Raw genomic sequence first — 72,089 nt, forward strand, 5'->3', positions numbered from 1 at the left:
TAACTTGTCTGTGGTACCTAGAATGAACGGGAGATGCACGCAACTAACTAAATCAACAGGATCCTTCATTTCCTTGGGTCCTATACTTGCTTTATGGAAAGTTTTGGGGCCTAGATGTCTATTATAGCCATTATTCGAAAAAACTTCCAGGAGATGGGATTTTTCTTTTTCAAAGTGACTCTCATTAGAAATCCTAAGAGCTCGGGTAGCTAGAGTGTTAAGAACACCAAACTTTTGAGCGGGATAATGATGAGAACTTGCATGACAGTATTGCTCAATATGAGTTTCTTTACGAAAAACTTGGAAAGAAAATGAACCATCCCCTTTCTTCAAAATAAAAACATCAAGGAAAGGGAGACTATCATTGACTTCCGTCTCCATGGTGAACTTAGGGGAGTCAGATTGACTCTTAAGATGTCAAAGGAAAGAATATAATTGGTCACGACCATGAGGTCAATTGACGAAAGTATCATCAACAAACCTCTTCCAAAGCTTTGGGCGAAAAGGGGCAGAAGCCAACGCTCTAGATTCAAAATCTTCCATGAACAGGTTTGCGACAACTCAAAAGAGATGAGAACCCATGCCTACTCCACAAGTTTGTTCATAGAATTCACCTTGGAAACTGAAAAAAGTGGAGGTGAGGTATAGACCTACCGGCTTGGCAGTATCAGGATTTGTTAGGCAATTAATAACCTCCATCGTGTTAACAATAAGTCTAATAAAAACCCCCTTTTTATGGATTTTGAAAAATCCATAAATCCTAAAAACATAAAGTTGCTAACGATAAGTTTTTTTTATAATAGGACAAGAGATCCTGCTCGAATTAATAGCTAAAACAACTTCTTTGCAAATTTTCTTCATAGAGTTCTTATTTAACTTTTTTTTATTACTGCCAAGTTTGATTTTATTCTTCTTTGCAAATTTTCTTAATAGAGTTCTTATTTAGTTTTTTTTACAACTGCCAAGTTTGATTTTATTTACACAATTTTAAAAGCTTTTATAAAAAACGATTAAGTAATACTAAATGAATGTCAGTTGACTTTAGTTCAAAGACACTAACTCAAGTTGACATCTTAAGAGTGACACGGTCCATTTACGCTTGCTTGCATACAACAGTCAGTCATTTGACTTTGTATTTATATTATATATATCCTTATCAAATATATATATTCTTCTTCCTCGGAAACTTCCGTAGAAATATATATATATATATATATTCTTCTGAAACTTACGGCAACTAACTAAACCTTGTTGGATTTTGACCAACGCATTTTGCAATCAAACAAATTGTAACTGGCGTTTGCATTGGAGCACAATTTAAATGCTCCCCGGTGCCCCACCGTCCCGCCGATTTACAAAAGTTCTGTCCATCATAAAAATCCAACCCAAAATAGGTGGACCGTGGACGACAAAAATTATAGGTGCCCCATTGCCACAGCAGTGAAACGGAAAGGCGTCCACGTACATGTGACGGAGAGACATTTATGATACAACTTATTTTCGGAAAATGATAAAATTATTGCTAAAGAATATAATAGTTTTATCTTTGTATTTATAGAAATGGTTAATGATTAATATAATCTAATAAAAAATATATTATTTAAAGCTACCTATATAATTTAAAATCACATATGTAATTTAAAAAGATTTATTAATGGTGTGTGAGAGATATATTTTTATTTTTACATTATATTTTTAAAGGGAATAGGTCACTTAGGTTTTTGTGCGAAGTTAACCACAATCATGAATCAATGATATTCAAAATAATAAGATGTTTGTAATATGAATAAATATAAAATTTCTCATGCCCCGATCGGGGTGGTGAACTACGGATATTGCAGGGCACTGATGGGATGGGAAGGTGGTTGGCAGACGTCATTCAGAACGGCAATAATTAATCGAGCTGAGGTGAAGGGCGGTGGAGCAGTGCGCATACCAAGGAATGAAGCGAAACAAATTATGGCAAGAACAGGAATAAGACCCGGCGGCGATCATCTGCAGCCTCAGATGCTAGGTGGCGAAATTCATTTAAGGAGTAACGCAGGCGGAATGACAAACAAACGCAAGGCAAAGAAGGAAGGGAGGGAAGAATCGGTCTGGCAGAGAGACGTAAACCAAAGACTCAGGCGCAACATAAGTATTAGGATGGAGGGAGGAAGAAGGGTAAAGCAGGAGGTGGAGGGTGCAGGGAAGAATCCTGGGAGAGAGCAGGAACAGCTGAAGGTGGCGACCGATAGCTCCGAAGATAAAGATATGGAGATAGGAAAGGCGGATGGCGGGGTGAGAGTAACCTTTGAAGTCGGGCAGAGCAGTAGAAATAGCAGCAGGGGAAGGCCGAGCAAAAGAGGAAGACGCAGAGGGCGAAGGAGAACGAGGCAGGAGAACTGTGTTGGAAAGGAGACTCCAGTTTATGAACAGCAGAGGAGGGGACGACGCTCAATCGGGCAGGCAGCTCAGGAAGCAGAGGCAGCCTATAGTAAGGAAACCAACGCAGACGTTAGGAGAATCATCGATGCGCTGGAGAAAGGAGTGCTGGAAGAACCCTCGGACCCTGAAATGGAAGAATGGGACACCCTGCTACCAGACCCTGGGAACACGCGAGGGAGACTTACGTTGTACAAGCAAGCACTTCATATGTACTGGGTAATGAAGCACCTGCTTGCCAGGGCCATGGAGCAAGTTGCTGTTGAGATGACAGAGATTGCCCAAGGGATGCCGGACATGAAGAAAGAGATGACCAGCCTGCAGTTTATGACCCGGAACCAAGACATCAAATTAGAAGAAATCAGAGGTATGCTGAAGGACCTGATAAAGGCGAAGCGAGAGGAGGAGCCCAAGCAAGAGACCAAGGCAGACTGAAGAGTATGCTCAGTTATTCTTTTTGGTTTTGCATGCTGATATAAACTGCAGTGTTCTTTTGTCTAAGATAGCTGGTTAAAGTTTTTGATTATAGACAGTAAGGAATATATAGCAGATAAAAGACTGTAAGACTTATGTTAGATGTAAGTTTTGATGATAGATAAGTAAACCGAACTAGACAATATTTTTGAGGGACCAACAGACCTGGTTTCCCTTCGGGGCAGGTTGAGGTCGCCTTTGCATGTATACTCTATTTTCGATGTATATAATAGAAATGGTAACTCTGTAGCTTACAAAAAAAATATATAAAATTTCTCATATTTACAAACCAAAGCATAATAGAAAATTTATGATAGGGCCTCTATACGCAAGTCTAATAATAAGATTTTCGTAAAATCGTATCCACAAACTATAAAAAGCCAAATGTAAACTATTAATAATTATTTCTATGATAAAATACAAATATGTTAATTTACAAAATTTAATAATGCATTTAATTACAGTTTAAAATTAATCTAATTATAACATTTTAAAATTTTAAATCTTTGTATTTTTATTGGTTTTTACTTTAATTTAGCTATATTTAAACTAAATCGCAGGGACTAGCTACTACGTAGCCCTTGTTACATTATCGCATAATGTTAAATAATTACAAATATTTTATAAATTTTAATTTATTTTCAATACATTTTAAGTTATTAAATTTATTAAAAAAATATTAGTGTCAAATATTGATTTAGTCTAACTTATACATATAATGGTCTTTTTCATCACATTTTTTCTAATTAGTTTTTACCAAAATTCTACCAAAAAAATTGAAAATTGAGTTTAAATTTGTTTATTCGAGCGCCAAAAGGGTTTTTCAGGAGGGTGTTGCATCCATTTATGCATTCAAAAATGCATTTTAAACAACAACAAAAATCACATTCTTATTTGGAATTGTATGGTCGAATGGGGAAAAAGGCTATTTTGTCTATAAGTTAGACAAAGCCTCAAATAATTATTTATGGGTCAATTCCATTGAATACATGGTTTCCTTTTCACCATTTGAAAGTTTGGATTATTAAGAGAGTTATGTGTGTATGTCAATTGGTCAAACCATCTTGCTCAAATATAAGCTACTCATTCAACATATGTGTATTATGTTGGAGTTTATATAAATGAGTAGTTTAAGGAGGTCATGTTTTTTCACAAAATAATGGAAAATCTGACATGATTTTGACTAAATTTTTGGAAATCCAAATTACAGTTGTCAAACTAATTGTGAGTGCCTCAGAGATTCTTGATGATATTGAATCTATTTTTACCCAACTAAAAAAATTTATCGTCCAGACAAAATCATCACTTCTTTAAAAAAAACACTTTAATGACCAAATAACCTTGGATTTGCTAAAAAATACAACCCTTTGAATTTTTATCAATAAATTATTGATAACGCACCTGAAAATTGTAAACCACTTCACAAAAAAAAGTTAAATCTGATAATTGTAGACCACTCCACAAAGAAAGGTTAAACCTTCAAGTGAAAAAATTGAGTTATTACAACATACTATTATTTGTTAAATTCTTATATATAATTTCTTTTTTCTTATAAGCATAGAAAAAATAAAAAAAAGTTAGGAAGAATCACCACATCAAGATTAATGTAAGGTTCTTCCAAAATTAATGAAAAGTCCAATACATAAACATTCCATGTATAATATTTATTGAAAAAATTCTTTAAATTATATTTCACCACCTTCCATTATATTGAAAAACAATACATAAATATACAATAAAAAATTCTTTAAATTATATTTCACCACCTTCCATTATATTGAAAAACAATACATAAATATATAAGTGGTAGTAATTAATTAAAAATGGTTTTAGTTATTATTTTAAAATTGAAAAATACATAATTTTGTATTTAATTATAGGATTTTTTTTTAATTATGCTAAATTAATTTATTTAGTAATTTATTAAAATTTAATTACTTAATTAATATTGAAAATAGTTATTATTGATTCTTAATTATTATTTATAAAATATAAATTAAAACATTTATATAATGAAATTTTAATTATCTTTATTTAAAAATAGATAAAATCAAAGTTTAATACCTTTATCCATATGCTTTGTATACATTTAATAGGCTAACAAAGATAATCATTAAATCAATTGTATGACAACTCCTATTTCCACCTCTGTAGCATTATAAATGTCCTCTGACATGCGAGGGGAATAGTTCTCGCCCTCTCTCTCCACGCTCCATTCATTTGTTCACGTGTTGTGGAGAGAGAGAGCGAGCACTATTTCTTAAATCAATTGTATGACAACTCCTATTTCCACCTCTATAGCATTATAAATGCCCTCTGACATGCGAGGGGAATAGTGCTCGCCCTCTCTCTCTCCACGCTCCATTCATTTGTTCACGTGCTGTGGAGAGAGAGGGCGAGCACTATTTCCCTCACATGTCAAAGGGCATTTATAATGCTATAGAGGTGGAAATAGGAGTTGCCCAATTGTATTGGTATGTCAGCAACCACTGGTTGCACAGTACAAAGTGATCAGGTTGTTCATCACTTCGGCATGGGAAGAGTACAAATTATAATTATTATACAATAAAAGAAACAAGATAACAACTAATCAAATCCATGATAATTAAAATAAAATATTTTTAAAAATAATTTGAATTGCTTTGCTAATATTAACTTTAGATAAAATAATTTAATTTTTAGTCAACAGTAAAACTAATAATATTTTTAAAAATAATTTGAATTGCTTTGCCAATATTAACATTAGATAAAATAATTTAATTTTTAGTTAACGGTAAAACTAATTGAAATTCAAGGCAATATCAATTGTGTTTATCCAACTAATAATATTTTTAAAAATAATTTGAATTGCTTTGTAAATGTTAACTTTAGATAAAATAATTTAATTTTTAGTCAACGGTAAAACTAATTTAAATTCAAGAGAATATCAATTGTGTTTATCCACTCCGGACGACAAGGATAATAAATTGTATGAATATGATTTTGAATATTTAAATTTGGATTTATATATATATTTCAATAGTAATTATTAAATAATATTTTATAAATATATATATATATATATATTGAAAATATTTTAGTATTATGAATTTTTATTTGGCACATTATAATGAATATTAAATTTTAATATTGTTTTGGAGTTTTATAGATAAGTGATGCTATTTAGAAATAGGTTATACATGATTTAAGCTACTTGAATCTAACTCCAAAGCAAGTCTTCACAGAGAAGGTTTTTTTTTTTAATGGCGTGTTCAATTCTTAAACCAATACCATATTTCATATATAGGCCAATATTTCATTTGGAGGACCTATCTTATGGTTTTGGCCATGTTCATGGTCCATATGCATTATAAGAGATTTTTTTAAGGCCTAAGCCTTGGGATTTTATCCTTAAATTGTGTCTTTGTCAAGGATCAATCCTTCTCCATTGTGCAAAACCTTTCAATTAAGAATGCATACCACTCCTAGCCAAATATTCCATACAAAGGGCATGTCTCATGGTTTGGGGTCATGTGCAAGTCTCATGTAACTTAGAAATAATTGTTTTAGGGCCCAAGCCCCTAACATTTGGCCTTAAAGTATGCCTTTAGTGAGGATACCCTTTCTTAATCCATCAAATTATCTTAGAATTTATATATATATCCACTCTTTCCAAGGACTCTATTAACGGTTTATCTCATGGCTTGAGTCCATATTCATGGTCCATATACCTTATAAGTCCTTTGGATTTTGACCCTAAAGATTATATTAAGTAAGGAAATGATTCCCTAGTATACCAAAGCTCAAAATTGGGTGCTTATCCGACTCATGGAAAAAACATTCCTTTCAAACGGCTAATGTCAAGGTTTGGTTCTCAATATGATGGCCCGCGTGACTTGAAAGTGGTTTTGTTAAGTTTGGAGCCAATATATTTTTCCCTAAAACATATCATAAGCCGAAATACCCATCCTTGATGTGCAAAGCCTCATAATGAAGTGTGTATCCCACACATGAGGAAATTTTTCCTTCAAGAGGTACTTTTGTTGTAGTTGAGGCACTATAATTATCATGTAATCGCAAAAAAAAAAAAATATAAAGCCTAAGCCCCTGGATTGTGGCCCTAAAGTTTGTTCTTGGGTTATTGGCAGGGGAGGGGAGGGGACAGGGGCTGGAAACTCTTCCTTATTGAACACAACTTTTTATTCAAGGATGTATCTCACACCTAGAAAAGAAATCCTTCTAGAGGGCTTGTCTCATGGTCTGGTAAGCCATATATAGTCCATCTCTCTTAAAAGTGACTTATTTAGAACCCAAGACCTTAGATTTCAGAACCAAAGTATGTGTTGATAGAAGAGAACCTCACCTAATTGTAACAGCCCCTGGTTGAATTTCCATGTTAAAAAAATATAAGACCAAGATCATGGGACATGTATTCCAAGCTGAATGGTGAGAAAAACATCCTAGTGGGCGTCACTTTCAGTTTATTATGGCTAGGGAAATTGGCATTTTATTTATGAAAATAATTGAAAATGGGAGAAAATGAAGGTGAAAGGTCACAAATTTGCATGAGAAGAAAATTGAAGAGAAAATGAAGGAAAATTAATAAATTAGAGGCCTCAATGATAAAAAGGCTTATGAGGATTTGTTCACGGCTTTTGTCAAAATTTTGTCCTGGAGATTTGGGGAAAATGCACATTTAGAGCTCTGAAATGGTAAAATTATTTACTTTTTGACTTTTTATGAGAAAATTAGGCATATTAAAATAATATTTTTTACCCATAGTTTCAAATTTTCAAATATCTTAAGTATTTTTTCACTATTTTTGACCAATTATTATGATTTTGAGACTAAGTGTGCAAATTACAGGCTTACTTTTAAACATATTATTTCTGCAATGAGTATACTTTTATCACTTTTTCAGACTCTTTAAACTTATGAAAAAGTGAAACCTTGGAGTTATGTTTAAGCTCTTTTCAGACTCTAGAAACATGAAAGTATTGTCAAGTACACTTGTTTCTTTCAAACTTGTAAAAGTAAATGAAAGGTCGTCTACCTAGTATAAGTTTACCCCTTTTACGTACCAAGTAGACTAGTTACAGAAAAGGTTTACTTTAGTCAATCATGGCTAAAAGCGTTCTCTTGTTAGGTTCCTATACTACAGGTTCTCATTGTTAACTTTCCATCGAATGATTCTATGGGTGTTCAAATTCAAGAAATTTATTTAAATCTCATAGATTGTACTGGAGTACCTTGAGAACCATTGTCATTATTGATGGTTTTTCTTGCACCTATTGATGGTCCACATCATTGATCGATAATCAGGTGGTTTCTACCATGTTTGAATTCGAAACATTCACTCGCATGGTTAGATTTGTGCCATGGATCGATAGAGATGAAGACCAAGACCCTGGATCTAGTTTCATCCATCCAGGTTGCGTGAATTTTTTAGATATTCATGATTGTAAATATAGATCCATATTTGATGGTTGTGTCCTTACTAAGTCTATTATTGACATGGACCTTTATACATTTCCATACTTGTTCTCTGAAATACTTGTACTCTGAGTATGGGAATGCCTAGGTCAGTGATGATTATGTGAAGACACTGTATTATAATCCTTGATTGTTTGTTTCAGGTCTCCAACCAGTTGGTCTCTAATATGAACTTTTGCATGATAAAGTGCTTCAATCCTCAACTTTTTTCACTTTGTACTTTAGAGGGGATTTTATTACACATTATGTTTTGACCATTAGGCAAATGATTGCAAATCTAGATCTCTCACTATCTGATGAACTCTTGCAAGCAATCCCCTACAATGTTGGAAGCAAAACCATTATGAAAACAACAAGAATCCTGGATTACATTATTAAAAAACCTATTTTCAAGCGATGTCACACTTTTCCTAGTAATTATCTATGCAGACGCAGTTCCGATCATTGTACCCTATGTAATTTGTCGCTTTGTTTTCCATTACAAAGTGTGACAACCTTATGACGTAGGTAAAAAAAAAAACAATTTTTAGAAGCTTTGTTGGGGAATATTATACCAAGAAGGATTCGAGCCCCTACCTATGGAGGTCTCATCCCATGGTTCATGAATCTATTCCCTCTCATTATGGAACCCTAATCTCCATCTTTGTGGATGTAATCCTTAGAAAGAGGATATGTATCCCTCTCCTCTTATCTTATAAATTCACTACAGACTAGAGGGGAGGGGGTTGACTTTTGATGTAAACTTATGTTGTCATTTTGAGGTTGGAATCTTGTCATTTAAGGGAGGATTGGAGACCATTGGAAGGACTTTTGCCAACATTAAGGCGAGGTTGTATCTCTCTTTTTCATTCAAATGTAATAAAAACGAGTATTTCTTCTCACTATATTGTCCATTGGATATGATATATAGTATGCTTACTTTCATCGTCCATTGGTTATGATAGTAGGTACTAGTCTCCTTGATCACTAGTATAGGTTGTATTGGATCATTTATATATCATATGTCTTTGATCCTTTGTTTGTTAGTGTGTTTGTAGGTCTGAATTTTGAGCATTGAAAGGTTGTATAAAACCATAGCAAAGATCTTCAACAGGCATTTCGATTAAAAGGTATGGGTTCTATACTACATTTATCGTATTTATGATTCAATAAAGATGAACTTAGAGAAAGATTTATTGGTTTGTTTGCTTGTTACTAGATTCAATCGTTGAGTCTAGGGAGATCTTGCCTTGTCTCCAAGACGATATTTGTCCACCTAACACTTATTAATACTATTTTGATATATGTTTATTCCTTATTGAGTCCCCTCCTTTATTTTGGTTATCTCCTTGCTTTTTTCTCTTATTTTGTGTTATCATTATTTATTATTTTACTTTTACTTTTACCCATATTAATATTATTATTTTTTTCTGAATTTGACTAATTCTATTATCATACAAAACAAATATACATAATAGAGTACAAAGGGCAAGGCTTAAGAAGATTTGCCTGTCAGCCCTGGCCTTGCCCACTTGTCAGCTCCAAAATTGAAAGGATTCAAAATTGGGAATGTTGCTGAACCACTGCCGTCATTGTTACATAACATAGATGGACTGAACATAGATGGACATAACATAGATGGACACCAAGACACCAGGGCCGTAGGATGACTCGGACAAAGACACACAAACAACTGGACAATGACAATTGACACTTGGACAATTACAGGTGACACTTGAACATTATAGCCGACACATTGACAGAGATAAGGTTGCCACTTAGTCGATTTACACATCGAAATCCCAACAAAAACAGAGATTACTAGGGCGAGTTCAATCTTCATCAGTAGTCTGGAGCGCCTCTGCAATTCGGCACCCGAAATGGAGCTTATCCTCTGAATCTGAAAGCTGGATGACCTTATCTGGGCTACCCTTTCGGGCTGGCTTGCTCGGACCGGCCAGTGAAGCAGCAGCGTGCACAGAAGGGCCAACATCCGGGTCAAGATTGGTAGCGAGGCGTTCCAGGCCCATCCCATGTGCACGACGAGGCTCCATCCATCCCGACCCAGGATCACGTTCAGGCGGCGACCAACCAATTCCTGCTCCGACCGGAAGGCAAGCAATTGGAGAGTCTTCTCTGCTGGATCGCTGCCCTTCTGGCAGAGGCTCAACCTCTATGTTCGGATTAACTCCAGGTTCAACAGTAATGGACACAACCAAAGTGGAATTGACTTGTGGGCAGGGGAGTCGATACCTGAGCATGGGGAGCTCCCTCTGCCTTTCTTCAGCAGTTGGGCTTCTTTCATTATGCCCCCCCTCCTCATCGTTGTTGTCCTGAAACCACTGAGGCCGCGAGGTTACCTCAATGGAAGAAGAGGGGGAATAATAGTCATCCTGTGGTGGAGCTCTGCCCTGAATTCCACCTCTCCGGCTGCCCATTCTCGACCTTTCCCGCCGCATTGCTATTCTCCTTCCAATTCCAGTGCTCTGAGCTTCGACAATGGCTATAGCGACCACCCGTGTCAGGAACCAACGCCAGCACCAGGACCCGACTCCAGCCCCAAGAACCAACCCCGGCAACAAGAACCAGCACCAAGAACCAACCCCGGCAACACTAACCAGCACCCAGAACCAACCCCGGTAACAAGAATCAGCACCAAGAGCCAATCCCAGCAACAAGAACCAGCACCAGCTCCAGAGACCAACACCAGTCTCGCAAACCCAGCTCCAAGAACCCACACCAGTCTCGCAATCACAGCTCCAAGAGCTAACAACCCTCAGCTCTGCAATCGCATTGTTGTCTGAGCGGAGCAGGGTCTCCTTACTAAGCTCGCAAATCTCCCTCCGTTGTGCCATCCTTCGCTGTTTAAACTTCATCTCCACCCCATCGCTCAACTGCCTCCCTCGAGCCGAGTAGACAGGCATTAATGCCTTCTCCTCTTCGCCTTCAAACTGTTTAATGCAACCCAGCGCGTGGTACCGCCAAACACCGTGAGCATGCCACCCGCCCACATGATGGCGCGTGCCATTCTCCCTCCCCCTATGCACCCGCATCCGGGAACCCATATTAATATTATTGAGTTAACATACTATTATGAATAATTTTATTAACCTAATACTTTAGCCTATTAATATGAAGAATTATATATATATGTCCTTGGTTCTAGGATTTTTTGCTAGTTGATAGTTTTATCATCTTTCTTTTTCTTTTTCTTTTTTTTTACTTTTTGTGGGTTTCGTTCTAAGTATCTCTATCTATTTATCCTTCTGGTCTCTATCAGATTTCTCATCAATTGTTTTGAATATGAGCCACACTTGTTGGCTTAAAAGGTTGACCCAAGTAACACACTGTGATAGATCTCCAAGAATCAAATCTAGATTATTCAAATTAGAGAATAGAAGCCTTAACTTAAACATAATTAACTTTTATAAAACAATTAAAATAGATATATATATATATATATATATATAATTTTTCCCCAAAAAAAATTAATTAATATTAAATATTTCTTTTTTTTAAATCAATTTGATTTTTCCCTCGGGCTTTTATGATTCATAATGATGATGATAACTATTTTGGATTAATAACAACATTATTTTAAGGGTTAACATTTCAAAACCTCAAGGACATGGATGGAGGCGTCATCTAAGACTGAATAAATAATGTGGAGATGCTTTAGAGAATATTGAAGATGAGCATGATAATTTAATAAATTCTAGATAGTCAACTTCAATAAGTCAAAAAAACATAAAAAAATAAAAAATAAAAAAAATAAAAAAAAATAAAATATATATATATATATATAACTAAGAATTTTAAATATGAAATTAAATTAGAAAAATATAATAGAAATAATTATTGAAGTGGAAAAAATAAAAAAGAAATCAACAAATAAATCATAATTACAGGGGAAAGAAAATACTTAAAAAGAAAAATATATTAATTAATTAAAATAGAGTGAAACAAATAATAACTAAAATAATGAAAAAAACCAAAAACCAATTTTAATTAACTAAATTTAAAATAAGAATAATATTAAAAGTATATTGAAGGAAAATAGAAAGGTAAAAGTTAAATAAGTTAAAATGGGGAAAGTAACCTTAAATAAATAATAACAATAAATATAATAATAATAATAATTTAGTTAATAAAAAATAAAGGAATAAAATTATAATATTAGAACATATAATATAAATTATTATACAAAACAAAAAAGAAATAAAAAGATAAAGGAGTAAAATGCAAAATATGCGGAAAATAATAATAAGGGTTAGTTTAATAATTATAAGGGATTAAGATGAACTAATAAGTAAAATTAAACCAATAATAAATTTGAATAATATGACATACTCACTTAAATAATAATAATAATAATAATGTCCACGGGGTCTTGGATAGACGGGATCGGGTGCTTTGTTAAGGCACTCCTTGATGTGAAGTTATCGGTTTAATTCACCACCCTGATTGGGGTGATATATCAGACATGTTGAAGATGTAGACCTGTCAAGCTTACAAAATAATAATAATAATAAATAAAATAAAATATTTAGGAAGAAATTGGAGGAATCCAACTACTATTAATCTTCCACTCCTCATCTCTATTTAAATTACTAGCATGCTACTCAACTTTTATAGCTTCCGTGAACTTCATATAATGGAAGTGATCAATCCCGACAATGATCTAGGACTTCTCAATACATATGTGATGCTTAGACTTTTCTACATGCTCAGCCAAGGAAGAAGAACGGGTCTGTTAGGCTTGATGTTTGTTGCATGTTCTTAGATTCTCTGCTTGATAGAGCATCCAGTCTCTCTAATGTAGGGTGTTCCACATGAGTAGGAGATTAAATAAACACCCTTCATATCCTTAGGGTCCACTTGGTCCTTTGACTGATCTAAGGGAGCTATGGAGGGTGACAAGGGGCTTAAAGGTATTATGAACATTATTCTTTCTAAGAACACAAGAAATCTTGTCTGTGGTATGTAGAATAAACAAGAGATGCAAGCAACTAACTAAATCAACAAGATCCTTCCTTTGCCTGGGTCCTACACTTGCTTTATGGAAAGCTCTAGGGCCTAGACATCTACTATAGCCATTATTCTAAAAACATTCCAGGAGATGGGATTTTTCTTTTTCAAAGTGACTCTCATCATAAATCCTAAGAGCTCGGGTAGCTAGGGTGTTAAGAACACCAAAATTTTGAGCAAGATAATGATGAGAACTTGCTTGACGGTATTGCTCATAATGAGTTTCTTCACAAAAAACTTAGAAAGCAAATGAACCATCCCCTTTCTTCGAAATAAAAACATCAAGGAAAGGGAGACTATCATTGGATTTCGTCTCCATGGTGAACTTAGTGGAGTCAGATTGACTATTAAGATGTCAAAGGAAAGAATCTAATTGGTCATGACCATGAGGCCAATTGACGAAAGTATCGTCAACAAACCTCTTCCAAAGCTTTGGGTGAAGAGGGGCAGAAGCCAATGTTCTAGATTCAAAATCTTCCATGAATAGGTTTGCGACAACCCAAGAGACCCATGCCTACTCCACAAGTCCGTTCATAGAATTCACCTTGGAAACTGGAAAAACAAAAGTGGGCGTGAGGCATAGACCTACCAGCTTGGCAGTGTCAGGATTTGTTATGTGATTAATAACCTCCTTCACTTCATTAATAGGGATATTAGTAAAGAGAAAGACCATGTCAAAGTTGACAAGAAAATCCCAAGGATCAAAGTTAATATCCTTAATCTCATTAACAAAAGAAACATAATCCTTAACAAAATATTCCATAATGGCAACAAGAAGCTTGAGCTTTTGAGCTAAAAACTCCATTATAAGATAAGTGGATCCACCAATAATATTGACAATAGATCTAATAGAGCCCATAAAAATATGAATGTAATAAAGACCCATTTTTATGGATTTTGAGAAAGTCCATAAATCCTAAAAGAGATGAAGTTGCTAACACTAAGCTTCTTTTTGATGGGACTAGAAATCCTAGTCGGATGAATAGCTAACGCAACTTCTTTGCAAATTTTCTTAATAGAGTTCTTATTTAATTTTTTTTATAACTGTCAATTTTGATTTTATAATCAATGTCAGTTGACTTTAGTTCAAAGACTCTAACTCAAGTTGCATCTTAAAAGTGACACGGTCCATTTACGCTTGCTTGAATACAACAGTCAGTCAATTGACTTTGTATTTATATTATATATATCCTTATGAAATATATATATTCTTCTTCCTCGGAAACTTCCGTAGAAATATATATATATATATATATTCTTCTGAAACTTACGGCAACCAGCTAAATCTTGTGGATTTTGACCGACGCATTTTGCAACCAAACAAATTGTAACTGACTTTTGAGTGACGCGTTTTGCATTGCAGCACAAGCTAAATGCTCCCCGGCTCCCCACGGTCCCGACTCCCGCCGATTTAGAAAAAACTATTGAATTGCATTAAATTCAGTCCATCATAAAAAAAAATCCAACCCAAAATAGGTGGACGACACAAAATATAGGTGACCCATTGACCACACCAGTGAAACGGAAAGGCGTCCACATTCATTGAACGCTGAGAATCCCCTTTGTTTTCGACCAACTGCGAGGCAGCCATGGATGAATCTCAGTTGCACGGCAGTTACGTGAGGACCCCCACGCCAGGACGTGGCTGGCATTCGCATGGATGGTACTTAATCTGTATGGATGGATCTACAGATGAATTAACTAGCAATTGTCCCAAAAGGTACAAAGAGAGGCCGATAGGATTATTAAAAGGAAGAAACTTCTATAGATAGGCAAGCATATATAAAGCTCACTAGTGACGAAGGCAATAACCACGATGACCATCCAGTACCAGTAAATTTGATATTAAAAGAACAAAACCAAAACCAAACCATTCATATTTAAATAAAAAGTAAATTACAGCGTTTCACAATGGTAATTGAGAAGCGGTGAAATTTTTGATTTGCAAATATTAAAACAAATCACTTACATTGCTGGTTGACACTACAATTAAAACATTGATTAATTGTAAGAAGCTTTTCCTAAACATTATTGTTATTATTTTTAATAAAATTCATTTAATAAAAATAATTTATTTAATTATAGAAATTAATATTATTAAAATTTTGAAACTCATTTTAAATTGATATATTCTTGTATAACCAACTTGTATATGAAATATTTTTTTTAATAAGTAATTGATTTTAAATTAATATATTTATTACTGATTTAGCCTTATATAAACCCACGATAGAAACTTCACCTTGTCTATAGATGAACCAAAAAATAGTCTTGTGCAAATGGATATCTTTGTGTAGAAGGATGAATTTGGACCTTAGATTGTATTCTTTGAAGTTCAAACCCTTGCAAGGCTCAGAAAGTGTCCATAGAAGTCTATTAAAAGAGAGCGAAATAAGGGATTTCTACATCTGGGTGGAAACAATATCCCTCTACATTCGGTTTTTTCTACCGAGATATGGTATCTATTGAACAGTTGTATTTGTAATTTACAAGAAGTTTCATGGAGTTGTTTATGGTTATTTTAATTTTGACTTAAAAATACACGCATATATTTCCTTCCATTTTCTTATGCAAAAAGGCAAATACAACATGTTGGAAAGAAATTATGTGCTCAAAAGAAAACTGTATTCGAGGAGCTTCAATTTCATTTCTTGGAAGTTGGAAACATATTTTGAAAATTTAAATCCAGGAGCTTGATCCTTTTGTAATTTTAGAATTCCATACCCCAATGCCACTGCACAGTGACATAACAATTTTTGGTATATTATGATATAATAATATAGATGTCAATGCATACAGTGACATAATAATATTTAGTTTATTATAATAATAATAATATAGATGTCACTGCACACAGTGACATAATAATATTTGGTTTATTATAATAATAATATTGTGATAAAAATATTTGGTTTATTATAATAATAATATTGTGATAATGATTACAAAGTTGACATAACAATATTTGGTTTATTATAATAATAATAATATTGCCACAATGATTACAAAGTTTGCTATTTTGACTGGGTCAAACACAGAATTGGTAATCTCTCGAAACCAATGCTAAATGTCAATCTCTCCAAATCAATATTAAATGTCACTACACACAGTGACCTAACAATAGTTGGTTTATTATAATCAATCTCTCCAAATCAATATTAAATGTCACTACACACAGTGACCTAACAATAGTTGGTTTATTATTATAATAATAATATTGCAACAACGATTAGAAGTCAGATATGAAATTGGTATGAGAGGGTTGTGTCTGGCCCTTATATGGGAGAATGTAAGTTGTTCTCCTCACTGCGCCGGTAGTGGAAAATAAGGAAATTATTTTTCAATTGATTCGTTTATTGGAATATAATAATAATAATAATTTATTTTTAAAATCGTAGAGCTATTTATCGAATTGGACTAGTTTCATAGTGGCAAATAAGGAAATCACTTTTCAATTGATCCATTTATTGAAATGGAAAGAAAGAAAAAAATCATTTTAACGTCCACGAGGCTAAAGATAGCCTATGTGGCAGATTGCTTCTTCATGTGCTTGATGTATTCCGCCCTTTTCCTGTGAAACTTCAAAATAAATGCTCCCAGCTTCTCGACAAACCCCTCACTAAATAGATTATCCCAAGAGCTAGCTGTCAGCATATCTGCATAACTTTCCATGTTGTCTTTGAAGGCCTCACATTCTAAAATGAAATGTTTTTCTATTTCCACTTTTCCGGAAGAACAAAAAATGCACTCTTTCTTCTCACATTTCTTTTGGCCTTTTCCAATGTCCTGTTTCACAACGAAGTTGATGAGAATTAGTCCTTAACTAAGCAATGAAAATTTTGGCTTTCCAAGAGATATTGGCCTCTATGTATGTTTTTGGTTGATGACTATGAATAGAATTAAATACTTCAATATAGTACTAATAATAATTGATAATACATCAAATTGATACATGAAAAGCATATGAGATCGTTCATGTGGAATAAAAACCATCTCAACACAAATAATTGATTACCAAAATTTAGAGATGCATCATGAACCTGTTATGGGAAAGCCATATTCTTATTCTTAAGCATTAGATCCACTAAATCATGATGAATATCACCAAATCAAAATTCAAAATTCAATAATATTTTTCGGGATTTTAATGATCAAATAAACATCAAATTCTGATTCGTCTCTTAATAGTCTGAAATAAATTTGCATCCTGGTCAAAATATCATATTAAGAATCACTTTGTGAATTGAATTAGAGAGATTCGCCAAATCTATTTCTGGAGCTTCATCAATTTTGAAGCTCCACAATTACAATATCAAGGGCACAATTTAGACGCGCTACGCAGTGGCCCGCCTGTTCACCTAATATTAAACATTTGGGCTTCAACCCTTTTTAAATTTTATAGAAATACCCTTTAAGGGCATTTTGAAGGTTACAACTGAAAAAATCTGCTGGTTGCAAGTAACAATAATCAAAATTCATTTTTAGTGTTACAAATGAAACAGTTGCTGCTTGCAAGTGAATAATAATCAAAATTTAGTGCAAAGTGAATAAATTAAAACAAGTCAAGAGAGTAGCACTGAATGGTCACAAGTTGCTTCAACTGGATCCTTAATTATAGTTTTCAACACACGCTCCACCTACAGACCCTCCACCCAACTTCTCGATCTTGAATGAAAGCTCCTCCACCCAATTTCTTGAGCTTGAATGAGAGCTCCTCCAGAAGCCCCGCACCCAATTCTTGATCTTGAATGAGATCAGATAAGCCATCACATATGCATAAACCTTTCGAGGCAACAAAATGCAACCATACCCGGCATTGTCTCTCTCAACCGTATTTTCCACTATGTGCTCTTTCTCGAGATGGAACTCCCTCTTTCTCGAGATGGAACTCCAAGCAGGGATTTCATTGCATCGTATGTAGTAAAGCCAATTGCCACTGAAGGTACAACCTGCCGAGACCAGAATGGCAATTATTACTAATCAAATGTCAGTTTTGCTAAACTATTTAATTCCCTTCTGTAGAAAATAAAAACCCAAAATGTCATGTAACCATTGGCATCACCATAAACACTGAAAAGCTCAAACGCCAGCTCGGGCATCCTTCTATTTCAAAAAATTATCTGGCTATACTGTATGCCATGGCATATGCATAACATTAATAGGCCACATTGACAACAGATAATCACGAAATGCTGGCTAGAGAATCAAACAGGAGTCAAGCAACTCAATAATTGTCTGGCTGATGCTGAAATTTAAAATACATGCAGCAATACATTACTTTTATGCAACGAGATTATAAAGTTTACCTTTACGTAATTAATACTTAGCCCAGAAAACATCTGCTTCCAGCCTTGTCTTTGAACAATGGTAACAAGACCATCCAATGTTCCTTTGAACTTGGGTTCCATTTGTTGAAGAGAAGATGCACTATTTTGGTTAGCTGATAATGTCTGTACCTGTAGTGCCACTCAAACCATAATGGTCAATTTTCAGTATCATAGACTTAAATAGCCTGTATCTTTGACTTAAAATTATGAATACAGTAAACCAAGACTCCAGTTACCAAGAGTCTATAGCCTGTATCTTTGACTTAAAATTATGAATACAGTAAACCAAGACTCCAGTTACCAAGGAAATAAAATGTTCAACCTGCATTTGTCGTCTAACAACATCCAGAGGATACGTGCAGGTTTGACCCACCAAACCAGCCAAAGATCCACAAACAAGGTTTGTTGTCATAGAATGTTCATGCTTCTATGGAACACGTCTCTTCAACTCCTCGTAGACATAAAACTTCAGGCCAGCATATGGAAAAATTCCATAAAGTGACGGACCTATTAACAAGCACTAGAATCTTTCAATAACTGAAGGGGGGGAAGTACATCAGATGCTTCAAAGCACTCTATGCCAATGAAAGAGAAAGAACACAAACAGCATCTACTTAGTTCACAATAACAATCGGTGCAGCATAGATGGATAGAAAATTGTCAAAACCAAACAAATTGATTAAAAAGGTCTCTTCAAATAAGAATAATGAAGGCACTGCAACCTTAGCAGTGCGACAGTAGTCTGTATTTATCTATACTAACCTCACCAACCAAACCACATAGGATTCAGATTATTAAAGTCGGGAACCTTTCTCAATGGATCTCTGACATTTTCCAGATTAGGCCTGCATGCATGCACGTTGAGAACATTATTTACTGTACAAATTGTAGATACCCATCATATCACATTTTGACAGTTACAGCCAGTCAAGCAAACGATGGGTTTTCCTGCATATATTCTCCTCTTAGTCCACATCAATAGTGCAGAGATCTGCCATAGAGAGGTCCCAGGTTCGCCTCAAGCAGTTGGATAGACATTACAAAGTTACAGATGCCCGAAGTATCACTCACCAAATAGTTGATCATCTCTTTAGAACAGAGGAGCAGTAAGTATAAATGGACATGAGAAGCCCAGCACTGAACATCTTTACCTTGAAGATCTAGCCTCAAAAAGGGAAATAAAAACCCTCTGTTTATTTTTTTTACCTGTCCACCACAATCAATTTCTTGCCTGACAACTTAGAATCCGAACCAGAGATGCAGCAAAGCAGCTTTACAACGTTGGTATGCCTAATCTTTCCTAGAAGCTCTATCTCTGCTTGAAATCTCTTTTCTTGGACAGATCGTGGGTTCTCGTTATTCCAGATCCTTTTCACAGCAACAATATTACCATTTTCCAGTGCCACCTTGTAGACTTTGCCAGCATGTCCACTTCCAATAACATGATACTCTGTCAATCCATTTAGAATGTGTGACACTTCAAAGTCAACCATGTGAAAGGATGTGAGTTTCCAAGACTCTGTACTTGTGTTAACCTGCACGAAAATCTTGTGTCTCTTATGGAGGAAACCTATACCAATCAAGCAGACTACTATGGCCACAACAATAACCGAAATCAATACCCTATGTCTATATGCCAGATTATTGTAACCAACAGGGACAGAGCCAGACAAGTGGTTGCCAGACACATTAAGAAAGCTCAACTTGAGGTTATCTAATTCAAGGGGTATTTCCCCTGAAAGCAAATTGTTTGAGAGGTTAAGGCTGTTAAGAACAGGCAACAGCCCAAGTGACGCAGTAATTGATCATGTGATCTTGTTGTTGGCAAGGTTAAGCTGAGAAAGACCTTTCCATGATATTATCGTTCTTGGAAGCTCCCCATGCAACATATTGTGATAAAGAGAAAGCCACGACAGTGAGGATAAGTTAGTAAGTTCCACTAGGATAGTCCCTGATATATTGTTGTGACTGGTCAGAAACTTGTTGAGAGTCCACAATTGTCCAATGCCAGAGGGAATACTTCAGCTGATTTGATTAATGCGTGTGTAAACTAAAATGGTAGAACGTAAAAGTAGGGTATTGGTCTGTAGTAGGCTCTTGATCTAGTCTAAAAACTGTATGCATATTCGTTGCACAGACAAGATTCCTTTGTGATTTCAGAAATGGAATTATTTACATGCCGTACATGCAAGATTTGGTTGCAGAACTATTTCAAACCAAGTGTTTAGCCATAAAATACCAAAATGCATATATGTATACTACAAGGAAAAGGAAAACGCCCAACCTATTTACTGATTACATTCACAGCCATACAAAACTCTGTGGAGAATATAACCACTGTAAATTATGAAGAGAAATTTAAACACTGTAATTCCATGAATTGCATAAATAGATCTTAACAAAACGAGAACAAAACAACAGAGTTTGGTACTAATATTATTTATATGATTTTTTTAATGGATAAAGTATATAGCTATTCAAATCTATCCAGGTATAATTTGAATTTGATGTTTACTGGATATTCACATTTTGATTTAAATCTCTCCCTGTATAATTTGAATTTGATGCTTATTAGATATTCACATTTTGATTTTGAGATGAAAAGTTTGCAACAACTACTGGAAAATTTTATATCAACCTAATTTATTTGAAAAAAAACAATAACTAAAAACCCTCCATATTAGAACAGCATTACTCAATATAGATTTCAATATGAAAGAAACAAATAATAAACACTTACAAATTTTGTATCAAAAATATTTATTTAAAATAATAAAAGTACAATAGCTAAATATCTTCATCTACAAATAACTACTGAAGGTAGATATCAATATACCACATGAATGAGAAGGAAACCAGTACTGAAAATACAGATGGGTTTTCAGAATTGTATTGAAGAGCCCCTCTCTAACCTAAATAATAGCAATGAGGGTGGGGTTTTCTTTTGGAGGATGTGATTGAAGTTTATATCCATGGACAGTTGACTCCAGGAATGGATAGTATGTGTAGCCAACTACAGGATCAGGTATGTAAAAAGTGTTCCTGTTGTATTTGTTGAGAGGGGCATTTAACTCGAATCTTCTAGGCAAATCTGGGTTGGCCAGAAAAATTCGACCGTAAACTACAAGATCAGCCTTGCTGCTTGCAATTGCTGCATTTCCATCTTCTCTGTCATAACCCCCTGCAACCAAGAATGACCCCTTGAACGCCTTCCTCATTGGAAGCAGACTCTTGTTTGTTGCAACAGGTTCAAATGAAGTTACCAGTCTGGGCTCTACATAGTGGGCATACAGGATATTGTATTTATTTAAGGATTCGGCCATGTAAAGCACCAGCGCCTCAGGATCTTAGTCACTGGATTCTAGATATTGTGCAAATGGAGAGAGCCGTATTCCCACTCGCTCTGCTCCAATTTCATTTGCCACTGCTTCAACAACCTCCAGAGGAAACCTGCACCGGTTCTCAAGTGTCCCACCATACTGATCTGCTCTGTTATTAATGCTGTCTTTCATAAATTGATCAAGAAGGTATCCATGAGCACCATGAATTTCCACACCATCAAAACCTGCCACAATGTCATCAAAACTATGAATGGAAAAATACCACACTTCCCTATTTATTTGCCGTCCGAGGAAGAAAACAGCCCTGTGACCTATTAAGAAAATATTCGAATTCTTTCTTGGGTAAAGATTTTTCCTACAGCCTGTGTACTATGTGTGCAAATATCTAAATGCCAAATTTGCGATTTATTAAAGAACATTCACCTGCTTTAATAGCATTTCTGGCAGCAAGACGAAAGTCATTAATAATCCGAGGAATCTCCTCTGTTTTTAGAGCTCGAGGAGTGGAATAATTTGCAACATCTTTGCCGTTGGGTAACAAAATCTGTCCCGATATTTTTCTATCTGTTGATGAAATGGGAGCCTGGCCATTGGGTTGATAATCTGCATTTCATAGACCCACTCAGCCATTTCTATTCAAAGAAACTGACATCAATTGTTCAAAAAAACTGATCTAATGCAAATTTATTAGGGCAAGAATTAAGAGTTGTCGCTACCCAATTTTCATTATGAGATGCCATGGCCAAATGAACCCCAACATACAGTGCTATTATTAATATAGTGGGAATCATGCTTTGGAAACAAATCAACAGAACTCACTCCACACAGATCTGTCAAGTGGGTACATGAAAGGAATTAATGGATAGCAATGTAATGCAGAGCATAGATACTTACCCACATGGGAAGCCCTTCCAGTGTGCCAAATCTGACAGAAGAAAATGCCCCCTTTCTCATGGACGCCATTGACAATGGGTTTCCAGGCTTGCACCTGCTCCTCGGTCCAAATTCCAGGCACATCTGGGTACCTGTTAGTTACACACCTCATCATGGTCATCATCATTTGGAATCATTGGAATCTGTTCCACTGCTTCAAACCCTAATAAACCAAGCCTCAAATTCTAGAGCTCGATGCACTGTTCTTTACACAACGACAGCGCATGGGACCTGTTCTGGAATGGACAATGGATATTCTTTCCAGAATCCCTTCCCACACATGTATGGTCCAGCGCCCAGGAGGCGTCCCAGGCTTTATCACTGCGAATCCCTCTAATGTGGAGCATATTCTGAGAGCCAATTTTCAGAATTACCCCACGGGAGAACGCTTCAGTTTCTTTCTCCACGATTTCCTGGGCAAGGGGATCTTCAACACTGATGGGGAGCTGTGGAAAATGCAGAGGAAGGCTGCGAGCTACGAATTCAATACTAAGTCGCTCCGGAACTTCGTGGTGGAGGCTGTTCAGTGGGAAATCAAGAACCGGCTAATGGTGGTGCTCAAGAGCGCATGCGAAGGGGGAGAGATCATAGACTTGCAGGACGTTCTGATGAGGTTTGCATTCGACAATATCTGCAAGGTGGCGTTCGGTGTCGATCCCGGTTGCCTCCACCCTTCTCTGCCCAGGTCCCAATTTGCAGAGGCTTTTAACGATGCTCTTGATATTAGCGCTGGCAGGGTTTTTTCCATTTTCCCCTTTCTGTGGAGAATCAAGCGAAAGCTTGACATCGGTTCTGAGAGGCGGTTAAGAGAAGCCATAAATGTAGTGAATGAATTTTCCATGGACATTATTCGTTCCAGGAGAAGTGAGATCTCTGAAGGGCATCTGACGGAAGACTTGCTTTCAAGATTCATGGCGGCAGCTCTGTCTGATTGGGAGCTATTTGAGACAGAATGCGATCAGAAAGGTTCGCAGAAGATGGCAATGGCGGGCGAAAAATCGGAGATATGATGGTTAGTTTATGAACGCAGAACCGTGTTCATGAATATCCATGAACACACGACGAGTATGCCCGCGATATTTCAGAACTCTGCGGTTATGCCCGGGCCCGGGATATTTCAGAACTCTGCGGTTATGCCCGCGATATTTCCGACGCCACGTGTCAATTTGAGAAACAAAGGGACGACGAAAGTCCCTTTCAAAGGAAGGCCTATCGGCCTAAATATGGTTGGACAAATTTTCCCGTGTCCATTTGGGTTAGTCGATTGATTTTGATTAATTATTATCTTATGGGATAATGTTTAATAATATTTTATAAATTTTAATTTATTTTCAATATATTTTAAATTTATTAAAAAATTATCAATATCAAATATTCGCATAGTTTAATTTATTGATGAAAGGGTATTTTTCAGGATATTTTTAATTAAAATTTGACAATTTTTAAAACTTGAAATTATGTTGTTTAAGTGGAATTTGACCATTTTTAAAACTTGAAATTATGTTGTTTAAGTGGAATTTGAGTGCCTTAAGGGTTTTTAGGGTGTTGAATTCATTTATGCATTCAAAAATGTATTTTAAACAAAAAAATCACATTCTTGCTTGAAATTGTATGTTCGATTATTTTATCTATAAGTTAAACAACACCTCTGTGGACGAGAGTGGTTAAACGGAAATATGTAGATCCTGTCCCACTGGAAGAATGGATCAGAAACCCAAATAAGAAAGGAAGGAATTCTTTGGTGGTATGGAAAGCTACTACAGAGGCGTTTAAAATTATTGAACAAGGTTTGGCATGGCAGGTTGGAAATGGTGAAAATCTGAGAATAGGGAAAGATCCGTGGATCGGTTGTAATGGACAGTTCGCTCTCTCCCCAGGATTGATCAAACATCTGGAATCAAAGGGCATCCTCTATCTGAATCAGGTTGAGAAAATCGGCCAGTCCACAATCTGGGGGCAAGCATGGAAAACAGGGGAAGAGTTAGATCTCAGACCTTACTGGTGGAACGAGTGGAAGGCTTTCATTCAGGAACTAACCAGATCAAATGTAAGACTGAAAGATAGCTCGGATCTTTTGGTATGGGCTCATGCGAAATTTGGAGCTTATTCTCCAAAGTGCGGTTATAAATTCTTAATGTCAAAAAAAGGATGGGAAGAACCGGAATGGTGGGCCAAACTGTTATGGAAACTTAAATGCCCAAAAAAAGCCAGGCTTTTCTTCTGGTGTACGCTAAAAAGGAAAATTCCAACATGGGACATTCTCCAGTCCAGATATAAGCAAGGGCCGGGGAGATGCCCCTTATGTATAGCTGACTCTGAGACCATCAATCATTTGTTTTTAGAATGTCCTTTTGTCAAAAGAATATGGGGAGAGGTGCAAAATCTTTTACAAAAGCCGTTAAGTTGGGAAGGGGATAATTTATCCGTGGTTTGGGAAAAGTGGTGGAGGCAGTATACAGAAGGGCACCTGCGGAACCTACCCCCCATCATTTGTTGGGGCGTTTGGATAGCAAGAAACAAGTGTATTTTTACAGACAAAGTAACCCCGGCTGAAATTATTGCACTCCAATGCACTGCAATTCTATCCAATATCCCGGAATCAGAGGAGGCAAAGAATCCTAAACAGAGCAGAGAAGAACAAATCAAAGCAGGGATCCCATGGGCTTACTTCGATAGGGCATCTCAGATTAACTCAGCAGGAGCAGGGATGATCATACATGTAAATGAAAACCATATTTTAAAAGCATCAGTGGGCCTTGGCACCGGAAAAAACAATTTCGCTGAACTTTTTGCTTTAAAGCTCCTTCTTTGTTGGCTTATTCACAGGAACATCTTCACAGTTCAGATCTTTGGGGACTCCGTAAATGTTGTAAAATGGGTTAATGGACAAAGTAGATGCCAAAATTACATGCTGAGACCACTATTAGAAGAAATTTTGAATCTAAAACTTTTTTTTAATGTTTTTTCAATTGGCCATATTTACAGGGACCAAAATGAAGCAACAAACAGGCTTTCTAAAGATGGTTTGCAACAAATTATGGGCAGTTGGAAAATAGCTGAACAAGATCATGATCAGATCCGTGTGTCGGATCAACCTCCCTATGTTTAGTCTCTACTTTTATTTTCTGTTTTGATATTACATATGATATATAAAAATTGATGTAAACTGGATGAATGTACAGTTTGTCTCTTGGCAAACTGTTGGTTATTTTTTCTGATCTCCATGGTATCTAGTTTCCATATGTGGGTTGTTTTCCTCAATGAGGAGACCCAGGAATAGATACACGACCTAGAACATTGTCTTTTTTGGTTTAAAAGCGTTGATTGTAGAAAGTAGCTGGAATGGGTGATGAATCTTTTGACCCAGGTGTCCAGAGTCTTTTCCTACCCAGTTTTTGTACAGAGAAGGTAGACTCTTTTCTGGAGTAGCTGTAGGACTTGCTCATACAACAAACTGAATGCTTTTGCATATACTTCTAGCTTTTTATCGATTATATAAAAAGTTCGATTTTTTCTTTGGAAAAAAAAGTTAAACAACACCTCAAATATTTATTTATGGGTCAATTCCCTTGAATACATGGTTTCATTTTCACCATTTGAAAGTTTGGATTATTAAGAGAGATGTATTTATGTCAATTGGTCAAACCATCTTGCTCAAAGATAAGCCACTCATTCAACATATTTGTATTATATTGGAGTTTACTTAAAAGAGTAGTTTAAAGAGGTGATGTTTTTTCAGAAAATAATAGAAAATCTCAGACAAAATTTAACTGATGAAAACCCAAATTACAATTATCAAACTAATTTTAAATACCTAATTTTTTTAATTAATATTAAATTTATTTTTACTATTAAAAAAACAATTCAATCACTTGAAAAAAAATCACTTCGTTAAACAACGCCTTACTTTAATGTCATTAGACAACACCTTACCTTACTTTAACGACCAAATGACTTTGGATTTGCCGAAAACTACAACCCGTTAAATTTTTATTGATGGGCTATCGATGACAAGCCCGAAAATTGTAAACCAGGTTAAACCTTCGAGTGAAAAAAATGAGTTATTACAACATAAGAAGGGAACAACTAACAAAAACCATGATGAAATATGTTGCACAAAAGCAAAGGGAACATCTGCCAAAAACCAAGAATAAATGCAAGATTCTTTAGCCATGATATGATTCTCACATAGTTTTGTGATAATTATTAGATTATTTTGTTGGCCCTTATTTGGCTTCAAACACTAAATTTTAGCATGTTGGGATAAATTCCTTAATCATGGTTTAAGCCTCCTTCTCTACAAAATTCAAATGCGGATAGGGTATGATTCACGTCTTTTCTCCATCAAAATATTTTGGTGTTTGAAATTTTATTTTTAAATTGAATAATTTATTTTTAAGAAATAGGGACTCTAAGTGTTGATATGAAGTAAATTCCCAATCTATAAATTTTTATAGATGGAAGAATAAATTATTAGTTATTTTTTTAATAATAAATATTTTTGGAAGAAATCACAATAGAAGAATTAGGTTGACTTATTTTGAACTAATTTATGTGGTTGATCATCTGGACAAGATGAAGAATCAAATCATAGATATAAGTTCACAACTATCTTTGTTTTATGACTGGCTTAAAGAAAAAAGATTTTCTACTAAATAAACAACTCTCCTAAGCTTCATAATGAGACAACACCTAAAATCAAATGGGAGGAAATAATTTTTGAACTTTGTGAATGTGCTCTCCTTATACATTTATTACAGTGCAATTTTACCATATTTATAATATTAATGATCTTCATAACTTTTCTTAATTATAAAAATAAAAAAGAGTTAGAAAAAGTTATATGCAATATTTTCAATTATAAAAATAAAATGGTAAAAAAAATTAACTAATCATTATTTTTTTTAAACTCTAATAAATTAAAGTTGATTTAAATAGATGGTAATAATCTCATCACCACACACATTCAATTCTCACAATTAATTTATAATTCCTTTGTAAAATATTAAGTGTCTCTAAAGGACAAGTTAGAATATTAGATTTTCGAATATCAAATAGATTACTTAAACATTGAAAATGAGAGTTAGGATTACACATGCGAGGGTTAGGATTACACATGCGAGGGTTAGGATTATATGTGTAAGAGATATGGAAAACAAAGTGTGTATAACTTGTGAATAGGAAGTTTGAGAGCAAAGAATTCTCATTATAAATTTATCAAATTTGTTAATTTATTATATTCCAATTATGTTTGATGAAATATTTATATTTTTTAAATATAAAATATTAATTAGAGTTTAATAAGCTAGTTAGAGTGAATTTTTATGATGAAAATTGAATGATATGGTAGGAGAGATTATTATTTCTTGGAGAAAAATCTTGTGATTTTCAAAGCAGCAATAACTAGGGTTTTATTCAAATGGCCTCGAGAGGTGGAGGGAGCAAGGCTCCCTCTTATAGAAATGTAGTCATGGACAAACGGAAGGGGATCTGGATGGGCTTCAAGCACATGGCCTTGCAGAGGGTATATCAGAGAAGGTTCAGGGATTGGTAGAGGTAGGTGAGAAAGGACAAAGAACGAATGAAGACAGGGGCCCAAAAGGAAAGCCAACGGATCAAAAACAACAAAAAACGTCAAAGGATCTACAGGACCGTGTAAGCCAAAAATGGCGGTAATCCCAACGACATTGGTCATCGATCCTGAGGTGCAAGCCTTCAAAGAAAGAATGAGGTCATATGTTTAATATGCAAATTTATGGGGTTGTGCCCCACAGAAAAAGCTTTGTGTGATTGGATCAAACATCACTGGAACCAAGGGGAGAAATAGAACTAGATCTAGGGTCAAAAGGTTTCTTCACAGTGGTATTTGCAAATATGGAAGACAAAGACATATTTTTTTACGGTGGTCCATATTTCTTTGTTTCAGCAGGTTTATACATGCGACCATGGATGGAGAAATTTACCCCAGAGAAGGAAACCTTCACATGTGTCCTAGTTTGAGTCAGGTTGTATTCTCTACCCCTCGACTATTGGCTATGTACAACTTTAAAGTTGATAGGTGATTCTTTAGGTAAATTTATTAAAATTTCAGAAGCAATGTTACAAGGCAGCTACACAACATATGCAAAAATATGTGTAGAAATGGATGTCTCTGGAGCCCTGCCTAAAACAGTCAAGCTAGAGTTTCGAGACAAGTTTTGATTACAACCGGTGGACTATGAACAAATCCCTTTCAAATGTCGAAGGTTCCATGTGCATGGGCACCTAATAAGGGAATGCCCCCTAAGAAATGTGAAGGAACAAAACAAAGAGATAGATCAAAAGGATGTAGAGGGCTTTGTAAGACCCACTCCGTGGGGAAGACTTAATAGAATACAACAACAACTAAATCAGGGGAAGAAAGCTTGGAGAAATAGCTTTGAAATTCTAGCTAAGGAAAACCTAGAAGAACAAGGGGGGGAACACGAAGAAAGTGGTGATAAAGAAATTATTCTTTCTAATAATACATGCAATCTTGTCTATGGTACTTAGAATGAATGAGAGATGCACACAACTAACTAAATCATCAGGATCCTTCATTTCCCTGGGTCCTATACTTGCTTTATGGAAAGTTCTGGGGCCTAGACATCTATTATAGCCATTATTCGAAAAAACTTCCAAGAGATGGGATTTTTCTTTTTCAAAGTGATTCTCATCAGAAATCCTAAGAGCTAGGGTAGCTAGAGTGTTAAGAACACCAAACTTTTGAGCAGGATAATGATGAGAACTTGCATGACAGTATTGCTCAATATGAGTTTGTTTATGAAAAACTTGGAAAGAAAATGAACCATCCCCTTTCTTCAAAATAAAAACATCAAGGAAAGGGAGACTATCATTGACTTTCGTCTCCATGGTGAACTTAGGGGAGTCAGATTGACTCTTAAGATGTCAAAGGAAAGAATCTAATTGGTCACGACCATGAGGCCAATTGACGAAAGTATCATCAACAAACCTCTTCCAAAGCTTTGGGCGAAGAGGGGCAGAAGCCAACGCTCTAGATTCAAAATCTTCCATGAACAGGTTTGCGACAACTCAAAGGAGATGAGAACCCATGCCTACTCCACAAGTTTGTTCATAGAATTCACCTTGGAAACTGAAAAAAGTGGAGGTGAGGTATAGACCTACCGGCTTGGTAGTATCAGGATTTGTTAGGCAATTAATAACCTCCATCGCTTCATTAATAGGGATATTAGTAAAGAGAGAAACGATGTCAAAATATATATATATTCTTCTGAAACTTACAGCGACCAACTAAACGTTGTGGATTTTGACCGACGCATTTTGCAATCAAACAAATTGTAACTGACTTTTCATTGACGCGTTTTGCATTGCAGCACAATCTAAATGCTCCCCGGCTCCCCACCGTCCGGCGGAAAAATCATTGAATTGCATTAAATTCTGTCCATCATCAAAAAATCCAACCCAAAATAGGTGGACGACAGAAAATATAGGTGACCCATTGGCCACAGTAGAGAAACGGAAAGGCGTCCACATTCAATGAACGCTGAGAATCCCCTTTGTTTCGACCAACTTCGAGGCAGCCATGGAGGAATCTCAGTTCAACGGCAGTTACGTGTGGACCCCTCACGCCATGACGTGGCTGGCATTCGCATGGATGGTACTTAATCTGTATCAATGGATCTACAAATGAATTAAATATTGTTGGACAAATTTTCTCATGTCCGTGTCTGTTTAGCTAACTAATTTTAACTAATTTTGATTATGTGCATAATTTTTTTTTTTCCAAAATGATATTATTTTGTTGGGTTTGAGTAAATTCAAAAAATTTATAATATAACATTACACATTTAATTTATTTATGTTCAATTTGATTGGTTATCAAATTGAACATGTTATTACTTTTTGTCTTTATTAATGTGCCCATTACCTCTATTAATTAACTAGAAATACATTTTTTTTTTCAGAAGAAAAAAACCAAATATATTATATTACAGGAAATATAAAGTCATGTATACAGCATAACAGTATTGCCTGGACCACAGCAAAAACAGATAAAACCCATGTATGAGGCAAGGATTACAGATGATCAGGTGGGTGGAGCGGATAATCTCACACCAGAAAGAGACAAAAAAAACTATGAAATCTCCATATGAACCATGTGTACCAAAAGCACCAGATAGAGCGAGAGCTCCAAAATCAGGCAGATCCAAAGAAAACATTGATGCGCAACAGCAATGATGACCTCAATTCTGTTCCAATAAAAAACATTGGTGCGCAGCAACAATGAGGACCTCAAGAGACAGTTGGAAGAGAGATCCCTACATATCAGGAGGGACAGAGGAATCTGTAATCCGCAGCAGAATAGACGCAAGAGGAGTTCTGAGATCTTGAAAAGTACAATTATTTCTCCACTTCCATAAAAGCCAGATGATCGTGACAAACATAGATCGTAGGGACAAGCATTGCTCACTCCACCACCTGTAGCCCTCCTGTACAGAAGCAAATATGCAGTAAGGAAAACAAAAGGATATAGACAATTCATACCAGATTTTCTGTGTCTGAGCACATTGGAAGAACATGTGGACATTGGTTTCATGATCCGAGAGGCACATGGAGCATCGTCCTGGCCCATTCCATCCCTTCTTTTGTAGTACCTCCCAGGAGAGGTTCCTGTTGGAGAACACCAGCCATGAAAAAAGAGTGCATTTGAGTGGGCAGGACACTTTCCACAGAGACATCGGAAATTTTGAATCCGCAGCCCCAGGAAGGCCTTCAACCATGACAGAGTAGATGTCCTTCACCCTAACTGGCTGAGTTGATTTTGATATGGCCCAAACCAATTTGTCTTTGTTGCCTATGCGCTGAAAACCTGTATTTGATAAGTTCTGGGACACCGAGGCCCAAATCTGTCTCAAATGAGGAGGAAGCGGTAATTCCTCCACGCCAATCCAAACAGGAGAAGAGGAGGACCATTCTTTAATCAGCTTTTCCCAAGTGAATATACCTTTTGCTTGGAGGAAGAGAGAAAGGCTTCTTGGGATCAGAAGCTCCAGATTATTGACAATGGGGTCAATGCCAATGTAGATAGAGGATCCTGAATACAGCCTCCAACGGAGATTCTGAATGAAGAAAGGAAAAATTTTCCTGAAACTATTCCAAATAGCCGAACCCGATTTCAAACCAAAAGAAGGTCTCCGGTACCAGAACTCCAGGCTGCGTCCTTTCAAATATCGATTTTGGATAATCTTGCTCCATGGCTCGGCCCCAAAAATACCCCTGTAAAGCGATTTGCACAGTAAGGCCCTTCCAAAGATTTTCAGGTTGATAAGACCCCAGCCTCCATTAATCTTCGGCCTCGAAATGATATCCATTTTGACAAGATTTATCTTAGACTGAAATGATTTTCCTCCCCATAAAAAATTGCCCGCAATAGAAACTAGTTTTTTTATAATGGAGGCCGGAAGATGAAACAGATGGGACCAATAAACTGATAATTGAGCTAAAACTGACTGAACCAGAATGAGTCTTCCGGCAAGAGATAGAAATCTCGCTTCCCAAACAGAGATTTTTTTGAAAAATCTGTCAGTTAGCCAGGACCAATCGCGTGAACCATATCCTTTTGCCTTCAGTGAGAAGCCCAAATATTTGAAACCACTCCTTATAGAAGACAGTGGAATGCCAAATAAATCAGCGATCCACAAAACAGTGGCATTATCAGTATCGTTGTGGAACAACATTGATTTAGCCTTATTAATCACTAGGCCAGATGCCGATTGGAACCTGTTGAGAATATCCTGCAAACACTCCCATGAAGCTCTACACAACATGGCAAAGATGAGCACGTCATCGACAAATAAGTTGTGAGATAAAGATATATCTTTGCATATTCTTACCAGCCTGCACCTCTGATCTGTCACCGCTTTCCTTATCTGATTGCTGAGAGTGTCCATCACGAGAATGAATAATAGAGGCGATAAAGGGCAGCCTTGCCGGAGGCCTCTTTCAGCTTTGAAAAAGCTGGTTGGAATGCCATTGACAATTACAACATATTTGACGTTTTCAACGCATGCCATGATCCAGTTTATGCATGGCGATCTGAGGCCAATCTTTGCCAGCAGAATTCGGAGGAATCCCCAGTCGACGCAGTCATAAGCTTTAGTCAAATCAATCTTCAAAATGGCAGCATCAATGTTTTTTGAAATGATTGAGAAAAGACATTCCTGGGTCATGGCCACTGCATCCAGAATATTCCTGTCCTTGAGAAAGGCATGTTGATGATTTGTAATATATAAATTTAACACCGGCTTCATCCTTTCTGCAATGATCTTGGAGATGATTTTAAAAAGGATATTACATAAAGCAATCGGCCTGAAGTCATTGAAAGACTCGGAGCGATCTTTTTTTGGGATCAGAGCGATAAACGTGGCAGTGATGGCGCTGTTTATGTTTCCAGATCTCCTTGTGGCCTCAACCATCCCAAGCAAATCTTCTTTAAATAAGTCATAAAAATGAGAAAAAAATTCAATGGACCAGCCATCAGGGCCGGGACTTTTGTCCTTCTTAAGAACTTTTATAACCGCTTGAAGCTCTTCCTCTTTTATAGGACTGAAAAGATGATCATTTGCCTGTTCGTTGAACATAACTGGCATGAGATCCACTGCCCATAGGGAGTCTGATATATTGTTCTGACGCCGAGAGTATTGTCTCTGGAAGAAGTTGACCGCTTCCACAGAGATGCCTTGTTGAGAATATATAAAGTCACCCTTTTCATCTTTGATATGCCAAATAGAATTTATATTACGCCTTGCGTTTGCTGCTTTATGAAAATGTTTGGTGTTTCGGTCCCCCTCCCTAAGCCAAAGAGCCCTGCTCTTGAGGCGCCATGTTGCTTCCTCCTCTTGCAAGATCTTTTGTTTTTCTTTTTCTAATGCTGAAATATAGGCTCTTTTATCAAAAGACATACAATCTGCACTGGTTGAATTGAGAGCAGAGTATAACTTCCTTTTAATGTCTGCCAACTGCTGACTGTTTTTTAGTTTCTTGTGAATCTGCCAATCCTTCGATATCACCTTTAGACTCTGAATCTTTTCTCTGAATGTGGTGAACAGGGCCGAATCCGATTCCTTAATTTCCTTCCATTTGTTCCTGATGACCTCATTAAAATCTTGGTCCTCCAAATGAATTCTGTTGAACTTAAAAGAGTAGCCAAACCTGGGAGTCACTTCTTTCCATACCAAATAAATGGGCCTGTGGTCAGAGGAATAGTCAGCCCCCGTGAAAGATATCGGCATACCCCAAGCTTCAATAATTTCTGATTTGATCACAAAGCGATCCAACCTCTTCGCAATAAAGGCGGTCCCCAGTCTTTTGTTGTCCCAGGTGGGCATTCTTTTCCTTTGCGGAATGTCCACCAGATTCCTGATAAAGGACTCTTTTCTGAGCCTTTCTCCCAAAGGATCGAATCTCCTCCCATCACCCCATACTTCATCAGCTTTTAATGTAACATTGAGATCCCCTGCTAGGTGTAGGATAGACATTTATGATACAACTTATTTTTGGAAAATGATAAAATTATTGCTAAAGAATATAATAGTTTTATCTTTGTATTTATAAAAATGGCTAATGATTAATATAATCTAATAAAAAATATATTATTTAAAGCTACATATATAATTTAAAATCACATATGTAATTTAAAAAGATTTATTAATGGTATGTGAGAGATATATTTTTATTTTTACATTATATTTTTAAAGGGAAGAGGTCACTTAGGTTTTTGTGTGAAGTTAACCACAATAATGAAGCAATGATATTCAAAATAATAAGATGTTTGTAATATGAATAAATATAAATTTTCTCATGCCTCGATCGGGGTGGTGAACTACGGATATTGCAGGGCACTGATGGGATGGGAAGGTGGTTGCCAGACGTCATTCAGAACGGCAATAATTAATCGAGCTGAGGTGAAGGGCGGTGGAGCAGTGCGCATACCAAGGAATGAAGTGAAACAAATTATGGCAAGAACAGGAATAAGACCCGGCGGCGATCATCTGCAGCCTCAGATGCTAGGTGGCGAAATTCATTTAAGGAGTAACGCAGGCGGAATGAAAAACAAACGCAAGGCAAAGAAGGAAGGGAGGGAAGAATCGGTCTGGCAGAGAGACGTAAACCAAAGACTCAGGCACAGCATAAGTATTAGGATGGAGGGAGGAAGAAGGGTAAAGCAAGAGGTGGAGGGTGCAGGGAAGAATCCTGGGAGAGAGTAGGAATAGCTAAAGGTGGCGACTGATAGCGCCGAAGATAAAGATATGGAGATAGGAAAGGCAAATGGCGGGGTGAGAGTAACCTTTGAAGTCGGGCAGAGCAATAGAAATAGCAGCAAGGGAAGGCCGAGTAAAAGAGGAAGACGCAGAGGGCGAAGGAGAACGAGGCAGGAGAACTGTGTTGGAAAGGAGACTCCAGTTTATGAACAACAGAGGAGGGGACGACGCTCAATCGGGCAGGCAGCTCAGGAAGCGGAGGCAGCCTATAGTAAGGAAACCAACGCAGACGTTAGGAGAATCATCGATGCGCTGGAGAAAGGAGTGTTGGAAGAACCCTCGGACCCCGAAATGGAAGAATGGGACACCCTGCTACCAGACCCTGGGAACACGCGAGGGAGACTTACGCTGTACAAGCAAGCACTTCATATGTACTGGGTAATGAAGCACCTGCTTGCCAGGGCCATGGAGCAAGTTGTTGTTGAGATGACAGAGATTTCCCAAGGGATGCCGGACATGAAGAAAGAGATGACCAGCCTGCAATTTATGACCCGGAACCAAGACGTCAAATTAGAAGAAATCAGAGGTATGCTGAAGGACCTGATAAAGGCGAAGCGAGAGGAGGAGCCCAAGCAAGAGACCAAGGCAGACTGAAGAGTATGCTCAGTTATTCTTTTTGGTTTTGCATGCTGATATAAACTGCAGTGTTCTTTTGTCTAAGATAGCTGGTTAAAGTTTCTGATTATAAACAGTAAGGAATATATAGCAGATAAAAGACTGTAAGACTTATGTTAGATGTAAGTTTTGATGATAGATAAGTAAACCGAACTAGACAATATTTTTGAGGGACCAACAGACCTGGTTTCCCTTCAGGGCAGGTTGAGATCGCCTTTGCATGTATACTCTATTTTCGATGTATATAATAGAAATGGTAACTCTGTAGCTTACAAAAAAAATATATAAAATTTCTCATATTTACAAACCAAAGCATAATAGAAAATTTATGATAGGGCCTCTATACCCAAGTCTAATAATAAGATTTTCGTAAAATCATATCCACACACTATAAAAAGCCAAATGTAAACTATTAATAATTATTTCTATGATGAAATATAAATATGTTAATTTACAAAATTTAATAATGCATTTAATTACAGTTTAAAATTAATCTAATTATAACATTTTAAAATTTTAAATCTTTGTATTTTTATTGGTTTTTACTTTAATTTAGCTATATTTAAACTAAATCGCAGGGACTAGCTACTATGTAGCCCTTGTTACATTATCGCATAATGTTAAATAATTACAAATATTTTATAAATTTTAATTTATTTTCAATACATTTTAAGTTATTAAATTTATTTAAAAAATATTAGTGTCAAATATTGATTTAGTCTAACTTATACATATAATGGTCTTTTTCACCACGTTTTTCCTAATTAGTTTTTACCAAAATTCTACCAAGAAAATTGAAAATTGAGTTAAAATTTGTTTATTCGAGGGCCAAAAGGGTTTTTTAGGAGCGTGTTGCATCCATTTATGCATTCAAAAATGCATTTTAAACAACAACAAAAATCACATTCTTATTTGGAATTGTATGGTCGGATGGGGAAAAAGGCTATTTTGTCTATAAGTTAGACAACGCCTCAAATAATTATTTATGGGTCAATTCCATTGAATACATGGTTTCCTTTTCACCATTTGAAAGTTTGGATTACTAAGATAGTTATGTGTGTATGTCAATTGGTCAAACCATCTTGCTCAAATATAAGCTACTCATTCAACATATGTGTATTATGTTGGAGTTTATATAAATGAGTAGTTTAAGGAGGTCATGTTTTTTCACAAAATAATGGAAAATCTGACATGATTTTGACTAAATTTTTGGAAATCCAAATTACAGTTGTCAAACTAATTGTGAGTGCCTCACAGATTCTTGATGATGTTGAATCTATTTTTACCCAACTAAAAAAAATTATCGTCCAGACAAAATCATCACTTCTTTAAAAAAAAAACACTTTAATGACCAAATAACCTTGGATTTGCTAAAAAAAAATACAACCCTTTGAATTTTTATCAATAAATTATCGATAACGCGCCTGAAAATTGTAAACCACTTCACAAAAAAAGTTAAATCTGATAATTGTAGACCACTCCACAAAGAAAGGTTAAACCTTCAAGTGAAAAAAATGAGTTATTACAACATACTATTATTTGTTCAATTCTTATATATAATTTCTTTTTTCTTATAAGCATAGAAAAAATAAAAAGTTAGGAAGAATCACCACATCAAGATTAATGTAAGGTTCTTCCAAAATTAATGAAAAGTCCAATACATAAACATTCCATGTATAATATTTATTGAAAAAAACTCTTTAAATTATATTTCACCACCTTCCATTATATTGAAAAACAATACATAAATATATAAGTTGTAGTAATTAATTAAAAATGGTTTTAGTTATTATTTTAAAATTGAAAAATACATAATTTTGTATTTAATTATAGGATTTTTTTTTTTATTTTTTATTTTTTTTAATTATACTAAATTAATTTATTTAATAATTTATTAAAATTTAATTACTTAATTAATATTGAAAATAGTTATTATTAATTCTTAATTATTATTTATAAAATATAAATTAAAACATTTATATAATGAAATTTTAATTATCATTATTTAAAAATAAATAAAATCAAAGTTTAATACCTTTATCCATATGCTTTGGATACATTTAATAGGCTAACAAAGATAATTATTAAATCAATTGTATGACAACTCCTATTTCCACCTCTATAGCATTATAAATGCCCTCTGACATGCGAGGGGAATAGTGCTCGCCCTCTCTCTCCACGCTCCATTCATTTGTTCACGTGCTGTGGAGAGAGAGGGCGAGCACTATTTCTTAAATCAATTGTATGACAACTCCTATTTCCACATCTATAGCATTATAAATGCCCTCTGATATGCTAGGGGAATAGTGCTCGCCCTCTCTCTCCACGCTCCATTCATTTGTTCACGCGCTGTGGAAAGAGAGGGCGAGCACTATTTCCCTCGCATGTCAGAGGGCATTTATAATGCTATAGAGGTGGAAATAGGAGTTGCCCAATTGTATTGGTATGTCAGCAACCACTGGTTGCACAGTACAAAGTGGTCAGGTTGTTCATCACTTCGGCATGGGAAGAGTACAAATTATAATTATTATACAATAAAATAAACAAGATAACAACCAATCAAATCCATGATAATTAAAATAAAATATTTTTAAAAATAATTTGAATTGCTTTGCTAATATTAACTTTAGATAAAATAATTTAATTTTTAGTCAACAGTAAAGCTAATAATATTTTTAAAAATAATTTGAATTGCTTTGCCAATATTAACATTAAGATAAAATAGCCCACGGGGCTTTGGATTGACGGTGAATGGGTGCGCTGTTAAGGCACTCCTTGCGATAGGTCACTGGTTAAATTCCCTGTGGGTACTTAGTTTAGCCTTAGCCTAGAAAAAAAAAACATTAAGATAAAATAATTTAATTTTTAGTTAACGGTAAAACTAATTTAAATTCAAAGCAATATCAATTGTGTTTATCCAACTAATAATATTTTTAAAAATAATTTGAATTGCTTTGTAATTGTTAACTTTAGATAAAATAATTTAATTTTTAGTCAACGGTAAAACTAATTTAAATTCAAGACAATATCAATTGTGTTTATCCACTCCGGACGACAAGGATAATAAATTGTATGAATATGATTTTGAATATTTAAATTTGGATTTAAATATATATTTCAATAGTAATTATTAAATATTATTTTATATATATATATATATATATATATATATATATATATATAGATATATATTGAAAATATTTTAGTATTATGAATTTTTATTTGGCACATTATAATGAATATCAAATTTTAATATTGTTTTGGAGTTTTATAGATAAGTGATGCTATTTAGGAATAGGTTATACATGATTTAAGCTATTTGAATCTAACTCTAAAGCAAGTTTTCACAGAGAAGGTTTTTTTTTTTTTAATGGTGTGTTCAATTCTTAAACCAATACCATATCTCATACATAGGCCAATATTTCATTTGGAGGACCTATCTTATGGTTTTGGCCATGTTCATGGTCCATATGCATTATAAGCGACTTTTTTAAGGCCTAAGCCTTGGGATTTTATCCTTAAATTGTGTCTTTGTCAAGGATCAATCCTTCTCCATTGTGCAAAACCTTTCAATTAAGAATGCATACCACTCCTAGCCAAATATTCCATACAAAGGGCATGTCTCATGGTTTGGGGTAATGTGCAAGTCTCATGTAACTTAGAAATAATTGTTTTAGGGCCCAAGCCCCTAACATTTGGCCTTAAAGTATGTCTTCAGTGAGGATACCCTTTCTTAATCCATCAAATTATCTTAGAATTTATATATATCCACTCCTTCCAAGGACTCTATTAAGGGTCTATCTCATGGCTTGAGTCCATATTCATGGTCCATATACCTTATAAGTCCTTTGGATTTTGACCCTAAAGATTATATTAAGTAAGGAAATGATTCCCTAGTATACCAAAGCTCAAAATTGGGTGCTTATCCGACTCATGGGAAAAACATTCCTTTCAAACAGCTAATGTCAAGGTTTGGTTCTCAATATGATGGCCCGCGTGACTTGAAAGTGGTTTTGTTAAGTTTGGAGCCAATATATTTTTCCCTAAAACATATCATAAGCCGAAATACACATTCTTGATGTGCAAAGCCTCATAATGAAGTGTGTATCCCACACATGAGGAAATTTTTCCTTCAAGAGGTACTTTTGTTGTAGTTGAGGCACTATAATTATCATGTAATCGCAAAAAAAAAAATATAAAGCCTAAGCCCCTGGATTGTGGCCCTAAAGTTTGTTCTTGGGTTATTGGCAGGGGAGGGGAGGGGACAGGGGCTGGAAACTCTTCCTTATTGAACACAACTTTTTATTCAAGGATGTATCTCACAACTAGAAAAGAAAGCCTTCTAGAGGGCTTGTCTCATGGTCTAGTAAGCCATATATAGTCCATCTCTCTTAAAAGTGACTTATTTAGAACCCAAGACCTTAGATTTCAGAACCAAAGTATGTGTTGATTAAAAAGAACGTCACCTAATTGTAACAGCCCCTGGTTGAATTTCCATGTTAAAAAAATATAAGACCAAGATCATGGGACATGTATTCCAAGCTGAATGGTGAGAAAAACATCCTAGTGGGCGTCACTTTCAGTTTATTATGGCTAGGGAAATTGGAATTTTATTTATGAAAATAATTGAAAATGGGAGAAAATGAAGGTGAAAGGTCACAAATTTGCATGAGAAGAAAATTGAAGAGAAAATGAAGGAAAATTAATAAATTAGAGGCCTCAATGATAAAAAGGCTTATGAGGATTTGTTCACGACTTTTGTCAAAATTTTGTCCAGGAGATTTGGGGAAAATGCACATTTAGAGCTCTGAAATGGTAAAATTATTTACTTTTTGACTTTTTATGAGAAAATTAGGCATATTAAAATAATATTTTTTACCTATAGTTTCAAATTTTCAAATATCTTAAATATTTTTTCACTATTTTTGACCAATTATTATGATTTTGAGACTAAGTGTGCAAATTACAGGCTTAATTTTAAACATATTATTTCTGCAATGAGTATACTTTTATCACTTTTTTAGACTTTAAACTTATGAAAAAGTGAAACCTTGGAGTTATGTTTAAGCTCTTTTCAAACTCTAGAAACATGAAAGTATTGTCAAGTACACTTGTTTCTTTCAAACTTGTAAAAGTAAATGAAAGGTCGTCTACCTAGTATAAGTTTACCCCTTTTACGTACCAAGTAGACTAGTTACGGAAAAGGTTTACTTTAGTCAATCATGGCTAAAAGCGTTCTCTTGTTAGGTTCCTATACTACAGGTTCTCATTGTTAACCTTCCATCGAACGATTCTATGGGTGTTCAAATTCAAGAAATTTATTTATATCTCATAGATTGTACTGGAGTACCTTGAGAACCATTGTCATTATTGATGGTTTCTCTTGCACCTATTAATGGTCCACATCATTGATCGATAATCAGGTGGTTTCTACCATGTTTGAATTCGAAACATTCACTCGCATGGTTAGATTTGTGCCATGAATCGATAGAGATGAAGACCAAGACCCTGGATCTAGTTTCATCCATCCAGGTTGCGTGAAGTTTTTAGATATTCATGATTGTAAATATAGATCCATATTTGATGGTTGTGTCCTTACTAAGTCTATTATTGACATGGACCTTTATACATTTCCATACTTGTTCTCTGAAATACTTGTACTCTGAGTATGGGAATGCCTAGCTCAGTGATGATTATGTGAAGACACTGTATTATAATCCTTGATTGTTTGTTTCAGGTCTCCAACCAGTTGGTCTCTAATATGAACTTTTGCATGATAAAGTGCTTCAGTCCTCAACTTTTTTCACTTTGTACTTTAGAGGGGATTCTATTACACATTATGTTTTGACCATTATGCAAATGATTGCAAATCTAGATCTCTCACTATCTGATGAACTCTTGCAAGCAATCCCCTACATTGTTGGAAGCAAAACCATTATGAAAACAACAAGAATCCTGGATTACATTATTAAAAAACCTATTTTCAAGCAATGTCACACTTTTCCTAGTAATTATCTATGCAGACGCAGTTCCGATCATTGTACCCTATGTAATTTGTCGCTTGTTTTCCATTACAAAGTGTGACAACCTTATGACGTAGGTAAAAAAAAAAACAATTTTTAGAATCTTTGTTGGGGAATATTATACCAAGAAGGATTCGAGCCCCTACCTATGGAGGTCTCATCCCATGGTTCATGAATCTATTCCCTCTCATTATGGAACCCTAATCTCCATCTTTGTGGATGTAATCCTTAGAAAGAGGATATGTATCCCTCTCCTCTTATCTTATAAATTCACTACATACTAGAGGGGAGGGGGTTGACTTTTGATGTAAACTTATGTTGTCATTTTGAGGTTGGAATCTTGTCATTTAAGGGAGGATTGGAGACTATTGGAAGGACTTTTGCCAACATTAAGGCGAGGTTGTATCTCTCTTTTTCATTCAAATGTAATAAAAACGAGTATTTCTTCTCACTATATTTTCCATTGGATATGATATATAGTATGCTTACTTTCATCGTCCATTGGTTATGATATTAGGTACTAGTCTCCTTGATCACTAGTATAGGTTGTATTGGATCATTTATATATCATATGTCTTTGATCCTTTGTTTGTTAGTGTGTTTGTAGGTCTGAATTTTGAGCATTGAAAGGTTGTATCAAACCATAACAAAGATCTTCAACAGGCATTTCGATTAAAAGGTATGGATTCTATACTCCATTTATCGTATTTATGATTCAATAAAGATGAACTTAGAGAAAGATTTACTGGTTTGTTTGCTTGTTACTAGATTCAATCATTGAGTCTAGGGAGATCTTGCCTTGTCTCCAAGACGATATTTGTCCACCTAACACTTATTAATACTATTTTTATATATGTTTATTCCTTATTGAGTCCCCTCCTTTATTTTGGTTATCTCCTTGTTTTTTCTCTTATTTTGTGTTATCATTATTTATTATTTTACTTTTACTTTTACCCATATTAATATTATTGAGTTAACATACTATTATGAATAATTTTATTAACCTAATACTTTAGCCTATTAATATGAAGAATTATATATATATATATATATATATATATATATATATATGTCCTTGGTTCTAGGATTTTTTGCTAGTTGATAGTTTTTATCATCTTTCTTTTTCTTTTTCTTTTTTTTAACTTTTTGTGGGTTTCGTTCTAAGTATCTCTATCTATTTATCCTTCTGGTCTCTATCAGATTTCTCATCAATTGTTTTGAATATGAGCCACACTTGTTGGCTTAAAAGGTTGACCCAAGTAACACACTGTGATAGATCTCCAAGAATCAAATCTAGATTATTCAAATTAGAGAATAGAAGCCTTAACTTAAACATAATTAACTTTTATAAAACAATTAATATATATATATATATATATATATATATATAGATATATATAGATATATATATATATATATATATATATATATTTTTCCCCAAAAAAATTTAACTAATATTAAATATTTCTTTTTTTTAAATCAATTTGATTTTTCCCTCTGGCTTTTATGATTCATAATGATGATGATAACTATTTTGGATTAATAACAACATTATTTTAAGGGTTAACATTTCAAAACCTCAAGGACATGGATGGAGGCGTCATCTAAGACTGAATAAATAATGTGGAGATGCTTTAGAGAATATTGAAGATGAGCATGATAATTTAATAAATTCTAGATACTTCAATAAGTCAAAAAAACATAAAAAAAAAAGAAAAAAAAAAGAAAAGAAAAAGAAAAAAAAAAAAAAAAAAAAAAATATATATATATATATATATATATATATATATATATATATATATATATATATATAACTAAGAATTTTAAATATGAAATTAAATTAGAAAAATATAATAGAAATAATTATTGAAGTGGAAAAAATAAAAAAGAAATCAACAAATAAATCATAATTACAGGGGAAAGAAAATACTTAAAAAGAAAAATATATTAATTAATTAAAATAGAGTGAAACAAATAATAACTAAAATAATGAAAAAAACCAAAAACTAATTTTAATTAACTAAATTTAAAATAAGAATAATATTAAAAATATATTGAAGGAAAATAGAAAGGTAAAAGTTAAATAAGTTAAAGTGGGGAAAGTAACCTTAAATAAATAATAACAATAAATATAATAATAATAATAATTTAGTTAATAAAAAATAAAGGAATAAAATTATAATATTAGAACATATAATATAAATTATTATACAAAACAAAAAAGAAATAAAAAGATAAAGGAGTAAAATGCAAAATATGTGGAAAATAATAATAAGGGTTAGTTTAATAATTATAAGGGATTAAGATGAATTAATAAGTAAAATTAAACCAATAATAAATTTGAATAATATGACATACTCACTTAAATAATAATAATAATAATAATGTCCACAGGGTCTTGGATAGACGGGATCGGGTGCTTTGTTAAGGCACTCCTTGATGTGAAGTTATCGGTTTAATTCACCACCCTGATTGGGGTGATATATCAGACATGTTGAAGATGTAGACCTGCCAAGCTTACAAAATAATAATAATAATAAATAAAATAAAATATTTAGGAAGAAATTGGAGGAATCCAACTACTATTAATCTTCCACCCCTCATCTCTATTTAAATTACTAGCATGCTACTCAACTTTTATAGCTTCCGTGAACTTCATATAATGGAAGTGATCAATCCCGACAATGATCTAGGACTTCTCAATACATATGTGATGCTTAGACTTTTCTACATGCTTAGCCAAGGAAGAAGAACGGGTCTGTTAGGCTTGATGTTTGTTGCATGTTCTTAGATTCTCTGCTTGATAGAGCATCCAGTCTCTCTAATGTAGGGTGTTCCACATGAGTAGGAGATTAAATAAACACCCTTCATATCCTTAGGGTCCACTTGGTCCTTTGACTGATCTAAGGGAGCTATGGAGGGTGACAAGGGGCTTAAAGGTAGTATGAACATTATTCTTTCTAAGAATACAAGAAATCTTGTCTGTGGTACCTAGAATAAACGAGAGATGCAAGCAACTAACTAAATCAACAAGATCCTTCCTTTGCCTGGGTCCTACACTTGTTTTATGGAAAGCTCTGGGACCTAGACATCTACTATAGCCATTATTCTAAAAAAAATCTAGGAGATGGGATTTTTCTTTTTCAAAGTGACTCTCATCATAAATCCTAAGAGCTCGGGTAGCTAGGGTGTTAAGAACACCAAAATTTTGAGCAAGATAATGATGAGAACTTGCTTGACGCTATTGCTCATTATGAGTTTCTTCACAAAAAACTTAGAAAGCAAATGAACCATCCCCTTTCTTCGAAATAAAAACATCAAGGAAAGGGAGACTATCATTGACTTCCGTCTCCATGGTGAACTTAGTGGAGTCAGATTGACTATTAAGATGTCAAAGGAAAGAATCTAATTGGTCATGACCATGAGGCCAATTGACGAAAGTATCGTCAACAAACCTCTTCCAAAGCTTTGGGTGAAGAGGGGCAGAAGCCAATGTTCTAGATTCAAAATCTTCCATGAATAGGTTTGCGACAACCCAAGAGACCCATGCCTACTCCACAAGTCCGTTCATAGAATTCACCTTGGAAACTGGAAAAACAAAAGTGGGCGTGAGGCATAGACCTACCAGCTTGGCAGTGTCAGGATTTGTTATGTGATTAATAACCTCCTTCACTTCATTAATAGGGATATTAGTAAAGAGAAAGACGATGTCAAAGTTGACAAGAAAATCCCAAGGATCAAAATTAATATCCTTAATCTCATTAACAAAAGAAACATAATCCTTAACAAAATATTCCATAATGACAACAAGAAGCTTGAGCTTTTGAATTAAAAACTCCATTATAAGATAAGTGGGTCCACCAATAATATTGACAATAGATCTAATAGAGCCCATAAAAATATGAATGTAATAGAGACCCCATTTTTATGGATTTTGAGAAAGTCCATAAATCCTAAAAGAGATGAAGTTGCTAACACTAAGCTTCTTTTTGATGGGACTAGAAATCCTAGTCGGATGAATAGCTAACGCAACTTCTTTGCAAATTTTCTTAATAGAGTTCTTATTTAATTTTTTTTATAACTGTCAAGTTTGATTTTATAATTAATGTCAGTTGACTTTAGTTCAAAGACTCTAACTCAAGTTGCATCTTAAAAGTGACACGGTCCATTTACGCTTGCTTGAATACAACAGTCAGTCAATTGACTTTGTATTTATATTATATATATCCTTATGAAATATATATATTCTTCTTCCTCGGAAACTTCCGTAGAAATATATATATATATATATATTCTTCTGAAACTTACGGCAACCAGCTAAATCTTGTGGATTTTGACCGACGCATTTTGCAACCAAACAAATTGTAACTGACTTTTGAGTGACGCGTTTTGCATTGCAGCACAAGCTAAATGCTCCCCGGCTCCCCACGGTCCCGACTCCCGCCGATTTAGAAAAAACCATTGAATTGCATTAAATTCAGTCCATCATAAAAAAAAATCCAACCCAAAATAGGTGGACGACACAAAATATAGGTGACCCATTGACCACACCAGTGAAACGGAAAGGCGTCCACATTCATTGAACGCTGAGAATCCCCTTTGTTTTCGACCAACTGCGAGGCAGCCATGGATGAATCTCAGTTGCACGGCAGTTACGTGAGGACCCCCACGCCAGGACGTGGCTGGCATTCGCATGGATGGTACTTAATCTGTATGGATGGATCTACAGATGAATTAAATATGGTTGGACAAATTTTCCCGTGTCCATTTGGGTTAGTCGACTGATTTTGATTAATTATTATCTTATGGGATAATGTTTAATAATATTTTATAAATTTTAATTTATTTTCAATATATTTTAAATTTATTAAAAAATTATCAATATCAAATATTCGCATAGTTTAATTTATTGATGAAAGGGTATTTTTCAGGATTTTTTTCCGATTATTTTTAACTAAAATTTGACAATTTTTAAAACTTGAAATTATGTTGTTTAAGCCGAATTTGACCATTTTTAAAACTTGAAATTATGTTGTTTAAGCGGAATTTGAGTGCCTTTAGGGTTTTTAGGGTGTTGAATTCATTTATGCATTCAAAAATGTATTTTAAACAAAAAAATCACATTCTTGCTTGAAATTGTATGTTCGATTATTTTATCTATAAGTTAAACAACACCTCTGTGGACGAGAGTGGTTAAACGGAAATATGTAGATCCTGTCCCACTGGAAGAATGGATCAGAAACCCAAATAAGAAAGGAAGGAATTCTTCGGTGGTATGGAAAGCTACTACAGAGGCGTTTAAAATTATTGAACAAGGTTTGGCATGGCAGGTTGGAAATGGTGAAAATCTGAGAATAGGGAAAGATCCGTGGGTCGGTTGTAATGGACAGTTCGCTCTCTCCCCAGGATTGATCAGACATCTGGAATCAAAGGGCATCCTCTATCTGAATCAGGTTGAGAAAATCGGCCAGTCCACAATCTGGGGGCAAGCATGGAAAACAGGGGAAGAGTTAGATCTCAGACCTTACTGGTGGAACGAGTGGAAGGCTTTCATTCAGGAACTAACCAGATCAAATGTAAGACTGAAAGATAGCCCGGATCTTTTGGTGTGGGCTCATGCGGAATTTGGAGCTTATTCTCCAAAGTGCGGTTATAAATTCTTAATGTCAAAAAAAGGATGGGAAGAACCGGAATGGTGGGCCAAACTGCTATGGAAACTTAAATGCCCAAAAAAAGCCAGGCTTTTCTTCTGGTGTACGCTAAAAAGGAAAATTCCAACATGGGACATTCTACAGTCCAGATATAAGCAAGGGCTGGGGAGATGCCCCTTATGTATAACTGACTCTGAGACTATCAATCATCTGTTTTTAGAATGTCCTTTTGTCAAAAGAATATGGGGAGAGGTGCAAAATCTTTTACAAAAGCCGTTAAGTTGGGAAGGGGATAATTTATCCGTGGTTTGGGAAAAGTGGTGGAGGCAGTATACAGAAGGGAACCTGCGGAACCTACCCCCCATCATTTGTTGGGGCATTTGGATAGCAAGAAACAGGTGTATTTTTACAGACAAAGTAACCCCGGCTGAAATTATTGCACTCCAATGCACTGCAATTCTATCCAATATCCCAGAATCAGAGGAGGCAAGGAATCCTAAACAGAGCAGAGAAGAACAAATCAAAGCAGGGATCCCATGGGCTTACTTCGATGGGGCATCTCAGATTAACTCAGCAGGAGCAGGGATGATCATACATTTAAATGAAAACCATATTTTAAAAGCATCAGTGGGCCTTGGCACCAGAACAAACAATTTCGCTGAACTTTCTGTTTTAAAGCTCCTTCTTTGTTGGCTTATTCACAGGAACATCTTCACAGTTCAGATCTTTGGGGACTCCTTAAATGTTGTAAAATGGGTTAATGGACAAAGTAGATGCCAAAATAACATGCTGAGACCACTATTAGAAGAAATTTTGAATCTAAAACTTTCTTTTAATGTTTTTTCAATTGGCCATATTTACAGGGACCAAAATGAAGCAGCAAACAGGCTTTCTAAAGATGGTTTGCAGCAAATTATGGGCAGTTGGAAAATAGCTGAACAAGATCATGATCAGATCCGTGTGTCGGATCAACCTCCCTATGTTTAGTCTCTACTTTTATTTTCTGTTTTGATATTACATATGATATATAAAAATTGATGTAAACTGGATGAATGTACAATTTGTCTCTTGGCAAACTGTTGGTTATTTTTTCTGATCTCCATGGTATCTAGTTTCCATATGTGGGTTGTTTTCCTTAATGAGGAGACCCAGGAATAGATACACGACCTAGAACATTGTCTTTTTTGGTTTAAAAGGGTTGATTGTAGAAAGTAGCTGGAATGGGTGATGAATCTTTTGACACAGGGGTCCAGAGTCTTTTCCTACCCAGTTTTTGTATAGAGAAGGTAGACTCTTTTCTGGAGTAGCTGTAGGACTTGCTCATACAACAAACTGAATGCTTTTGCATATACTTGTAACTTTTTATCGATTATATAAAAAGTTCAATTTTTTCTTTGGAAAAAAAAGTTAAACAACACCTCAAATATTTATTTATGGGTCAATTCCCTTGAATACATGGTTTCATTTTCACCATTTGAAAGTTTGGATTATTAAGAGAGATGTATTTATGTCAATTGGTCAAACCATCTTGCTCAAAGATAAGCCACTCATTCAACATATTTGTATTATATTGGAGTTTACTTAAAAGAGTAGTTTAAAGAGGTAATGTTTTTTCAGAAAATAATAGAAAATCTCACATGATTTTGACAAAATTTAACTGATGAAAACCCAAATTACAATTATCAAACTAATTTTAAATACCTAATTTTTTGGTTAATATTAAATTTATTTTTAATATTAAAAAACAATTCAATCACTTAGAAAAAAAATCACTTCGTTAAACAACGCCTTACTTTAATGTCATCACTTCGTTAGACAACACCTTACCTTACTTTAACGACCAAATGACTTTGGATTTGCTGAAAACTACAACCCGTTAAATTTTTATTGATGGGCTATCGATGACAAGCCCGAAAATTGTAACCCAGGTTAAACCTTCGAGTGAGAAAAATGAGTTATTACAACATAAGAAGGGAACAACTAACAAAAACCATGATGAAATATGTTGCACAAAAGTAAAGGGAACATCTGCCAAAAACCAAGATTAAATGCAAGATTCTTTAGCCATGATATGATTCTCACATAGTTTTGTGATAATTATTAGATTATTTTGTTGACCCTTATTTGGCATCAAACACTAAATTTTAGCATGTTGGGATAAATTCCATAATCATGGTTTAAGCCTCCTTCCCTACAAAATTCAAATATGGATAGGGTATGATTCACGTCTTTTCTCCATCAAAATATTTTGGTGTTTGAAATTTTATTTTTAAAGTGAATAATTTTAATTTTTAAGAAATAGGGACTCTAAGTGCTGATATGGAAGAAATTCCCAATCCATAAATTTTATAGATGAAAGAATAAATTATTAGTTATTTTTTTTAATAATAAATATTTTTGGAAGAAATCATAATAGAAGAATTAAGTTGACTTATTTTGAACTAATTTATGTAGTTGATCATCAAGACAAGATAAAAAATCATCATAGATATAAGTTCACAATTATCTTTGTTTTATGACTGGCTTAAAAAAAAAGTTTTTCTACTAAATAAACAACCCTCCTGAGCTTCATAATGGTACAACACCTAAAATCAAATGGGAGGAAATAATTTTTGAACTTTGTGAATGTGCTCTGCTTATACATTTATTACAGTTCAATTTTACCATATTTCTAATATTAATGATCTTCATAACTTTTCTTAATTATAAAAATAAAAAAGAGTTAGAAAAAGTTGTATGCAATATTTTCAATTATAAAAATAAAATGGTAAAAGAAATTAACTAATCATTATTTTTTAAAACTTTAATAAATCAAAGTTGATTTAAATAGATGGTAATAATCTCATCACCACACGCACATTCAATTCTCACAATTAATTTATGATTCCTTTGTAAAATATTAAGTGTCTCTAAAGGACAAGTTAGAATATTAGGTTTTCGAATATCAAATAGATTACTTAAACATTGAAAATGAGAGTTATTGTTTTATTAGAGGGTTAGGATTACACATGCGAGGGTTAGGATTATATGTGTAAGAGATATGGAAAACAAAGTGTGTATAACTTGTGAATAGGAAATTTGAGAGCAAAGAATTCTCATTATATATTTATCAAATTTGTTAATTTATTATATTCCAATTATGTTTGATGAAATATTTATATTTTTTAAATATAAAACATTAGTTCGAGTTTAATAAGCTAGTTAGAGTGAGTTTTTATGATGAAAATTGAATGATATGGTAGGAGAGATTATTATTTCTTGGAGAAAAATCTTGTGATTTTCAGAGCAGCAATAACTAGGGTTTTATTCAAATGGCCTCGAGAGGTGGAAGGAGCAAGGCTCTCTCTTATAGAAATGTAGTCATGGACAAACGGAAGGGGATCTGGATGGGCTTCGAGCACATGGCCTTGCAGAGGGTATATCAGAGAAGGTTCAGGGATCGGCAGAGGTAGGTGAGAAAGGACAAAGAACGAATGAAGACAGGGGCCCAAAAGGAAAGCCAACGGATCAAAAACAACAACAAACGTCAAAGGATCTACAGGACTGTGTAAGCCAAAAATGGCGGTAATCCCAACGACATTGGTCATCGATCCTGAGGTGCAAGCCTTCAAAGAAAGAATGAGGTCATATGTTATAATATGCAAATTTATGGGGTTGTGGCCCACAGAAAAAGCCTTGTGTGATTGGATCAAACATCACTAGAACCAAGGGGAGAAATAGAACTAGATCTAGGGTCAAAAGATTTCTTCACAGTGGTATTTGCAAATATGGAAGACAAAGACATATTTTTTTACGGTGGTCCATATTTCTTTTTTTCAGCAGGTTTATACATGCGACCATGGATGGAGAAATTTACCCTAGAGAAGGAAACCTTCACATGTGTCCTAGTTTGAGTCAGGTTGTATTCTCTACCCCTCGACTATTGGCTATGTACAACTTTAAAGTTGATAGGTGATTCTTTAGGTAATTTTATTAAAATTTCAGAAGCAATGTTACAAGGTAGCTACACAACATATGCAAAAATATGTGTAGAAATGGATGTCTCTGGAGCCCTGCCTAAAACAGTCAAGCTAGAGTTTCGAGACAAGTTTTGATTACAACCGGTGGACTATGAACAAATCCCTTTCAGAAGTCGAAGGTGCCATGTGCATGGGCACCTAATAAGGGAATGCCCCCTAAGAAATGTGAAGGAACAAAACAAAGAGATAGATCAAAAGGATGTAGAGGGCATTGTAAGACCCACTCCGAGGGGAAGACTTAATAGAATACAACAACAACTAAATCAGGGGCAGAAAGCTTGGAGAAATAGCTTTGAAATTCTAGCTAAGAAAAACCTAGAAGAACAAGGGGGGAACACGAAGAAAGTGGTGATAAAGAAGAAAATAGAGAGGAAGAAATGGGGCAGCTGATTAGGGACCATGAGAAGTAAGGAGATATCCCAGATCCATCAAAATATTTTGAGGGAGACACGGAAATGACCCCAAGGAAAGTAGGAACAAAAGATCCATAATTGCAGGAGCTAATTGAGAGTTAAGGAATCGACCTCTAGGATTTAATGGAACAGGTGGAGAAACAAGGAATAAAAGCAATCAACATGGATCAAATGAATAGGATCCAATACTCATATTTAATGAGAGAAGAGTTGAAATTACGAGGGAAGAAAAGACCACATCCAGAAAAAGTCGGTGGATCTCCGAAGGGGTCTCATCTAGGTGTGAAAGTAAGGGATTATCATATTGTGTTGGCACCACAACAGAGCCAATGAAAAAAAGGGATAAAGTTGAACAATGTCGCCCTTAAGGAACTAGGACCTATGTTAATAAATTCAGGTAAGATGAGATCTCTAGGGTGACCCTCCTCAAACCATATATAATTAATCATGAAAGTTTTATCTTGGAATATTAGAGGCATTAGTAGCCTTAGGAAACAAAGTCTGTTAAAAAAATATTCAAATGGAACAACCTGATATCCTTTTTATTCAAGAATCAAAATGCTCAGTAGGGAAAATAAATGAGTTAAGTAGGAAACTAGGCAGAAAGTATGACTTAGTGGAGGTGGAAGCGCGGGGCTTGGTTGGGGGTCTGGAAATCTGTTAGAACCCCCAATCTTTGATCCTTTTGGACTATGAAGCCAATAGATCGTACCTATTTATAGAAATGCAGGTTATAGGAACCCCTGGCATAATGGTTTTCACTAATGTGTATGGGCCTCAAAGGCTTGAGGAGAAGCTCAAGTTGCTGCAAGATCTAAGAAGAATAAAGAGCAGGAAAGGGCACCTCCCCTAGGTGGTGGGGGGAGACTTCAATATGATAACTTCTCTATCAGAGAAAAGAGGTGGTCAAAAAAGGATAGACAAAGACTCTAAAGCATTTAACGAAATCATAAGGATACCAAACTTATTGATATGGAAACTGTGAATGGGTGCTTTACTTGGAGTAATAAGCGCAGAGGGCAACATCAAGTGGCATCCAGGCTTGACAGGTTTTTAATATTGGAAGATTTATTATTGAGAGGGATAGATGTAGTAGCAAATATCCTTCCCTGTGGGGGATTTGACCACTGGCCAGTGCTATTAATGATGCAATTAGCAGGAACTCCCAAAAATAGGCCCTTTCGATTTGAAGCTTTCTGGTTAGAGCACCCTAACTTCATGGAGAATATCAAATCATGGTGGAAGGAAAAGATCCTATACAGAGGCTCGAAGATGTACACCCTATGAGCCAGGTTAAAACACATTAAGATGAAACTAAAGCAGTGGAACAAGATGGAATTTGGAAACATATTTCAGGAGAAAAAGGAACTAGAATAGAAAATGGAAGCATTACAAATGTTGATCTCTGATGGGTACTCAGAAGGGAGCAAAGAAGAGGAAATGACATTACTAAAGAAGTGGGAGGAGAGATGAAAATAAGAGAAAATCCTCTGGAGGCAGAAATCTCGAGTGTTATGGCTTAGGGAGGAGGAGAAAAACACAAAATTCTTTCACTGATCAACAATCAAACATAGAAACTCCAATAGAATCCTTAGAATAAAGGATGAAAGTGGAAAAAAATTTGAGGCTCACCACAACATTAAGAAGGTCTTGGTCTAGCATTTTCAAAAGATAGTTGAAGAGCCCCAGGTGGAGAGAGGGGAAGACATTCAAAGTATTGTGAGGCATATCCTAAAGGTGCTCATTGAGGAACACAACAAAAACCTAAACAACCCAGTCTCTATGGAGGAAGTGGCTTTGGCAGTGAATGAAATGGTGAATGGGAAAGCCTATGGGCTAGATGGATTCACTATAGACTTCTTCAAATATTGCTTGGATACTGTCAAAAATGATATATATGAGGTGGTGGTTAAATCTCAAGAATTAGCAATAGTTCTTAAAGCTCTTAATTCAATGTTTATAGCCCTTATCCCTAAGGAAGAACTAGCAAGAACCCTTGAAAAATTTAGGCCTATAGTTCTGTGCAACGTTGTCTATAAAATCATATCCAAGGTAGCTAATAATGAGTTGAAAACAATTATTCTATACCTAATCTCGAAGGAACAATCAGGCTATGTGGAGGGAAGACAGATCTTGGACAATATAATCCTAGTGCACGAAGTGGCTCACTCTTTGAAGACCCAGAAAAAAGTCAGTATGATAATGCAGTTAGACTTATCTAAGGCTTATGATAAGATCAATTGGGAATACATGGAAGTGGTGTTATAAGCATTTGGCTTCAACGATCGGTAGATTAATTGGCTCATGGCAATGGTCTCATCACCCAATTTTTCGCTTTTTCTTAATGGAGCCCCATCAAAACCATTCTTCTCATCTAAAGGAATTTGGCAAGGGGACCCATTATCTCCATTCTTGTTTATCTTAATGATGGAAGGGCTCAGAAGAGCAATACGAGCGGCTAATAAAGCATGTGATATAACAAGGCAGAAGATGCACGACAACCCTTAGACGACTACTCACCAACAATTTGTAGACGACACGATGTTGGTTGGTGTACCTATGGTAAAGGAAGCTTGCAATTTCAAAACCATTCTAGATACCTTCATGAAGGTGTCAGGTATGGAGTTAAACCTGTCAAAGTCTGTGATTTTCTTTTTGAACACTTACATTGTTATCTAGAGAAATCTTTCATCTATCCTAGGATTTCAGAGGAAATCCCTCCCTTCCAGGTATCTAGGTGTGCCCTTAATGACAAAAGCCTGAAAGAAGTCCAACTTGGAAAAGGTTCTATCCAACTTGAAAGACAAGGTCAAAAGATGGATGGTGAGAGTCTAGAAGGTTGGTGCTAGTAAAGGTGATGCTCTAGGCTATCTTGTGATACATGATTTCTATTCTTCTGGTGCCTAAAGGAGTGCTCCAAAAGATAAAGGAAATACATAGGAACTTCCTGTGGCGATGGGCAGAGCAAAAATGGAAATGGTCACTAGTGGCATGGAACACAATCTGTAAATCTAAGCAGGCAGGCCTTGGGTTACAAAACCTTAAGATCATCAACAGAGTAAATGGAGCCAAATTATGGTGGAAATGGTTAACAAACAGGGAAATGCCATGGGAAAAATTATGGAAAGTGAAACGCGCCCCTGATTGTCAATTAAAAGACCTAGTAAGACTTACAGGCTCAATCCAGGTGTCAGCCATATGGAACCTAGCATGGAACAATAGGGAAATAATTCAAAAGCACAACCTTTGGGAAGTAAGAAATGGAAAGAACACCCTATTCTAGGAGGATGTCTGGCAACAACAACTGAAATTAAATAACCTGGAATGGAGAAGTCTTTAGGAAGCCACAAAGCAAGAGGGACAGGAAGAATTATACCAATTTTGGGATCCATAACTAGAAAACAACAAGTGGAGAACATGGAACCTAAACATCCTCCGCCAAGCAAATCTAAGAGATTCATAAATTCAAGATATTACAGAGGAACTAAATAAAAGGTAAATTTTTGCAAATGAAGACTGCGATCAACTTTGATGGGGGAAACAAGAAGGAGGTGATTTCAACCTCAAAGAAGCCAAGGTATACCTTAGAACAAAAAATCTTGAAACCCATGACCCGACTTGGAACAAACTCTGGGCGGCTTCTCACTGGTCGAAAATCAAAACATTTTTGTGGTTAATTCTGCACAGAAAGGTTCTAACTTGGGAGAATCTTATGAAGAGAGGAATGATAGGTCCATCATGGTGTTGCCTGTGTGAGAAGGAAGAATAAAATCTCAACCATTTACTGAATACTTGTAGATACACGAAATCCTTGTGGGACTGGTTGGCTATTATTTATAGACAAACTAATAGAAATAAAGAAAACATACAAGATACAATTAAAAAATGGCGGTTGAAATATACCAAGAATGAAGTGGTAAACATGACCTGGAACTTGATTATGGGATTCATCCTATGGGCAATCTGGAAGGAACACAACTAGGTAATTTTCTGAGATAAGAAGCTCCCTGTTGCTAGCCTGATGGAAGAAATTAGTCGTCAAGGAAACCATAAGTAGCAAAATATTTCAAACCCCGGAGGAACAACCATCCCCTCAGGAAGCCATAATTCTAAATTTTTTTAACCTTGATTACTTGAGTGATAAGATCCTTAGACCTAGAGAAGGTCGTATAAGGATGGGTGCTTCAGTGTGGCAGGCTCCTCCCGAGGGTTTCTGGAAATTGAATTTCGACAGAGCGTCCAAAGGCAACCCAGGCAAGCTCGATGCTGGAGGAATCATAAGAGACTAGACAATTAAAATCCATAGGTTATATTTCATCAACATGGGACAAGCCACAAATAATGCAACGAAGTTCCAAGCCCTGGAGCACGGATTAGAAAAGTTTTGGATGGAAAGAATGGTGAATATAATAGTGGAGGGAGACTCAACATTAGTCATCCAAGCGACATGTAGACTGCAATGCGGCACCCAGATAAGTAAAGTCATGAGGAATTGGTGTCTTAGTTGGATAATTCAAAGGATTAAAATTCACCTGGAGGAGAGAAAAACAATTGATTTTACCTTAGTCGAATTCTCGTCCAATGCATTGGCAGACAAAGTGGCAAACAAAGGGGTTGAGAGTACCAAGGTACTAACTAAAATGACCTGGGAGGAAATGGTGGATGGAAAGCTCAAGGAGGATTTCCAAGCTCTAGAGGTAAGAGATCTACCCATGTTAGAGGGGAAACATGATGGACACGAGGTGGGCTAGGAAGAAGGCAGTAACCCACCTGGCGAAAGGAATGTTTAATAATCAATATGAGCGGACAAGTAGAGGGAATTAGGGAAGATCAAGGAGGTACATGTCACCAAGGTACGAAGAACATGATGGTAGCTGATGGGAAAGAGTGGAACCCAGGATCGCATAATCGTCCGCTGGGAGGTGGCATTTATGAAAAAGAATGGTTAAAGAAGTGGGGAAGGACAAAACACAGGGTGAAGTAGTACTGGAACAAAACTATGACTACAATGGGGCTACATATACCGTATGCAGAGGCGAATGGGAAGGAAGATGGTTCCTTTCTCACATGAATGTACTGCAACAACATTGGTAAACAGAAGTTGCTGGAAATGAACAGGGACGACACCCAAAGGACGGGGTGGACGGTGTGGCTCGGGTTTTTTCCATTATATGCTAGAGATGGGTGATGCATGGGAGGCATAGTGATCAGTTGGAATGAAACGAGAGGAACCAACAGTGAGAGAAAACTTGTTTATCAATGAACAACAACAGTTAGAACAGATATGGGGAAAAATGGGAGAGGTAGGCCGAGGGGGAGGCAGAGAATTAAAGCTCAAAGCTCCTCAACAGGCAAGAGAACTAGAATAGAGGAGGCTGCGAAGGAAGTGACTCTCAACTATCATGCAACCATCCCAGAACGAGGCAAAGAGGTAATAGAAGTCTAGGAAAATGAAGTGAGGCGTCTGAGAAGGAATACCCTGAATGAAAAAATTGAGGAAGAGGTCGATTGGATAATAGATACAAGGAAATACAGAATGAGACAAACGGTATATCAAAGGATTTTAGAAATAGCTTAGCATGTTAAGACTTTAGTGGGAAAGATGCAGGCAAAAGCAATGGAATAAAGGATTAAGCATCATATGTAATACCATTTACAAATGAATTCAATTGAGAAACGACTGAAGGGGGTTGAGGAGGCACTCCAATGGGTGGTGAACATAGAACGCTTGCAGGATGATCGGATTGGTGATATGAACAAAAAAAATTCAATTTACTTGAAATACATCCATAACCTGGATATTACTCTGGGGCAGGGGCACGACGATCTGACCAAATTAATGAAATACAAAGTCAAAGAGGTAGCTGGAACCAAATATAAGTAGTTGGTAACGTCGAGAGCGGGAATGACAGTTGTAGCAACTCCGTTGGCAAAATATACACCTATGTCTAGATCAGGTGTGGTGAAGGCCCCATCTATGTCCCTAGGAAAATGATCATGTTTCTATGTCTATTTTTGCTTTATCTTGTTGATAGGCTAGGTAGGTCGAAGCAAAGTAATAGAATAATAGGCAGGTCTGTAGATCTAGATCATAAAGTTAGATTTTCTTTCAGACCTTCAGCAAGTTGCAAATGGTTAAGTAGCAGTAGAAAAGTTAATTTTGTTGATATGTCTAGGAATTACTACAGACATAAACACCTTTTGGCAAGTTTGGTCAAGTTTTGGAACAAAGCCATATTACACTGCAGCCGGTTTGTTTCCATTCTGGCAGACCATTAGGCTTTGATGTAATTTTTTGTGTTATCTTAATGTAAGGCTTTTACTCTAACTTACAACAACAACAAAAAGCTAGTTAGAGTGATTAAGTGTATTCAACTTTATGTAAAAGGACTTAATCCCCTACGGTCAATTGAGAGTATTTGTTCTTCTCTCAATTATGGTCTATACTGTAAGTCATTGCCTAAGAACATTAGTTAGTGCAATGAATTTATGCCATCAATCTTTAAAATATTTGTGACTAATTATTACCCAATGATCAAGCATTCCTAAATGAATCGTATTGTGATCATAATCCTCTTCATTCCAAGTTGTTGACTTCCTACAATCCAATGATTTTATTGAGCCCAAATCTAGTTCTTTGCTTAAATCCCTTTAAGGGATCCTAGGATGCCCTACAAGACATTGGTGGATTTTTTATTGGACAATTAGTGTGTCCTTCATATTCACTTCATGTTCATGCTCCTCAAAACTCTCTACACAACTAATATCAACACTTTAATATAAACAATTTATCCAACCAATTAATTCACACTGAGATCTTATAACTCCATCACCATTGTAAAAAACCAAAATTAATAACTTCTTTATTGTGCAACACCACATATAACTTGAGGTTCTATTTTAAATCTAACATTGGGAATTCATTTTTCAATCTAAATATTGCAAAAATTAAAATACTAAATAACAAACTAAATTATCATAAAACTCTAAATATAATATAATTATAAAAATTATCAACATTTACTATAAATAAACTTCTTATATTCCTCATAATAATAATAAAAAGTTAGAAAATAAAATTTATAACATCTCAATTTACTCAAAATAAGCTTAACACCCTAATAACTATAAATAGTTTGCTTACAACATGACTTGCTCCTTGAAGTATATAACATTGTGACCATAAAAATTGAAATTGAAGATCTAATGTATGAAAATAAAATGCCAACTTGAAAAGGATGAATTCAGAGTAAGTGATTTCATATGCAATAGTGTATTGTCTAACTTTCATATCAACAATAGTCTTTTCTCTAACTTTTTCATTAAATTCATGATATATATTTTTTTTAATTTACTTAAAATAATAATAATTTTAAAATTTAAAATTTATTATATATATAAATAATAGGTTAATGGTTTAAGATTCAAAAATTTAGCTGGAGTGAAAATCTACGCCTTATGAATCACCAATAAATAATTCTAAATAATACAATTTTCTTTAAATAACAAATAATGAGTCAACCTACATTCACAAATAACAATTAATAATAATTATCTTCATTTAACCACTAAGCTATATATATAAAACCAACTCTGCAAAATTAATAGCATAATAACTCACAATTCGCAAGTCAACGTATATTATATTACTAAATCAAATATTCGTAAAAAAAAAAAACTTATGTCGTCATATATTATATTACTCTTACTGAGCCAGATATTCATTAAAAAAACTAGTGTTATGGACAAAATTCATGTCGATGTCCTTTATGCTTAAATTTTTAAGAGACTAAACCACTAGAAGTTGGCTTAACAACATGCTTGAAGTTAGGATGTCATTCCTTGATGTGCCAAACATTCAAAACCAACAATAATTTATAATGGTTTTGATATAAAACCAACAACATTAAATTAAGAAACGAAAAGAGAAAAGAAATTTTAAGTATGTTTTTGGTTAATTTTATATATATATTTTTGTAAACTTGGTAGTACTTTCTCTATTAATATTATCATACCACAAACATATCTTTAATAGTAAGTGCAGGTGGCCTCAATCTGCCCGTAGGAAACCAAGTTGGCCACTTGTATGCGTTAAATGATGTCCAAAATTTAAATAAGCCTTTCTCCACCATCCAAACAACATTTGTTGTTCTATCTATTATTAACTTCAACTTAGAAAAGTAAAGGCTAATCAGCATATAACAAAATTCTGATTAGAAACTTGTTTCACTCGTCCAAGGAGTCCATCGAGGTTGGGGCTTTCGGACTGGACCTCGAAATTTCACTTCTCTTCATATCTTGTATACTTTTCTCTATACTATTCACTATGAGATTGTTTCGGTACACTTGTATCTGGACTGCAGTGATTTCTCTATGAAGATCCGTCATGTTGGGTTCCGTTGTTCTGGCCTCCTCCTGCTCCTTGTATAATGTCATTTCTCAGGTTATTATGTTCTCCATAACCCAGTATTTTTGGATTGTTTGCCGAAACAGTGTATGTCGGCCTCTGGTTTTCTCTGGATCTTTCACTATAGCTTCCCATTCTTCTGTCTCTATGTCCTGATTGGTTATGTTGTCATTAAGTTCCCTCTCCCACTCTGCAATTTGAGCTCTTACCTCCAGCGGATTGTCGGCCATGTATGCACTAATGAGAGTCTACATGTGCTCCTTTCTAGACTTTCTGCCTCTTTTGTTAGGACCTCTGCTAGAGGTTGCTTCCCCCCTCCCCCCCCATGGCCGTTTTCCTTGTGTTCCCTATTCTTCTGGTTCCTCTTTTAACCACCTCTTTTCCCTCTTTTGCCATATTGTCTTAGTCCCTGCATCGTTTTGCTTTTCCCGAGTAGCCCTCCAAATTCGGCTTTCTTACTGGAGCACGATGTAGGGTCCGAGCCTCCAGGTTGTGCTGCATCCTGATTATTTTAATACCTAAAACATTAACAAAAGAAATTTCATTATCAGTATGAATACATTAACACAGAGTGATTGTAATTTTCTTTTCCCCAGGCTTGGCCACTCTCTCTGGGCCTGGCAACTTGAGTTTTCCCTCCTTCTCCCCCATTTTCCCCCTACTTGCTCTTGGAATAATATGCTTCAGCCTCCCGATTCCTCTCCTCTCTGTTTGATCCCTCCCAGCAAACTAGAGCGTGCAGGTCAACCTTTACGATTTTGGCGGAGTCCCAAATTTGGGTTCCCTTATCATTATTTAGGGTCACATTTGAGTTTCCGGTCCAGGACTCTCTCCTCTCAGATATCCTCGCCCGAATTTTGCCCCTGGTTATCCCTTGAGTCCCACATCCACCAGTCAAGTTCAAGTTCAATTCGAGTCAGGCTAGACACAGCCTTTCTGATTTGGCCATGGTGATTCAAGCCTCCCTTCCATTGATAATTATCTCTTCCTTTCCATGCCTCAGGTACCACCTGGCCGGAACTGCAGGCTTCCTATGCTCTCCATTAAAGAAATCCCAATTGTCATCCCATCTTGCCTCATTCCCTCTCTTCTCATCTACCTAGAGATACACTATAAATTTACCGAACCCCCTCTCTCCAGCAGAATTCCAGGCAGACTCTCCATTCGGCTGCATTAGAATCCCATGCATCCTAGGTCTTGACTCGTTCTAAGTCTTGACTTCCCTCAACCCCCTCCTCGAATTCCTCTGAAATAAACATTTCTGCAATGCTAGCGAGAAAGGCTATCGAAGTAACACACCAATGTTTTGCGACGAAGCCCGTTATCCTCTCGATGTCATCCAGCCTGTGTCCACCACCTTCCGCTTCTCGTTCTTTCACCTTCTCCCTTTGCATGCAACTACCTCCTCTCCCATTTTCCTTTTCCTCTTGTTGTTTTGTCCAGCTGCCCCACCTTACATCCATCTGGCCCCCCACGTGCCCTCTTCCTCCTCCCGCCACCCATTCTTTCATTCCATTTCCTCAGAATGAGGTTCCCCTGACCCTTCCATTACTGCCTCCCATTACTTCACTCATGCCTATGGTTGCTCCTATCATGGGTTTCTTTCTACCATTGTGCCACTTGCCATCTCTATTCTACCCGCCCTCTCGCTTGCCCCCAATCCTTCGTCACTCTCTTCCATCCTCGACCACACCTGTACTTTCTCGGTGCCGTCCTCTGCCCTGCCCTGTCCTGCGTGTTGCCCCACCTGCCGTCTCATCCTCCCACATCCCAATGCCCCATCTGTCCTTGGGCCCAGGTGGTTGGCTTCTGACACCTCTACCTCCCATCCCCTCTGGCCCACCTCTTTTGGCGTCTCCCCTTCTCCCCTGCCACACCCTGATCGAGGGGGTTATATATATATATATATATATATATATGCATAGTCTAATTTATAAACGAAATAAATTTTTTTCACTGGATTTTATTAAAATCCGGCAATACAATTTCAAGTTTTTTGTTGTTTTTTAAAATACATTTTTGAATGTATAAATGGATTCAATAACCTGAAAAAATCTCATCGAGCACTCAAATTATGCAAATTAAACAATTTAAACTCAAGTTTTTAGATATCTTTGTCAGATTTTGATTAAAATTAACTAGAAAAAATGTCATGAAAAAGATCATTTCGTCTATATATATATATATATATATATATATATATATGACTAATGAAATTTAATTTTATTTTTTAATCATTTTTTAATTTTGTTGCAGTGAGGATTTATTATAAAATTTTCAATACTAATAACACTTTTATAATTTACAAAACATAATTTAACAAGTGCTACATAGTAGCTTATACCTACCTCTTTGTAAAAAAATAGTGAAACTATCTGATTATTGTGATATATTAAAAGAATTAGCAACTAAGCTTTGTAAATGTAGTTGTAAAATGTATCTTTGGAGTAGGATTGGTTTTAATCTATTTCAGGATGTTGAAAATTATCATTTAATATATATCTTAACTTAAAAAATTAAGAAATAATACAATGTGTTATTTATAAATAACTACTTATAATATATAGTTTGTTTTGGATGTTCTTTGAAATATTAAATGTTATAACTATATTAAGTAAATATAAAATGGTAAACATACTTAGTGACGATAAACATATAAATTTAAAAATATAAATTTATTTATTATGGAGATTACAAAATTAGCTTACAAAGACATTTTTCATGTTAATTATAATAGTAAAATTCTTAATTAATATAAAAAATATTTTGCAACATTTTAACAAAAAAATGTATCAATTACCTAATTATGTGATGTCTCACTCAATTATGGAATGCAATAAAACAAAAACAAAATTTGATGTGACCCATGTACTTTTGGCTTAAATAATTATGGAATGCAATAAAAACCAAAACAAAATTTGATGTGACCCATGTACTCTTGGCTCATTATTTGAGGCATTGGGCAATAACATGTCCAAATTGACAACCAATCCCATGAGAGATAAATGCCAATAAAATAAATTGCAAAAAATAAAAAATAAAAATTTTAAAGTTGCACTTTGTTAAATTGAAAAATATTTCTCATGTTTGACTAAATTAATAGGCAGTCAACAAATATCCAATGCATAATACCTGCCTAGGGGCAAGTATAATAAATTTTATGAATATGTTTTTGAATATTTAAATTTGGATTTTTATATACATTTTAATGATAATTTTTAAATATTATTTTATAAATTAATATATATAAATTGAAAATATTTGTTTTGGAGTTTTATACATAACTGATTCTTTTTAGAAATAGGCTATACATGATTTAAGCTATTTGAATCGAACCCCAAAGCAAGTCTTCACAAAGAAGGTTTTTTCATGGCATGTTCAATTCTTGAACCAAGACCATATCTCATTCGTAGGCCAAGATTTCATTTGGAGGCCTACCTTATGGTTTTGGCCATGCTCATGATCCATATGCATTATAAGTGACTTGTTTAAGGCCTAAGCCTCTGGGTTTTATACTTAAATCATATCTTTGTCAAGGATCAATCCTTCTCCATTATGCCAAACCTTTCAATTAAAAATGCATACCACTCCTCGGCCAAATATTCCATATAAAGGGCATGTCTTATGGTTTGGGGTAATGTACAAGTCTCATGTACCTTAGAAGTAACTCTTTTAAGGCCCAAGCCCCTAACTTTTGGCCTTAAAGTATGTCTTCAGTGAGGATATCCTTTCTTAATGCATGAAAATTACCTTAGAATTTATATATATCCACTCTTTCCATGATCTGAACTTATGCCAGAATGCAATAGAATGCAGATATAAACATAAACACAAAGATGCAGCATAAATAAAACTTAATTTCATTAATATAAAAGAACTGGAATATGCTTACATATAAAATGGAAATAAACTAGCTCGAGTGATGCTAGCTTATCTCTGAGAAGAGATGTGGCGATTACATGCCTCTACACTGTCTTTACAATGAGGATCGAAGGCCCATTTATTATTGAGAAATAATGGAAAACCCTAAACATCCAAAAACCTAACCCTAGGAGATAAAGCGACAAAACTATGGGCCTCGTTGGGGTAAATTGGTATATCAACTTCCCCGGGTCGTAACTTTGGCATACGATCATTATTTGACATGCATGATACCTTGTTAGAAAGATCTATCCAAGGACTATAAATTTTGACTGAAAATGTCAATTGAAAATTCATGCTTTCTCTTTTTCCAAAAAAGCGCCGTTTAGAGCCTCAAAACGGCTCTGAATGTTCAAGACTCGAAAACCTGCAAAAAATAGTAAATTGTGCTACAATTAAGGAAACTGAAAAATTGAAACAAACAATGGTGGGGGTCCAAGTGGAATAGGTGGTTGGCCACCAATATCCACCTAGATTAGTCCTTTCCTCTTAGGAAGCAATGGTTCCCATTGTGTTGAGTGTCTCTATGAGATGGGGAGACTTCTACTGAACTTGGTCCCTGGTGAGCCACTTGCCTTGGTGCAAGAGTTGGCCAGCTTTGACAACTCAATACAGTTGGATGTTTTGATGACGAGTGTTCTTAATATGTGTGTCTATGATCCAATCAGTTTTGGCATGTTCCATGCAGTCTAGGTTTAACTCTATTGGTGTGAGTTATTCTGCAATGTCTGATGTGTCCAGTAATGGTGGAAAGTATGGTCAAAGGAAGTCCACATTGAACACTGGGTGAAAGCCAAGGAATGGGGGAACACTGAGCTCGAAAACATTTTCTCGCACAACCTTGGTAATAGTGTAAGGCCCATATCAGAGTTCTCTGAGCTTCTGATGGGCTCAAGTAAGGTGTTCTTTCTGCAAAAGTAACCAAACTTTGTCACCCACTTGAAACTTGTGTGGCACCCGATGTTGATCATGTCGTTGCTTGTACTTGGCATTGGACTTCTCCAAGATGCTGTGAACCTACTAGTAGATGTGCTAGATCATTCAATAAGTTTGGTTTCTTTATCAGGCTCAGACAATATATGTGTGGATTGTGTCTGTGTAGTCACATGAGGCATGGCAACATCAGACACAATGCTTGAAATCCTAGACCCACTTGAAAGGGACTGCGACCACTTGAGATATGGAGAGATCTATTATAATTGTGCTACACATAGGGAAGGCTCTCATCTTCGTTTGTGGATGCTTGGAGTTGTACATGTGGAGTATGTGCACTATCATCTTGTTGACGACCTTTGTTTGGCCATCAGTCTGGGGATGGAATGCAGTCGACTTGGTGAACTCATTGTCCAATAGTGTCCAAAGGCTTGACCAGAATGTGCTCAGGAACCTTCTATCCTGATATGATATAATGGTATGTGGGATCCCAAAATGTACCCATACTTGTTCAAAGAAGAGTTTCGTAGTGTCCTCTACTGTGAAACTCTTCTTATAAGCCACCAATATAACCATCTTAGAAAATATCTCCATGAACACAAATACACAGTCATTACCATGCTTGGTAGAATGGAGGCCAGATAGATAGTCCATGGAGATGGATTCCCAAGGTTGGTTGGGAGTAGGCAAAGGAGTGTACAAGCCTTGTTTCTCGATGATTGGCTTGGAAATGGCGCAAGCGGTGTAGGATATGATATATTTTCCCACATCCTATCAGAGCTTTGGCCAATAAAAGTACTTTTGTAGTACAACCACATTTTTCTCCACACCAAAGTGTCCTACAACCTGACTATAGTGCGCCTCCCAAATTAGCTTGGCACACTCATTTGAAGGAACAAAAAGGTGGCCCAGGTAGCATAATAATGTGTATTAGAGGTGGAAATTAGGAACTTGTTTGAAATATACTAGCATATGGTATGTGGAGGCAAACTATGGATCATTTTTGTATAGTTGTGGCCATCCAGATGTCTCATGGCCACAAGAGTTGAGAACAGTAGCCAGTGCTGCAACTATAGGCTAACTGAGGCAGTCTGCAACATGATTGGTGCAATCCTTTTTGTATTAATGTTCAAGTGGAATTGTTGCAGATATGTAGACCACTTATGATGACGATCGTCCTGCAACTTCCCTTATGTATATATAAACTAAAGAGGTTGGTGATCGGTGTGGATGACTATCTCCTTCCCCAGAATGTAATGTTTCCATTGCCGACAAGCCTACACGATGGAATACATCTCTTTATCATAGGTGGGGTACTTCCGCATTTCATCGGAAAGTGTCTCATTATGATAGGCCACTGGATGCCCGTGCTAGGTGAGGACTGCACCAATAGCATAGTCGGAAGCGTCTGTCTCAATTTCAAATGGTTGTTGCTGGTTTGGAAATGTGAGTATCGGTGCAAAGCAGAGGTGACACTTCAACTCAACAAACACCCCTTGTTGGAACTCGGACCAAGAAAACTTTTCTTTCACTCTACCCTTGGTAATCTTACTCAAAGGCCAAGTGATATGGGAGAATCCCAACACGAACCTACGATAAAAATTTGCAAGGACCAAAAATATGTGAAGCTCTGTTAGAGTGGTCAGGGCTAGCCAATCCTGAAAGACTTGGATCTTGGTCAGATCCAAATGCATGCCTCCCTCATCTATGATGTAACCCAGATATTGGACCTGGCTCATAACGAAGGTGCATTTCTCCAAGTTGGCACATATTTTGTGTTGTCGTAGGATTTGAAGGACCTGTTGAATGTGTTGCAAGTGCTCTTCCCAGCTCTTGCTAAAGATGAGGATGTCGTCAAGATAAACAACCATGAATGAGTTGGTGAAGGGCTGCAATATGTCATCCATTAGCCTCATAAAATTAGCAGGGGAATTTTTCAACCCAAAGGGCATAACCAACCATTCAAAAAGGCCTTCCTTTGATCTAAAGGTAGTCTTCCATACATCTGTGGGCTCTATTGGAACTTGGTGATAGGCAGACTTCAAATCAATCTTACTGAAATACTTGCCCCCCTTGAGTTGGTCCAGATGGTCATCAATCTGTGGGATTGGATACTTGTTCCTGACAGTGATTTTGTTTAGTACCTAATAATCAATATAGAGCCTCTAGGTCCCATCCTTCTTATGTACAAGTACAATTGGGTTCCCACAAGGTGAGGATCTTGTTCGGATGTTCCATTTTTGTAGTGACTCCTGGATTTGCCGCTTGATCTCTTCATTTTCCAAAATATAGCAATGATATATCGGCACGTTGGATAGAGGTGCTCCAGGAGTCAGATCGATCGAATGCTTGACCATACAGTGCAAGGGTACCCCTGTGGGTGAGGAGAAGATGTCCCTGTATTCTTCCACGACCTTATCCACCTGCTTCTGCAGCGTGGAGTAACCCTTTCTAGGGGCCATGGATATGGCCATGATCTTCCCCTTACTTTGAGAACAAATCCGAAAGAAAAAAAATTCCCAGTGTGGGAGATGATCTTACTGCATTGCTTAGCAGAGATAAAAGAGATGGTGGTAGGCGGGGCTACCTCCGGTATCCTATATAACTTATTACCTAAAGAAATAATAATAGTGTGAGGCCTCGACTCATATACAACATGACACTTCCATAAGTATGGTTGGCCTAATAAAACATCACAAACTTCAAGAGGAGCAACATCACACAATACCTCATTTGTGAAGGGCTTGATGTTGTAGGGAAGGTGACATTGCTGGTTGATGCAGATATCTCGTCCTTGGTGAAGCCACCTAATGATGTACGGTTGAGGGTGTGGTGTGGTCAATAGGACCAACTGATTCAAAAAATTTGTTGAAATGAGGTTCTTTTAGGCCCTAATGTTGACAATGAATTGCAACGACGAACCCTTCACTCACATTTGTGAGTGGAAGAGACGCCCCCCCTCCTCTGGATCTTCAGGTTTAATCTTTTGGATCTTGGTGGTGGCAACAATGATGTTGGGCTCCACATCAATGATCTACTTCCCTTTGTCATTCCCCTTGTCGGCTTTTGACTCAGAGTCAGAACATGCATCTGATTTTGAAGCTTTCAACTCGACCACCAATGACTGCTTGACTTGACACTCACTTGCGTTGTGGGTGGGGCTCTTATGGAACTCACACCATTTTCCTGTGTCCTTCTTTGTCTTCGTGGTGTTTTTTTTTCTTTCGACTTTGATAGATTGTCCTGGGTCACCCTACCTTGGATTTGTCCTTTGTTCTGTAGTTTGGGGGTGCCTTTCCCTTGCTTCAGATTCACAGATCCAAATTCTCGCTTCTTCAGCATATAGGTAGGCAAAAACAAGCGAGGAGATGTCTAGGAACTTCATCTCATCCTGTATGTGTTTGTGTAGAAAACCATCGTACTTGAATACCAAATGCCTCTTAGAATCCTTGATACTTGACTTCGTACGAAGGGTATGAAAAATATTTGTGAACTCCGACACGTCTTGGTCCTTTCCCTATTGTAGGGTGGTCCACTTTATGTCTAGCTCTTGATAGGATAACACTGCTCCTTGATGGCATCTCGAAAAGAGTTCCAAGTGGGTGTGGATGAAAATAGTGAGGGTTCCCTTTCGTCCATCTGCTCACAGTAGGTTTCCCATTAGTCCTTGATGTGGGGGGTGGCTTTGAGGAGTGCAAAAGTAATATTTTCCCTATTGGAAAAATCATGAATCGAAAAGTACCCTTCCAACAGATTTAACCATCTATGTACGACATGTACATCTATCTGGCCTTCAAATATGGGAATAAGGTAGTCGTGCCTCTAGAGTGGTTTTCGGATGAAGATGTGTTTCCTGTGGGCATCTTCCGAAGGATTTGGGCAAAGTTGTCGATCATTGTGTTCCTATGTTGCTCGAGGGATTTTTCGAGCAATATTTTGAAGGGATCTCCTACTCCCTCGTTTTTATTTTTTGTCGCCAATGGGAGGTCGTTGGGATTTGCGAGGCTGGTCTTGCAAAGGTTCAAGCCCCAACTCCTTATACCTTGACCTTGTTGGGGACATGCAAAGAAAAACATAGAAAGAGCATACCGCTCTAATACCATTGATCCGGCCTTATGTAGGAATGCAATAGAATACATATATAAACATAAACACAAATATGAAACATAAATAAAACTTCATTTCATTAATATCAAAGAACTGAAATATGCTTACATACATAATGGAAATAAACTAGCTCGGGCGATGGTAGCTTATCTCTGAGAAGAGATGTGGAGGCTACATGCCTTTGAACTGTCTTACAATGAGGCTTGAAGGCCTAGTTATTATTGAGAAACAATGGAAAACCCTAAACATCTAAAAACCTAACCTTAGGAGATGAAGCGCCAAAACTATGGGTCCCGTTAGGGTAAATTGGTACATCAACTTCTCGGGGTCGTAACTTTGGCATACTATCTTCGTTTGATGCGCATGATACCTCGTTAGAAAGATCTATCCAAGGACTATAAATTTTGACTATAAATGTTATTTCAACCTGAAATTTTTCCCATTTTCAAAAAAGACGTCGTTTAGGGCCTCAAAATAGTTCTGGAAGTTCAGGACCCGAAAAACTGCCAAAACTAGTAAATTGTGCTACAATTAAGGAAACTGAAAAACTGAAACAAACAATGGTGGGGGTTCAAGTGGAATAGGTGGGTTGCCACCAATATCCACCTGGATCATTCCAAGGACTCCGTTAAGGGCCTATCTCATGGCTTGAGCCCATAGTCATGGCCCATATGCCTCATAAGTCCTTTGGATTTCGACCCTAAGGCTTCTCTTAAGCAAGGAAATGATTCTCTAGTATACCAAAGCTCAAAATTGGGTGCTTATCCAACTCATGGGAAAAAAATTCCTTTCAAAGGGCTAATCTCAAGGTTTGGTTCTCAATATGATGGCCCATGTGACTTGAAAGTGGCTTTGTTAAGTTTAGAGCCACTATATTTTTTTCTAAAACATATCATAAGCGGAAATACCCATCCTTGATGTGAAAAGGCTCATAATTAAGTATGTATCCCACACATCAGGAAAATATTCCTTCTAGAAGTACTTCTGGTGTAGTTGAGGCACTATAATTAGCATGTAATCCCAAAAATAAATATATAAAGCCTAAGCCTCTAGATTTTGGCCTTAAAGCTTGTCCTTGGGTTGGTGGCAGGGGAGGGGAGCGGAGAGAGTTTGGGAACTATTCCCTATTACACACAACTTTTTATTCAAGGATGTATCCCACATCTAGGAAAATAAATTCCTCCTAAAGGGCTTGTCTCATGGTCTGAGGACCCATATATAGGCCATCTCCCTTAAAGTATCTTATTTAAAAACCAAGACCCTAGATTTCAAAACCAAAGTATGTCTTGATAGAAAACACCCTCACCTAATTGTAACAACCCTTGGTTGAATTTCCATGTAAAAAAAATATAAGACCAAGGTCATGGGACACATATTCTAAGCTGAATGGTGGGAAAAACAGTGGGTGTCACTTTCATTTTTTATGGCTAGGGAAACTGACAAAGGAATTGGCAAAGGAAAAGAGGCATTAATTGGCATTTTATTTATGAAAATAATGGAAAATATGATAAAAAGAAGGCAAAAGGTCACAGATTTGCATGAGAAGGAAATTGAAGAGAAAATGAGGGAAAATGAAGAAATTAGATGCCTCAATGGTAAAAGGATTCTGAGGATCAATTAATTCCTTTTTTTAGTGTGTGAGATTTTGTCAATTTTAGCTTGGAGGTCTCATTTTATTCTCTCTTTCATACTCTTGCACACTTAGAGTTTCTTGGAGCATTGTGGCATACTTTGGATTTGGAGAAAGAAGGCAAAGGAAAATCAAGAAAGCACAAGGGAACAATGGGATCAACATATACAACTAGATTGCTTTGCAGGTACTTAGTTGCATGTATGGTTTACTTGCTAGTTTTGGCATGCATGGTGTATGCATGTGGTTATTTGGTTGTGATATCATTGAATGGAGAATTGTCTGGATTGACAATGGTTTTTCCTAGCCTTTCCATTCCTGGATATTCATGGTGTTGTGGGTTTTCCCTTTTGTTTCATGATTAGTTCTCATGTCCTTATGGTTGTGGGTTGAGTTATTAGTTCATGGAGCCTTAGTTGGATAAACACTCTGCAAGCCCTGGAACAACTTGGGTTGAGTTACTAGTCCTGGAAGCGATGGTTGGGAAAACACACTTGAGCCCTTGGTGGGTTGAGTTACTAGTTCTGGAAGCATTGTTTGGACAAATGCTCTAGAGCCATGCGATAAGTTGTGGGTTGAGTTAGTATTCCTAGAAGTCAAGTTGGAACAAACTCCCTAGAGTCCTGGACAAATTTGGTAGAGACTGATCTAGTGATGGTTAGTGATGTCCGACCGTGAGGTGGAATGACCAGTTGAGGGTTGAGGCAGTTTGGCCTCTGGAAGCCTTAGTTTGGTTTTTCTTGGTTTATTCCATGATATCCCACATTCATGCTTGGAATGTGGTGCATGGGTGATTGGCTGAAAGAGAGATTTGGTTCAGCCCAATCTATGGTCGGGTGGTACATGGAAGTCCCTCACTTGGTTGGCACATTCATATGTTAAAATGAGGTATTTTTCTATTGATACCTATGAGCACAAGTTTTCATTATGATAGATAGTATGACTGAGTTGCCATGGTTTATATGCTGGTTATTAGCTAGTTATATGATGCATATTGTTTATGGTTCTTGACATGTTCGATGAATATATGACTGGTTAATGAATGCATGAGCTAATAGATGTTATTACAGCT

The 72,089-nt window shown here is 35.9% G+C and overlaps 1 protein-coding gene and 2 pseudogenes across 2 annotated transcripts; 1 reads left to right on the forward strand and 2 right to left on the reverse strand.

Annotated features, from left to right (window-relative positions):
* Positions 1–17,674: 17,674 nt before the first annotated feature.
* On the reverse strand, positions 17,675–21,310 carry LOC149176738 (mitochondrial carrier protein CoAc1-like). Its single transcript, XM_089419963.1, has 4 exons — positions 19,467–21,310; positions 19,027–19,211; positions 18,684–18,833; positions 17,675–18,326 (listed from the first exon to the last, which is right to left on the reverse strand). Exons 2-4 carry the CDS (start codon positions 19,114–19,116, stop codon positions 18,219–18,221), a joined length of 348 nt encoding a protein of 115 aa, XP_089276089.1. The 5' UTR covers positions 19,117–19,211; positions 19,467–21,310; the 3' UTR covers positions 17,675–18,218.
* Positions 21,311–21,447: 137 nt separating this feature from the next.
* LOC149176739 (12-oxophytodienoate reductase 1-like) lies at positions 21,448–24,008 on the reverse strand (annotated as a pseudogene). Its single transcript, XR_016258075.1, has 3 exons — positions 22,940–24,008; positions 22,469–22,648; positions 21,448–22,269 (listed from the first exon to the last, which is right to left on the reverse strand). The product of XR_016258075.1 is annotated as a 12-oxophytodienoate reductase 1-like (transcript).
* Positions 23,203–23,988, forward strand: LOC149176740 (cytochrome P450 94A1 pseudogene; annotated as a pseudogene).
* Positions 24,009–72,089: the final 48,081 nt, after the last annotated feature.

The sequence above is a fragment of the Pinus tabuliformis genome, chromosome 4_1, assembly GCF_031772625.1.
Source record: "Pinus tabuliformis cultivar Carrire ecotype Pingquan chromosome 4_1, CPIR1, whole genome shotgun sequence".
NCBI lineage: Eukaryota > Viridiplantae > Streptophyta > Pinopsida > Pinales > Pinaceae > Pinus > Pinus tabuliformis.

Coding starts and splice junctions, on each gene's coding strand:
- LOC149176738 (XM_089419963.1), bottom strand. CDS start 19,116: ATGACAACAAACCTTGTTTGTGGATCTTTGGCTGGTTTGGTGGGTCAA. Junction 18,834..19,026: donor TTGTTAGACGACAAATGCAG/GTTGAACATTTT, acceptor GTGGCACTACAG/GTACAGACATTATCAGCTAA. Junction 18,327..18,683: donor TAAGTATTAATTACGTAAAG/GTAAACTTTATA, acceptor TGGTCTCGGCAG/GTTGTACCTTCAGTGGCAAT.